The sequence below is a fragment of the Oratosquilla oratoria genome, chromosome 12 (genome assembly GCF_046742065.1).
Source record: "Oratosquilla oratoria isolate Oo_2021 chromosome 12, ASM4674206v1, whole genome shotgun sequence".
NCBI lineage: Eukaryota > Metazoa > Arthropoda > Malacostraca > Stomatopoda > Squillidae > Oratosquilla > Oratosquilla oratoria.
Genome location: NC_134788.1, coordinates 58,795,653 through 58,867,741, shown reverse-complemented (window position 1 = coordinate 58,867,741; position 72,089 = coordinate 58,795,653). Strand labels below are relative to the sequence as shown.

The 72,089-nt window shown below is 39.2% G+C and overlaps 2 protein-coding genes across 2 annotated transcripts; both read left to right on the top strand.

Moving 5' to 3' along the window:
- Positions 1 to 21,235: 21,235 nt before the first annotated feature.
- On the top strand, positions 21,236 to 23,763 carry LOC143031851 (uncharacterized). The gene is made up of 2 exons (XM_076196197.1): positions 21,236 to 22,255; positions 22,405 to 23,763. The coding sequence occupies exons 1-2, from the start codon at positions 22,064 to 22,066 to the stop codon at positions 23,665 to 23,667; spliced, it is 1,455 nt and encodes a 484-aa protein (XP_076052312.1). The 5' UTR covers positions 21,236 to 22,063; the 3' UTR covers positions 23,668 to 23,763.
- A 6,707-nt stretch (positions 23,764 to 30,470) lies between these two features.
- On the top strand, positions 30,471 to 68,971 carry LOC143031852 (protein argonaute-2-like). The gene is made up of 7 exons (XM_076196198.1): positions 30,471 to 30,647; positions 33,320 to 33,486; positions 38,266 to 38,450; positions 58,558 to 58,758; positions 58,905 to 59,022; positions 60,439 to 60,611; positions 63,917 to 68,971. Exons 1-7 carry the CDS (start codon positions 30,488 to 30,490, stop codon positions 64,053 to 64,055), a joined length of 1,143 nt encoding a protein of 380 aa, XP_076052313.1. The 5' UTR covers positions 30,471 to 30,487; the 3' UTR covers positions 64,056 to 68,971.
- Positions 68,972 to 72,089: the final 3,118 nt, after the last annotated feature.

The following is a 72,089-nucleotide window of genomic DNA, read 5'->3' as shown; positions in this document are numbered from 1 at the left end:
CCAATCTTCTGGAACTTTTCCTTCTTTCAAAGAACTGCTTATTATGCTATGTATTTTGTCTGCCAGTTCATTCCTGCATTCTTTCAGTATCCAGTTTGCTATTTCATCTGGTCCATGCGATTTTCTGACATCAAGATTACTCAAGTGTATCAATATTTCATTCTTTGATACTTCTATTTCTTCTATAGGGGTGTGTGTGTGTGTGTGTCTGTGTAAGTGCATGTATGTGGTGTACATATGTGGCGTATGTATGTGTTTGCGTATATACATGTGTGTATGTGGCGTATATGCATGTGTGTGTTTGTATGTGGCGTATATACATGTGTGTGTAAGTGGCGTATGTATATTTGTGTGTATGTGGCGTATGTGTGTGTGTGTGTGTGTGTGTGTGTGTGTGCGTATGTGTGTGTCTGTGTTCACATGTACAAGTAAGCATGTACGTGCATGTGTCTGTGTTCGTATTTGTGTGTAGTGCACACGCATTCACAACATACAGTGGTTGTCTAGCACGTGTCTGTGCGTGCGTGTCTACACATGTGTAAGCGTGTATACATCTGTTTTTGATCTCCCAAACCACCACCACCAGTAACAACAAGAACCTCATAAGAGAAATTAAGACACGACAAGCGCAGTCATTATCAGACTTATTAGTTGTGTTCCAAACGAAAGAAACATTACACCTCAACAGGTTAAGGTGGTAAAATTTCACGATAGCACGGCGCGGATGGTGGAAGCGACAAGCTAAAGCTTGTTGGCTACCTCCCTACCACCCTCTACTACCCCTCTCCTCCCCTCCCTCCCTCCTGCATCAGTACCCGGAGGTTGACACGTGACCGCAGGCCACCCACGGCTATCCCCTCGCCCCACACCCTTGTTTGAGCAGTTCCGTTTGCGATGTTGCCACGTGTGTGCGTATGCATGCCTGACTTGGCGCGAATTTTAAAATGGTTCTCTACATTTGAGATGGTTTTGAAATAAAATCCGTGTGTGATTGAATCCGTATTAATTGAGGGACTTCTGTAGTAGTATTGGGAGACCTTAATACAAGGGTAGGAAATTAACCAATTGCCAGAGTGGTTGGGAAATGTGGAGTTCCAGGAAAGAATCGTGGTGGAAAGTTGATGGTGGAGATTTGTCTAGGAAGAGAGTTGATGATAGCAAGAATAGTGTTTTGGAAGAAAGTCAAGCATAAGTACACATGGGAGAGGGTGGTGGATGGAAGGGTGGTAGATAGAGTTTTGGACTATGTAGTGGTAGATAGGAGTATAATAGAAAGAGTTAAGGATGTACATGTGCTAAGGGGAGAGAGTGGGGGAATATCAGATAATTTTTTGGTGGAAGGTAAGTTGAGAGTGGAGGATAGATGGAGAAAGAGGAAAAGGACAAAAGGTAGGGAAGTGCTTAGAGTGAACTCTTTAAAGGAAAAGGAGTACAAGAAGCTGAAGGAGGAGTGGGAGGGAGTGAAGGATAGAGTAGAGCTAGGAGTGGAGGAGAAATGGGGATGGTTCAAGGAGGGAGTCACAGAGTGTGCAAAGCTGGTGTGTGGAACAAGAAGGACAGGAGGAAATAGAAGGAAGGGTAGTAAATGGTGGGATGAGGAAACAAAGAAGGTTGTAGAAGAGAAGAAGCAAGCTTTCACAGATTGGTTACAAAATAGGACGAGGGAGTCACATGAGAGGTACAAAGTAAAGAGAAGGGAAGTAAAGCACAAGGTAAAGGAGGCAAAGAGGAGAGCAGATGTGAAATGGGGTAAGAGTATGACAGAAAATTTTGAAAGAAATATAAAGATGTTTTGGAAAGAAATTAAGAGAGGAAGAGGAGACAAATCAAGTAGAGAAGAAAAGGTAAAAGGTGCAGATGGAGAGATGATAATGGAAGAGAAGGCAGTAAGAGGAAGATGGGCAGAATATTTTAGGGAGTTGCTAAATGTGAAGGAGGACAGGGAGGGAAAGATAGTTGCAGTGGGAAGTGCTAAGAAAATGAGAGTGATGAATTTTGAAAATGGAGGAGAAATAAGGAAGGATGAAGTGAAGGCAGTTGTTAAGATGATGAGAGGAGGTAAGGCACCTGGTCTGGATGGATGCCATGCAGAATGTCTAAAAAAGGAGGTAGAGTGATGGTGGACTGGCTGGTGAGGTTACTTAATCTTTGCTGGAGAGAGGGTAGAGTGCCAGAGGACTGGAGGAATGCCTGTATAGTTCCACTTTACAAGGGAAAAGGGGACAAGTGTGAGTAGTAGTTTCAGAGCGATTAGCTTGTTAAGTGTAGTTGGGAAGGCTTATGGGAGGATCTTGATGGAGAGGATTAGGAGAGGAAGAGAGGGAGTAATTGGCGAGGAACAGTGTGGATTTAGGACAGGTAGAGGTTTCGTAGATCAGATTTTTGTGGTAAGACAGATATGTGAGATAGCTATAGGAAAAGGTAAGGTTGTTTTTTGGGGATTTTTTTGGATCTAAAAAAGGCTCACGACAGGGTAGACAGGAAGCCACTGTGGGAGGTTTTGCAGATATACAGGATAGGAGGAAAGCTTCTAGGAGCTGTCAAGAGTTTCTATGAGAGTAGTAGAGCATGTGTCAGGATTAGAAATGGAGAGAGTGGTTCGAGGTAAAGGTGGGACTTTGTCAAGGATATGTTATGTTGCCCTGGCTGTTCAACTTATACATGGATAGGGTGGTGTGAGAGGTAAATGCAAGAGTGGTGGGTCAGGGATTGGAGATGGTTAAAGAAAATGGAGAAAAGTGGGAGGTGAGCCAGCTGTTGTTTGCAGGATCGGAGGAGAGATTGAGGAAGTTGGTGACAGAGTTTGGGAGAGTTTTTGAAAGAAGTTGAAGATAGATGTGGGTAAAAGTAAGGTGATGAGATATACAAGGGGTGAAAGTGGCAGCAGACTGGAAGTGAGCATTATGGGAGAGTGAATGGAGGAAGTGGATAGTTTTAGATACTTGGGTGCGAATGTGGTAGGAAAGGGTGGAGTGAAGGTGGAGGTAGAATGTAGATTGAGAGAAGTGAGTAAATGCCTTGGTGAATTATAAAGTATAATGAGGAATAGACATTTGGGAATGGAGGCTAAGAGGAGACTGTATGAAGGAGTGATTGTGCCATCAGCACTGTATGGGGCAGAAACATGGAACATAAGAGAGGAAGAGAGAAGGAGTTTGAATGTGTTTGAGATGAGGTGGCTGAGAAGTATGATGAGGGTTACTAGGCTAGATAGAATGAGAAATGAGGAGGTGAGGAGGAGAACAGGGGTGGTAAGGGAGTTGGGAGATAGGGTTGATGAAAGAGTATTAGGATGGTTTGGACATAAGGAAAGAATGAGTGAAGAAAGACTAGTAAAAGAAGTATGGAAGGCAAATGTGGAGGGAGTGAACATAAGGGGGCGACCTAGGATGAGATGGATAGATGGGGTGAAAGGGGCTTTGGGGAAGAGGGGAATGTCTTGAGAAAGGATGGGAGAGGACAGAAGATGGGTGAATGGAGAATGGTTGTATATGGATGATGTTGTGATGCATGAGGTGGAATGGGTGGGGGGATGGGGGATGAGGTAGTATGTGTGAAAAATTTGATGCAACCCAAAGGGATTTCTCCCCGTCTTCTCTTTTTCTGTACGAGGGGACGGAGAGGGGGGGTCGCCAATTTATAAAGCGGCCTTGCTGTGGATGTGCTGTCTTGCGACACTGCCTCTGACCCAGGGCAGTGGACAAGATGCAGGGATGACCCGTCATCCAGGAGGTGGCAAGATAAGAGGGAGGGTAGAGGGTGAAGGGGAATGGAGCGTATTTAGGGATGGAATGGGTGAGAATTGTTTTTGTGCCTTTTCTTTTTGGCTACCTACCTTTGGTATATGTATGTATGTATGTAAAAAGTGAGAAATAGAAGGAAAATGGAGGAAAATATTGACAGGTTGGAAGATTCCCAGGATGGCTGACCACCGTGTTCAAATGTAAACAGTTATGCAGAAGTGCTTGTTAGTGTGAAACCGAAGCAGAACATAAATCTTGATTTTAGATCACCAAGAGGTGCCAAAAGATTTTTATTTGATAGTAGTGAGGATAGTCATTTTTCTGGATTTATGGGACATGAAAAAAGGCTCTTTAGTAGAATTTTAGACATAGAGATGTGAGAAATATGAATGATACATGGAGAAAAGTAATGAATGATTTATGGAAAACAAGTAATAACTTGAACAGTGAAAGGGCTGTCTTAAAGAAAGTGAACAATGGAATGAAGGAAGAAATTAGGGTATTAAAACAGGAACTGGCAGAACTGAAAAGTGAAATTAAGAGAAAAAAAATTAAAACCTAAATAATGAGACCATAAGAAAAGTGGTAGATGAAGAGATTAAAACAATGACCATGGAAGCAGGAAAAACCATAGGAGAAAATCAGTTACAACAGCTTAGAAATGATTGGAAAAGGGATAAGGAAGAAGGTAAGTAATTTTCAAAGAAATGGTCAACAGATGCAGGCTGAAGATGCAGTTATCATAGTACATACATGTATATGTAGGCTGAAGATGCAGTTATCATGATACATACATGTAGATGTATGTACCTTGATAACTGCATCTTCAGCCTGCATCTGTTCACTATCTCTTTGAAAATTACTTTATCAAGGTAATCAAACAAAAAGAAAACTTAGTAAGAGACACAGTAGACAAGAAAAAATGTATGGATTAAAGGAAAAACTTCACCAAAATTGGTTCCAGAGAGAAAAAGAGGGCAAAGAATCGGCAAAAAGTGTTGTGAAAGGAGTACAGGGTAGTGACCAAGAAATAGATAAGGAAATAGAATAAGTGCACAGATTGGGTAGATATATAGAAGGAAAAACTTGACCAATAAAGATTAAATTAAGGTCACAAGTGGCAGTAGAAGAAATTCTAATAAGAACGGGAAAACTGGCAAATGAACACTATAAAAGTATATGGATAAAAAGAGACAGGAATGATGAAGAAAAGGAAAAATTTAGGACATTGAGAAATGAAGCTAAAGAAAAAATGAGAAGAGAATGGAGAGTTAGAAAACACAGTTCTGTTGGAGAGTGTTAGATACGAGACTAAGAAAGTGGTATACTCGAGAAAGAAAAAACGAAAGACCATGAAAACAACATGGAGGATGTAGAAAGTTAAAACTGCCTTATACAAATATGAATGGTTTGATTTCAGGATTAAACAAACTAATCTGTTATCTATTAGAAGCTAAACCAGATGTAAGAGGAATTGTGAAGACAAAATTGAGAGATCCACTAGTACCAAACAGCATTGGACATGGATTATATAATCACTTGCTTAAAAATAGGAAGGAAAAACAAGGTGGAGGGGTCATGTTCCTGATTAAGAAAAAGTTAAATGTGACAAAAGTTACATATAGTACGAACAGGTAGAGATGATCACAATAAAAGTTGAAAATAATGACATGAAAAACAGAAAATTTGCAGTGATTTATGTGCCCCCAAGAACAGGGTCTTGGACAGAGAAAGATCACTTCAAAATGTTAAATGATATTAAATCTTCATTAAACGAGATGCTAATGGATGGAAGTAATGCAGTACTCATGGGTGACATTAATTGGAAGAAACATTGGGAAGTGAAATGTGGAGAAGATCAGTGGGGGAATGCATTACTTGACATGACCATGGAATATGCAGTGACAGAGTGGGTGAATTAGAGTACTAGATCTAGAAATAATGAAGAACCATCAAGACTAGATCTAATATTTACATCAGAACCTGAAATAGTAGACAAAATTGAATACAAGACACCAATTGCAAAGAGTGACCATATACTACTTGAGTTAGAATTAAAAGAGGAAATATATATAAAGAGAAATGAGGAACACAGAAAGGGCAGACTGATGTATAGCAAAGCAGACTTTGAGAAACTTAAGAAATTTTTTCTTGAAGCAAACTGGGAAAAATTCTACAAAGATGAAACACAAGTAGAAGAAAAATGGATGATTCCGTTGAAGATTTATAAAGGAGTGGAAAAATATGTACCAAAGCAAAAACAAGAGAGGGTGTACATAAAATGCTGGTTTAATAGAAGGTGCAGTGAAGTGAAAGATAAAGAGACAGAGCTTGGAAGAGATGGAGAAGAGACGGGAAACCTAGAAAGTGGCAATTATATGTTAACCAAAGAAATAAATACATAAAAATACGTAGGGAAGAAAAATGTAAATATGAGAAAGACAAGATAGATAAATGTAAATATCAGCCAAAACTATAGATATGTAAATGGGAAACTGAAAAACCAGCAGGAAATAGTGAAACTATGCCAAGGGAATACTGAATGCTTAGAAAATACAGAAATGGAGGAAGTTACATGCAAACATTTTAAATCAGTTTTCACAAGAGAAAAAGTAAAACCACAGATTAAAGGGAGAGAAGTGAATATCCCCACCATGAAGGAAATAATAGCACGAAAAGAAGTAATAGATCAAATAACGAAACTTTGTGTCAGAAAATCACATGGCCTGGATGGAATAGCAAATTGGATATTAAAAGAATGTAAAGAAGAACTAGTAGACAAAATATATATATGTTGCTCACTCAAAGAAGGAAAAATGTCACAAGACTGGAAAATGCTAATATTGTTCCAATCTATAAAGGAGGAAATAAGGGAGACCCAACAAATTATAGACCGATTTCACTTACAAGCACAGTAGCAAAAATCTGCGAAAAAGTTATCAAAGATAGTTGGATAAAACATCTGGAAGAGAATAATATACTAAATCAGAGACAATTTGGATTCAGACAAGGAAGATCGTGCACCACAAGTTTGATCTGCTTTTACTTGAGGCTACTAGATATAATACAAGAAAGGGATGGATGTGCCAATTGTGCTTTCCTAGATCTACAAAAAGCTTTTGATAAAGTCCCTCACAAAAAAAATGTTGATAAAGATGGAGGACTTTTTGTATGAAAGAAAAATGAGGGTAGTGCTCAGAGACAAGACTTCTATTTGGGAAGAGGTAATTAGTGGAGTCCCACAAGGATCAGTGCTGGCTCCAATAATGTTTGCCATTTATGTGAATGACATGGACGAGGGAGTGGAATGTTATATGAGCTTCTTTGCAGATGATGCAAAACTGTTGAAGAAAGTGAGTACTGAAATGGACTGTAAATCATTACAGAGAGATCTAAACAGGGTCTGGGAATGGAGTCAGAAGTGGGAAGTGAAATTCAGCACAGAAAAATGTAGCATAATGGAGTTTGCCTGACTTTCTTCTTAAACACTGTATTAGCTATGATTAACTCTCTAAACACATCTCCACCATGAACTTTCTACTACAATTTTTTCCTGGAACTCCACACTTCCTAACCACTCCGTCTATTGGTTCATTTCCTACCCTAGCATTAAGGTCTCCCAGTACCACTACATTGACATTTCTTCCTAATCCCTCTATGCTCTCATTTAAGTCTATCCTATGCCTCCCTTTCCTCTAGACTCTTCTCCCTACCAGGCCCATATGCATTCTTTTCCCCCACCACAAGGTTAGGTAAAGAAAGGAAATGAATATTCAGAGAAATGGTACAGGACAGTAACAAGAGTGGGGGACACCATAATGAAGAGACAGTCACAGTATAATGAAGTATTGTCGTTTCTCTATGAACAGAGGTTTCTTCTACCACAGACAAAATGTGTGGCTCTGGTCAGTAGGGGCACCCCATATATACCCAAAAGTATCAGCTGCATCCTACTTAGCAGCTCTTAATCCCCACAATAACATGGAGCCAATACCCTAGAAGGAGCATAAATACTTGTTCTCCCCTGCTCTCTCTCACCCCTCTTCCCCTCTCTCAAGCGTTTTTTATGTACATTCTGCAATACACGAAATATGACCAGGATGGCAAAGTATGATGACATTGTTGCCAAAATTTGAACATGTTTCTGCATTTCTGATTTGTATTTCCCCATTTAATAGAAATGGAACCTCAAGGGGCTGGCACTCCGTCTCCAGACCTGGCCCTTGAGTGCTTGATCAATTTTCCTACATATTTTCACATAAAGATTGCTAACAACTGGTGACTGCTTCCCTCTTTCAGCCATTTTCAATTGGTACCATGGAAATAGTTACCAATGAAACACAGTCCAAAATTTCTTCTCATGGTATTGTATGCGAGGACCTAGGGATTGTTACCAGCCATTATTGGGCCACAGATTTCCAGTTAGTGAAACTTGAAGCAATAGTTATTATTATTACTCAAAACAATTTCTTTCAATTTTTTTGCAGTACCTTCAAATTGATAAAGGCCAGAAAGTTTCAAAGAAGCTGTCACCCAAGGAGCAAAGAAGTTTCATTCAGTCATCTTCAGTTTCTCCACAAGAGAGATTTCACCGTATTCGACAGATTGTAGAAAAAAATGACTTGAATAGTGACCCTATCCTGAAGGCTTTAGGAGCAACTGTGGCAGGTGCAGTAAGTTATATTATTATTTTTTTTTTATGTTGCTGAATTTCATTTCTAATGTCGGGGTGCATGTAGTAGTATAGGATTTATTTTTTATCTATTTTGCATAATACAGTGTTATGTGTTCAAGGGTATGTTGCTGTCATCTTTGTCTTTTGTAATCAATAGTATAGGAAATTAAATGTTAACTTTACAACCCAGTCTTGGGTCACTTTGTGCTCTGTCTTGTATCTTTACCGCCCCTTTGACTCTACCACTGTTTTCTCTAAACTCCATAGATATGCTAAAGATTGAGGATCTCTTAAGAATACCACCAATGCAATGCGCATATTTTCATAACGGAACAAGGAAAAGAACAACTGCAACAATTAAACAAAATATCACAAACCAAATAAACAACAAACAGAAAGAAAATTGGAAAAAACTTAAAGCAAAATAGATGGAAATGCTGATTATGGCAAAATGTGGAGAAATATAAAAAACATCGAAAATGTAAAATAATGCCCCTATCCCCCCAAATGGTGCCACTTGGGAAAGTTCTATAATCAAACCAGCAATGTGTCAAAACTGGCATCAAACTTTCTTGACAATGACAACAAAATGGTTAACCAACTTCATAGCAGGAAAACAGTGCAGAGTAATCCCTCCTTGACCCCTCTTGTGAAGATGGAAAAGATGAGCAGAATCCCTTTGGGCTGCATCAATTAATTGCCAATTTACAGCCATTCTGCATACACACCTATTTCTTCTTGCCTTCTCCCTTCCCAGCTCAACAGACATTCCCCTTTTACTCAAGACCCCCTATCACCCCATCCATTCATCTTATTCTCAATCTTCCCCTCAAGTTCACTCCATCTACCTCAGCTTTCCACACTCTTTGTTCTTTCCATACTCATTCTTTTCATGCCCCCCAAGGGCCCAGTACTTTGATGTAGTTGGGGAGCTTGCGTGAAGCAATGTAGGGTCAAGCAGTGGCAGTGGGGTAGTCTTTCACCCCGGTAGGTTTGACCATGCTGCTAAGGTTGACCCAGAGCTTCCAGACGAAATCTGTTGGCCACCTTTTCACCCTCAGCCCAATATTCCATTTTTCTCGCCTTCCACTTCCAGTTTGTGCTGGCACCATCTGGATAGGTAATAGATGGGCGACCCCTCACTCTTCCCCTTGGTGAACTCACCTATCCCTCTTCTTCATATTGCCTACCCAGCTCTACACTCCAGTCTTTCTCTTGTACTTACTGGGAAGGTTCTGGTAACCTGGTGGCTTCCAAGCTGCATGCTTGAACCCAGTTAAGTGGGGATGTATACCGTGAGGTCCCTACTCCCTGCGGGGGCCGAAAGCCCGCCGACTGGGGAATACATGTTTGTGAGGAAGGTACCTGGCTGCTGACTTCCTTTCCCCCCTTTCCAGTACACATGCAGGGTGACTACGCCTGCCCCATTCTTTATGGGACAAAACTCCAGAGGACAAACCGGGTTGTCAAAGTCTACAGCTCATTTCTGAGGTCCTGCATGTGTAAATGACTATATTCTGGAACTTTCTGGTCCTATGGGGAACTTTCCTTCACCTCCCAAGGCATTGGGAGGCCATAGTATCTTTCTTCCATGCATTTCTCTTAACTAACTTTCTAATATGGCCACAACCAATGCTACTCACTCACTCCAGTGGTGGTCGGGCCACTTGCTGACCCCTCACCGGTAGCACCAAATGCCTCCAGACTCTACGGTCCTGTGCCACTGTCATCCAATCCCGGACATCTGCTCCAGCCCTTTCCAGGTCCTGCTTCACGTTGTCTATCCATCTTCTGCGTGGTCTTCCTGGGAAACGTCTTTTTCCTACCATCCCATCCATCATCACTCTCATTGGTATTCTTTCTTGTTCCATTCTTGCAATGTGGCCGGCATACTGCAGTCGCCTTGACCTCATGATATTCATGATATTTATTCTCTGCTACATTCTCTGCTACACATGGTCCTAATTACTTAAAACCATTCACTTCAGTTAACCTTTCTCCTTTAAGATTTACCTCCATATCACTGCCACCCGCACCTCTTGGGCATGTGATTACCTTGCTTTTACCTACATTTATCTTCAACTTCCAACTATCATATACCTTCCCAAACTCCATCAAAAACTGCATGAGACCCTCCTCTTAACCACCCACAGAGGTCTGAGGCAGTGACAGAGTTTGGGAAGGTATATTGTAATATATATATATATATATATATATATATATATATATATATATACAGTATATATATATATATGATTATTTTTTCTTTCTTTAAGAATATTAGGAATAAGGTTTGTTACTGTTGATTTTTGTGGGTGACATTATTCATTATTTATTTTATTCTTATTATTATTGGGTGAGTGCAATGGATAATTTAGAATAGAAGAGAAAATCAGTACAATAGGAACAGTAGACAGAATACATTGGGGATATTCTGGATGAATTTTTAATGTTGTGGTGAATAAGTATGCAATAGTTATTGGAGGTATTCATGGAAACTTGATAGTAGAGATGTATGGAATGTGGTCATATAGTTTTAGATGGAAAGCTGACGAGAGAGTTGAAGGACATTGAATGTTTACAATGGTCCTGATGGAGCTGAAAGGGTCAGCAGATTTTGGAAATGTTCAGCTCTGCTGTGCATCTCACAAGACCACTAAAGGCAGTTACCCTTCACTGATTCCTATTTAGAGAAATGACAGACTAATGAAGGCATAAACTTTTAATTATGAGTGGTAGGGTGGTGAGTTTAAACGCCAAGAATCCGTTGAAGTTTTATTTCTGACGTTTCGTCCAACTAGGAATTTTTCAGAGAAGAAGTCCCAGTTGGACGAAACGTCAGAAATAAAACTTCAATGGATTCTTGGCGTTTAAACTCACCACCCTACCACTCATTCTGTCTTTACACCTCTACTCTTAATTATGTTTTCCATTGGTTGACCTTAACAGACAATTGTTCTTTATATAGCCACTATCTGTAGAAGGGAAGGTACTCCCCCCAGTTACTCTGGAAATGAATGACAAAATTGTTCCTGAGTTTGGAGTATGGGACATAAGAGAAAAGCAATTTTATACTGCTGCAGAAGTAGACCCATGGGCAGTTCTAAACTACAGAGGAGGAAAACGCATAGACAAAGCTAAAGTTCGGTAAGAGCAGAAAATTGTTATTTCTTAGTATGCCACACTGTGCAGGCTTATGGCCAAGTTAGTATATGTAGGCTGAGTAACAAAATTTTGAATGTATGTGCATTTGTGTTTACCAGTACTAGGGTATTGGTAACATGTTATTGTGCAGTATTAATTGCACATTAGCATGCAGCCAATACTTCAGGGACTTCTGGGCTGCCCCTATAGACGAGAGTCACACATGATTTCTGTAAGAGTAAAATCTCTACTAGGGTAATGATGCTACTTTTGTACTATGATTATCCCTCTGTTATGCTGTTTTGGATGTACATGTTCTAAGGGGAGAGAGTGGAGGAATATCAGATCATTTTTTGGTGGAAGGTAAGTTGAGAGTGGACGATACATGGAGAAAGAGGAAAAGGACAGAAGGTAGGGAGGTGGTTAGAGTAAACTGCTTAAATGAGAAAGAAAAGGAGGAGTACAAGAAGAAGCTGAGAGAAGAGTGGGAGGGAGTGAAGGATAGAGGAAAACTAGAAGTGGAGGAGGAATGGGGATGTTTCAAGGAGGAAGTGACAAGGTGTGCAAAATTGGTGTGTGGAACAAGGAGAACAGGAGGAAATAGAAGGAAAAGTAGTGAGGGGTGGGATAATGAAGCAAAGAAAGTTGTAGAAGAGAAGCAATGAACATTCACAGATAGGCTACAAAATAGGACGAGAGAATCATATGAGAGGTACAAAGAAAAGAAAAGAGAAGTAAAGATAAAGCAGGCAATGAGGAGAGCAGATGTGAAATGGGGTAAGAGTATAACAGCAAATTTTGAAAGTTATGAAGAGATGTTTTGGAAGGAAATTAAGAGAGGAAGAGGAGGAGAATCAAGTAGAGAAAGTGCAAATGGAATGATGATAATGGAAAAGACAGCAGTAAGAGGAAGATGGGCAGTGTATTTTAGGGAGTTGCCAAATGTGAAGGAGGGTAGGGAGAGAAAGGTAGTTGTAGTGGAAAGCACAAAGAAAATGGGTGATGAATGATAGAAATGGAGGAGAAATTAGGAAAGATTAAGTGAAAGCAGTTGTTAAGATGATGAGAGCAGTTAGGGCACCTGGGATGGATGGGTGTCATGCAGTGTTTAAAAAAGGGAGGTACAGTGATGGACTGGCTGGTGAAGTTGTTTAATGTTTGTCCACAAGAGGGTATAGGACTGGAGGTGCCTGTATAGTTCCACTTTACAAGGGAAAGGGGGACAAGTGTTAGTGTAGTAGTTTCAGAAGAATCAGATTTAGTTGGGAAGACTTATGGGAGGGTCTTGATTGAGAGGATTAGGAGAGGAAGAGAGAGAGTAATTGGTGAGGAACAGTGTGGGTTTGGACAGGTAGGGGTTGCATAGATCAGAATTTTTGTGGTAAGGCAGATATGTGAGAAAGGATTACAAAGGCGGAGCATGCCGACAGGAGACCTTTTGATCCATATCTAGGTCGGATGCGAAAAAAAATCATATTAATAATAAAATAATAAATAAAAACTATGATAATGTAAATAACAAATAAAATACATAAATAAATGCATAGGTATAGTTAAATAATAAACAAACAGGTAAATAGTAAATAATAATAAATTGACATATAACTAATAATAAATGAAAATCAGACAGACAAATGATAACAAAACAAATAAAATAAATAAAACATAATCATTACAGCATCTTACTTAGGTATTTATCTAAATGATTCTTAAAGCTTCGAACTGAACTACATTGTACTACCTGTGCAGAAAGTTTATTCCATTCATTAACTACACGGTTGGCAAAGTTGTTTCTACCTACTTCCAAATTGAATCTATTTCTGGACAGTTTGAGACTATTGTTTCTTGTCTGATTCTCATTCAATGTAAAAATTTGGTCACTTTTGATGTTGTCAATTCCCTTTAGAATTTTAAAGACCTGTATCAAGTCACCTCCGAGTCTACGCTTTTTTAGGGAAAACAGATTCATATGTTTTAGTCGATTTTCATATGATTTATTTTTGATATTTGGAATCAGTTTTGTGGCTCGCCGTTGTACTTTTTCCAGTCTGTCAATGTCTTTAATGAGATTCGGTGACCATACGGAAACAGCACATTCCAAATGTGGACGAACTAACGATTTATATAGCTTGTTAATGAGTGATGGACTTTTGAAATCAAAAGATCGCGCAATCAGTCCTAGAATCTTATTTGCTTTCTCAGAGGCTGAAATACACTGCTTGGATGATTTGAGGTCGTTACTGTTAATTACACCGAGATCTTTTTCACTATCCACTTTTGTTAACGAATTTCCAAATAACTTGTAATCGTACTTACTGTTATTTTTACCTATGTGCATTACCTTGCATTTACTTGTGTTAAATTTCATTAGCCACTTTTCAGACCATTGTTGTAATTTATCTAAATCTTCTTGAATATCTAATTGGTTTGAGTGATTATTGCTTTAGGAAAAGGGAAGGGTTTTTTGGGGCCTTGATGGATTTGGAAAAGGCTTATGACAGGGTAGACAAGAAGGCATTGTGTGAGTTATTGCAGATATATGGGATAGGAGGAAATTTGTTAAGAGTAGTCAAGAGTTTTTACAAGAGTAGTAGAGCCTGTATTAGAATTAGAAATGGAGAGAGTGATTGGTTTGAGGGGGGAGACTTTGTCAGGGATGTGTTATGTCACTCTGGCTTTTCAATTTATACATGGATGGGGTGATGCAAGAGGTAAATGCAAGGGTAATGGGCCAGGGATTGGAGATGGTTAAAGAAAATTGAGAAAAATGGGAGATAAGCCAGTTGTTGTTTGCTGATGACACTGCACTTGTGGCAGGATCAGATGAGGGATTAAGGAAGTTAGTGATGGAGTTTGGGAAAGTGTGGGAAAGAAGGAAGTTGAAGATAGATGTGGGTAAAAGGTGATGAGATGGACAAGAGGAAAGGATGGCAGCAAATTGGAAGTGAGTATTAAGGGAGAGAGACTAAAGTGGATAGCTTTAGATACTTGGGTGCAAATGTGGTGGTAAAGGGAGGGGTGAGGTAGAATGTAGATTGAGAAAAGCAAGTAAATGCCTTGAGGAATTAAAAAATGTAATGAGAACTAGACATTTGGGAATGGATGCTGGGAAGAGATTGTATGAATGAGTGATTGTACCAATAGCTTTGTATGGGGCAGAAACATGGAACATAAGTGAGTAAGGGTTTGAATGTGTTTGAGATGAAATGTCTGAGAAGTATGGTATGGGTTATTAGGCCAGATGGAGTGAGAAATGAGGAGGTGAGGAGGAGAGCATGGGTGGAAATGGAGTTGGGAGATATGGTTGATGAAAGAGTATTAGGATAGTTAGGACACATGGAATGAATGAGCGAAGAAAGATTAGTAAAAGAGTTGTGGAAGGCAGTGGTGAAAGGAGTGAATATGAGTGGGTGACCAAGAATGAGATGGATGGATGGGGGTAAAAGGGGCATTGGGAAAGAGGGGAATATCTGTTGAGGAAGGACAGGAGAGGACTGAAGGTAAGGGTGAATGGAGAATGGTTGTGTATGGATGATGCTGTGATGTATGGAAGGGAGTGGGTATGGGATGGGGGGGGTGAGGGAGTATTGGTGAAAAATATTTTGACTCGGCCTGAAGGGTTACTCCCCGTCCTCTCTTTCTCTGCATGAGGGGACGGAGAGGGGGATAGCTGAATTTATGAAGCGGCTTTGCTGTGGATGTGCTGTGTCTTGCGACACTGCTTCTGACCCAGGGCAGTTGGCGAGATGCAGGGATGACCTCTCATCCTGGAGGAGCCAAGATAAGAGGGAGTGGGGGGTGGTGAATGGGGTGGAGCATGTGGGGATGAAGTGGGTAGGCATGGATTTATGCCTTTGACTTTGGCTACCTCCCTTGTAAGGTGGAAAAAGCCCTTGGGGTGGTGAATGGGAGTGGAGCATGTGGGGATGAAGTGGGTGGGAGTGGATTTATGCCTTTGACTCTGGCTACCTCCCTTGTAAAGTGGAAAACACCATTGGTATATGTATGTACGCTGTTCCTTTGAAACTGTCCCTGACCACTCCCTTGAATATGACTTTTCTTTTCCCCTGCATTAGGGGGAGGAAAGAATTCTGCCACCATGTTTCCATGAAAGTTGTACAGGATAACAAAATGGGACTGAGTGATGGGACTAGGTATCTGCTCTCTCTACATTTATCCTACTGGAAGTCAAGGCATACTCTGGGAGGAGTTTTCTGACCTGAACCCTAAATTTCATCATCACATGTGTGTAGTTGTGGTACAGATGAGATTAAAAAGGAGGAGATAGATAGTACAATGGGTGGTGGGAGGGAGTGCATGCCTTGAGTGGTTATCTTTCTTATAAGTGGGAAGAAGGCATTGGCATATTGATATATGAAATTAAGTAACATAGGTGTTGAAACACACGAATGAAATAAAACTTAAACTCACTCTTGGAGAAAGATAAGCTGAGATACAGAGTAAACCGTATATTTCAACCACTAGCTGTGGTCCTCTTCAGCAGTTACAATTATAGGGTACATATACAAGGTATTATATACGGAGGAGGAAATAACATTGGGGAACTCAGTAAGCCTCAGGTCACTTGCCCTGAGTGAGGTCGGACGTTACGTCCTGTGGAGATGAATTTGTCAACTGCCATACTAGTTATGGCATCAGGTGACCATTGACCTTTGGAAGTATTATAATTTGGATACTTTTTTATTAAAGACGATTCAATAATTTTTCTTTTGAAACTACAATGTGATTTGTATACTATAGGTGCATTCTTCCAATCTATTCTGTGATCTAAAAGGCTAGAATGGAGGAATACAGCTGAGTTTTCTTGGCTGTATTTTAAAGAATTTCTATGTTTTTTTATCCTAGTGGGTAGATCACGTCCCGTTTGTCCCCAGTACACTTTTTCACAATCGAGACATGGTATCTTATATACTCCGGAGTTCTCCTTATTGGATGTTCTGTGATGGACATTTACTACTTTTTTAAAAATGTTGTTTGGGTAACTAAAAGTGATCTTAATTTGGTTCCTAGGTAATAATTTAGATGCGGCATGCATGGATTCATTATAAGGGAGTTTAATATTTGATTTTTCCCAGACAAATTTTGTGTTGGGAATTAGTTGTTCTAAAATAACTGGCTTTGGCTTTGCTGAGGGCTTTTGTTAGAAACCAGTCTATTTTTAGTAAATGAGTGCGTACTGTATCTCAGCTTATCTTTCTCCGAGAGTGGGTTTAAGTTTTATATTGATATATACATATATACCATAATTACCAGCATGCAAGTTGATCTGGCACAGAAGTTGACTCCTAAAATTCTGAGGTGTAATTCAAGTTTAAGCTTGTATTCATCAGATGACCCCTAAAAGTGAGGCAGCACTTCTCTTCCAGCCCTATTGTATGGGAAAATAAAACTACATCTCATAAATATATGGTAACTTAATGGGTATTTACCACATATTTATATAGTTATATGTAATAATATCAGCAATTTGATATGGGAGTTATTGCACCTTCAGTAATGTTTTATGAAAGTGAAAATCTGTATTGAACTACCTTACTACCCCATCCCCCACCCACTCCTCCTCATGCATCACAGCATCATCCATATACAACCATTTTCCATTCACCCCTATCTTCTGTACTCTCATGTCCTTCCTCAACAGACAATCCCCTCTTTCCCAATACCCCTTTTACCCCATCCATCATCTCGTCAGTGGGTGAGATGCAGGGAGGTGCCAAGAGGTGGGAGGGAGGATGGGAGTGGAGTATGTTGGGGATGAAATGGGTGGGAGTGGATTTTATGCCTTTGTTTTTTGGCTACCTCCCTTATAAGGGTGGAAAACTGTTGGTATATGTATGTACTATCATAAATTCATTTAGTGTATATATATATATATATATATATATATATATATGTGTGTGTGTGTGTGTGTGTTTGTGTATATATCAGGTGGAAAAATACTTTTATTTTTTCCAGAGCCATTTTTCATTTTTTTTTCTAAATTTCACCAGAGCCATTTTTAACACTTCCAGAGCCATGTTTTTGCAGGCTCGATTTCCATCAAACTCTTGGAAGGCTAACTCATTACTCACTCACATCTGATGCCAAATAATCCCCAATAAATAGATTACTACTCATGTGCATGAAAAATAACTTCTTTTTTTTTTCAAACAAATCAGCCTTTAATTTTTGGGGAGGGGGGATGGGTGAAACTGATCGGTAGACACAGCGCCTCTGTTTCCACTGGCAGTGGTTGGGGGTGGAAATGCACGACAAGCCTTGCAATACACCGTTAGAGTACCATCACTGCCCCGATCCACTTCAAGCCAATCTAGGTTCCATGAGTGTATAGTAGATTCATGCTTTACTGGTTTTTGTTTTCCTTGGACCTTGCCCGTAGAGTTTGAATTAGGCTTTGCTGGTCCAGAAGTGGTTCCTGCTGTCAAAACACTCTCCCTCGATGCTGAAAAGACTGAATCTGAGGGCAAACCATCTTCACACACCTTCACTCGCTTCACTAGAAATCGCTCCATGATGTACGATCATTGAAAGTTTGGCATGGACGTGACGTACGAACTACCGTAAATGTGACGTACTGTGACATATGAGCTACCATAAACTTGTACTTTTTATTCTCCTTCCAAAGATCCATATTTATGAACTAAATATATACTGTAATTATCAAATGTTCATATCTATACTTAAATTTATTTACTTTCAATTACTAACCAAGCATTTGATTCTATTTTGTTTTCTCATAAATACACGAACGAGGTTATAAATGGGATTTCCCAGTTTCCCCCCTAGGTACAGTGTACATATGCATGCAGTGATGTGGTAGTGGGTATGGTGCATTGTACATGTAGTCAGCACGTTGGTTGGGCAGCTAGCTGCATGCAACCAATGAACTTCCCTGCATACACATACCATGCAATTCACAACTAGCGACATTATGTAGCAAGATAGTCATGTAGAGTCTAGTCAACATGTACTAGTATACACGCACATGCAGCTGATACGAAGCTAGGCTAGGTAAGCCATTGAACTCTAGCAGGTATACCGCGTACACATACGTACGTACATCAACAAATTAAAGTTGATTGATGCGTTGTGTTTATGATATCGATTGATAATATAATGATTGATCACGGGTAAGTTGTGTTTGCTCTGATCCTTTCATCAATGGTGATGGGATTCAGGGATTGCCAAATGATGGATATTGCATGAAAAATGTTTAATCTTGCCACGGGAGCGATTTTTTTGTGGGGAATCCCTCCCGCTATTGGATTTGCGAGAGCGACATTGGAACTTTCCCGAGCGAAATCGCTCGTCGCTCCTGTGTATTTTTTTTTGCTGGTATATATATATATATATATATATGTATATATTATTATTATTATTATTATAATTGAGATGAAAGGATGGGGTGAAAGGGGAGGGAGTTGAGCAAAAGGTGAATGCCTGTTGAGCAAGGAAGGGAGAAGGCAGGAGATAGGGATGAGTGGAGAATGACTGTGTATGGATGATGATACTGTGATGCAAGGAAGGGAGGGACAGAGGATGGGGGAGTAGGGAATGGTTATGTATGAATGATATTTTGATGAAGCTCAAAAGGGATTTCTCTCCATCTCTATTTTCCATGTGAGGGGACAAAGAGGGGAGGATGCTGATTAGCTGATTAAGTGAAGCAGCCTTGCTGTGGATGTACGGTGTCTTGCTGTATTGCTTCTGACCCAAGGCAGTGGGCAGGAGACAGGGATGACCACAAGGAGTAAAATGAGAGGGTGGTGGATGGAAGTGGTTACCTGCCTTTTGACTTGAGTACCTCCTTTAAAGGGGGGGGGGAAGCCCTTGGTATGTAGATAGACTAATATTATTGATATGTTATTATATTATTACTGTATTATTATTGCTGTTATCAAAAAGAGGAATATGAAGGAGTGATTGTGCCGACAGCACTGTATGGTGCAAAGACTTGGAATTTAAGAGAGGCAGATAGGAAAATTCTTAATGTGTTTGAAATAAATATCCAAGAAGTATGGTAGGGATTACAAGGTTGGACAGAGTGAGAAATGAGGAGGTGAGGAGAGCAGGGGGTGGAAAAGGAGTTGGGAGATAGGGTTGATGAAAGAGTATTGGGATGGTTTGGACACATGGAAAGAAAGAGTGAAAAAAATAAAAGGGATGTGGAAGGCAAAAGTAGATGGAGTTAACTTGATTGGATGACCGAGGATGTGGATGGATGGGGTGAAAGAGGCATTGAGCATGAGGGGAATGGCTGTTAAGCAAGGAAGAGAGTAGACAAGAGATAGGGGTGAGTGGAGAATGGATGTGTATAGATGATACTGTGATGCAAGGAAGGGAGGTGATGGGGGGAGTGGTTATGTGTGAATGATATTTTGATGTAGCCCAGAGGGTTTCTCGATCTTCTCATTTTCTGTATGAGGGGATGGAGAGGGAGGGTCTGATTAAGTATAGCAATGATGTGCTATGTCTTGCTGAATTGCTTCTGACCCAGGGTAGTGGGTGGGATACAGGGATGATCCATCACCCACGAGGAGCTACGGTGAGAGAGAGGAAAGGGTGATGGCCCCCCCGAGGCCCAGTACTTTGATGTAGTGGGGGAGCTTGCATGTAGCAAGGACAGGCTGAGCTGTGCCAGCCAGGTGCAACCATACTGGAGAGGTCAGCCCTAAGCTACCAGATGAAAACTGAGCCAAAAGATTTTTGTTGACGACCCTAGCTTGTCTTCGACCATGGACTGGAATGCTCATAGGATTTGCCGCCCTCACCCTATGACAGTTGTTTTAGGATGAAGTTTTTGGGGTAGTGAATTGATAGGGGGCCCCTCACCCTTTTCCTTTGTAAATTTCTCTATCCCTATCCTTCATATTTGCTACCCTACTCTCCTTTTTCACCATCTTTTTCTAATATTTGTTAAGGAAGGTTCTGGTATCTTGGTGCCTCCCAAGCTACATGTCTGAACCCAGTCAAGTGGGGATGTATACCGCGAGGTCACTACTCCCTGTGAGGGCCGAAAGCCCACCGACTGGGGAATGCATGTTTGCGAGGTAGGTACTAGGCTGCCGACTTCCTTTCTCCCTATCCAGTACACATGCAGTGTGACTATGCCGGACCCATCCTAAATGGGACAAAACAAGAGGACAAACCCCGGGTTGACAAAGCCTCTAACTTACCTCCAAGGCCCTGCATGTGTAAATAGTCGTTTCTGGAACTTCCCGACTCTGCAGAGACTTTTCTTTTATTGCTTGAGGCATCAGGCAACTGCAGTATCTTCTTCTATGTATTGATCTTTCTTTCTTAATATAAACAATCATGGCGGTCGTTCAAACTGTACATTCTAAACCTCCACCACTACCTGATCCTCCTCCTAAACCCTCAGATCCCTCCCCTAATATTGCCAATCCTAATGTTGACAATATTGACTTGGCAAAAGTAAAACCCCCAGTTGATGACTCCGGCTTGAAAAAGGACTTCGGTAACAATACTAAGACTTCATTGACAGATAATTCTGTAGCCCAGAAACTTGCAATTGGAATGAATTCTGAAGTAACAAAAACATCTTTAGATACTCAGAAACCAATAAATAGCTCAAATATTGCCCCTAATAGTCATAGTCTTACATTTAAAATATGTCTCTCTTGATAAGAGTTATATAGACTTACATGAAAAGTTCTGTAAATTTGGACCAATTAAAGAGATCAGGGTTAAACTAACTGACAACTTTAAAGCTTGGCAAGTCTGGATCTCATTTCTTTCTAATCAGGATGCAGCTGCTGCCTGCTTGGATTATAATGATTCCAAAGAAAATGAATCTTTGGCCCAACTTGTTGCTAGAGTGCCACCTAACCTGGATAAAGATATCCAGATAACCTGGTAGAGGAAAGGAAGGAAAGTGTGCAGAGGCCTCCCAATCCAGCTAAGTGGCTTATTATCACTCTTGCAAAGGAATATGCTAACTTGTTCGAGTTTAGAAGATTCTTGAAGAGTCATCTTGGCTCTGATAACACAACGTAACATTTTTTTTCAAAAGTTTTGTGTTTATTGTATTTATTTTGGAGTTTATTAATCCATTTTTCCTGCTGATTTCAAATATGCAATTATTGTTTCTGTATCATCAACCATTATAGAAATACATATAATTTCAATGTTGCCATGTATATTTTGGAATTGTTATGTGGTCTGCTACTAAATGTTTATCTAATTTTCTCTTTCAGATCAATGACTGAACTATTTACCTGTTAAGATGGCTACTAGAGGATGTGAAAATTCTCCTGATACATTTTGCTATGTGTGTGGTTATTATATTGGGAAAAAACAAGTACTACATAAGATCGTGAGAGGTGCTAAAGTGTGGATAGCGTACAGACTCTATTTCGGAATGCCCATGGGTGACTAGGACAAGCCATGGGCACCTCATGTGATATGTGGAAGCTGCCGATCTATTCTAGAAGGATGGCTGAGAGGTACAGGAAGGGCAATGCCTTTTGCCATTCCTAGAATATGGAGAGAGCCGAAGAACCATCACGATGACTGCTACTTTTGTATGATTGATGTGACGAAGTACAGGAAAGTGAAAGGAAGACAAACTCTGCAGTATCCAGACATACCATCATCTAGAGCACCTGTCCCACATGATGATAGCTTACCAGTACCACAACCACCAGAAAATGCAAGTTTATTTTTATCATACTCTCTTTACTTTTAATTAACTTCAATATTAAGTACTTAATATACATTCACTTTCCTAAAGATATATGGAATACTAATGCTATTCGTCTTTGTTGAAGTTGCTATATTTAGTTATTTCTTTCTTTCCAGATGGAAGATGCAATGGAAATTTCATCTGAAGGGTCAGCAGGTAGCAGCAGCCATGAAATGGGAGACGAAGATTTCGCACCAAGAACGACTTCGGAGCCTCACTTTCTAAGTCAGAGTGAGCTAGATGACTTAATCAGAGACTTAGGTCTTACTAAGTCAGGAGCTGAGCTTCTTACATCAAGGATGAAAGAATGGAATCTACTAGGAGAAGACTGCAGGACATCTGTGTACCGGAAAAAACATGAAGAATTTAAAATTTACTATGACTTTAGTGATGATATGTGTTATTGTAAGGATGTTACTGGTTTGTTTACAGCCCTTGGACTTGAACATGATCCTGCAGAATGGCGACTATTCATAGATAGCTCAACACGAAGTCTCAAAGCAGTATTGCTCCACAATGGAAATAAAAACCCATCTTTGCCTCTTGCACACTCAGTACAGAAGAAAGAAAACTATCATAATGTCAAACAGCTTCTTGAAAAAATCAATTATGCTGAATTCAAATGGGATGTTTGTGGTGATTTCAAGATGCTAGCCTTTTTGCTTGGCTTACAAGGGGGATACACAAAGTATTCCTGTTTTCTTTGTTTATGGGACAGCAGGGCTGATGATGATCATTATAATAAAGTTCATTGGCCCCCAAGAGTTGAACTGCAGCCAGGAATGTTAAATGTTCTCAGACAGCCTCTAGTAGATTCGAAGAAAGTTTTATTACCCCCACTTCATATCAAGCTAGGGTTAATTAAACAGTTTGTGAAGGCTTTGGATTTTGGAGGCGAAACTTTCCAAGAAATTTGTCTCATGTTTCCCAAGCTATCTGAGGCTAAGCTCAAGGGTGGTATATTTGTTGGACCCCAGGTAAACAAAATGTTGAAGTCAGAGAAACTGGAAAGAGCGATGACGAAAGTTGAAAGAGAAGCTTGGTGTTCATTTCGTGATGTAGTTCGTGGATTCCTAGGAAATCACAAGGACCCTAATTATAAACAAATAGTGGCAAAGCTTATTGAGAACTTCAGGAAACTTGGTTGTCGTATGTCCTTGAAGATACATTTCTTGCATTCTCACCTAGATTTCTTCCCTGAACACTTGGGGGCTGTCAGTGAGGACCATGGCGAGAGATTTCATCAGGATATCGCAACTATGGAAAGAAGATATCAAGGACGATGGAATACTGCTATGATGGGAGATTACATATGGTCACTAGTCAGAAAAGACGAAAGCATGCATTCTAGAAAATCTCGATCGTCAAAGCACTTCTAATCATGAGAAAAGTCATCAAAACACTTGCAGTGCAAAGTTGTGTTGTTTATTTTGTTCTTACTAATATTGTAGCTCTTAAATACACTTCATAGTATGGAAAAAATACTAGATGTTGTATAATTATCCTTAGAATGCTAAAGTAGATTGAATCAATTAACTACTGTAGAGAAAGGTTGCGTATATAACAATAAAATATAAAATCAAGAATAAAGAAATATCGATGTTACGTCAAAACTAATGTGATATTTGGATTCAGTGACACGAAATACATATATAAACATGAAGAAATACAAATAAACAAAACATGTGTTACATTGTGTAATTTGACTAACTCGCAGGTATCACAATTTTGAAGAAATTCCTTCTTAATTCATGTAAAATCTTATGAACAAGCTGCCATGGTGATTAACTTGAGACAGAAATCAGACATTAAGGAAGTTAAACCCCACTATACCTTTAGTTATGCCAAAGGGGTAATTTTTAATAGAGATCTCTATGACTTTGAGGAAGAAGAAATATTAGAAATGTGCCCAACTAATGTTTGGAAGGTTGTTAAAATCCCTCGTTCTTCTATGATTATCCTAAGTTTTTCTGATGAAGATCTACCTCATTATGTAGAGATAGAAAAAGAGATTGTTTATGTGAAGCAGTTTAAGCCCCGTCCCTTTCAGTGCTTTAACTGCTATGGTTTTGGCCGTCCTTCCCGCAGATGTGCAAGGGACAAAGTGTGTTTGATATGTGCTCAACCTGAACATGGGGATTGTTCCCGCCCAACAGTTTGTATAAATTGTAAAGAGCATGATGCCAGAGATAAGAACTGTGTAATTTATAAGAAGGAACAGGAAATACTACTAAAAGCTCATGCAGAACATATAAGTGTAGGACATGCTAAAAGACTACTAATTCCAAAAGATACAGTGATGTTGTTAAAACAAATAGTAATGTGGATCAGCCAATTGTAGAACCCAATAGAAATAAAAATACCAATACGAATTCTTCTGTTAACACTGAACCCAAGCCTCAGTGTAAAAGTGTTACTATCAAATCTAATCGCCTTTCTTCTTCTCAACTAGGAATTTCTAATACAGGGGGTCACCGCAATTCGACAGGGATGGGGTGGTCTATCATCGGTCAAACCTGGGTTCTGTCGAATCATGATGCAGTTTTTCCCATAGGGATACATTGTAATTAGGGGGGATAGGGACCGACCTCCAGCCCAGACCCCCCCCCCAAAAAAAATATCACTATGACCTTTAAAAAACACTAACTTAGACTAAATCAGTAAAATTAAAGGCTTCATTTTTATCTGATTTTGTTTATTAAACACATTAAACTGCTGTACTGTACATTTTTGGTGGTGGATATTGTGGCCTGCAATTCCTCCCACAGTGACAAGGCACGCTCCTGCACGAGCCCCTTGCTGATCGGCATCTTGCGTTGTGTCCTGTCCTGTATGCACTTGATCAACATGTCCTCCATCGTGTCAAGACGGGAGTCCCTTGAGCCACGTAGAACAAGGGAAGTCGTGGAAGATGCTGATGCAGCGGCCTGGCGGTACTTGTCCCTGTTCTTCCAAATCATTGATCTCGGGACACCCATTTCCGCTGCAACGGCAGAATGAGCCATACCTGCCTCACACTTTCTTGTAAGCTCAAGCTTATCTTTGAAAGTGTGTTTCTTTAGGGGTGGAGCCGGAGGTGGATTTGCGCGGCATGGTGGTGGAACAGCGGAGCGTGGCTTGCCTCGACGATGGCTGGGACAAGAGTGAGACAGAGTGGCGCATCGGGAGTTGCGGCAAATTCGACCGGGTGCGTGGCGTGCGAGATTTGAATGTCGAATTGTCGAAGTCTGGCTGTCGAACCTTGAGGGTTGGGTATAAATTAGCTACTGTCGAATTTGCGATAATTCGAATTGCGATCGGTCGAATTGCGGTGACCCCCTGTACTTCTCAACCCTCCTCTGCGGAGGTTTCCTCACCCCTTGTTGAAGGGGTGTCCCCTGCCCCATCTGGAGGGGCACCTAAGGTTTCTATTGTTGAAACCTCACAGGCTTTTTCCAATGAAGCTTCCTCTCAGGCAATCTCTCTTCCAGACTTGGAGGACTCCCCAGTAGAGGGATTGCTGTCTAGTGTGCCTCACTCAGTAGAGGTGCACAGAAGCAATGAGGATCAACCAACTCTAGAATCTTATAGAAAAACAAATACTAATACGAATTCTTCTGTTAATGCCTCAGCATGAAAGAGTCACTACTAGACCTAATCATTCTTCTCCACAACTTGGAAATTCTAGTACTCCTCAACCCTCTTCTACGGAGGTTCTCTCATCCCCAGCTGAGGGAATGTCTCCTGCCCCATCTGGAGGGGCACCTTAAGTCCCCATTGCTGAAACCTCACAGGGTTCCTTCAATAAAGCCTCCTCTCAATCAACCTTCCAAACTTGGGGGGCTCCCCAATAAAGGGATCACGGACTGATGTGCCTCACTCGGTTGGGGTGCACAGAAGCAAAGCTATGGAATCTGAAGCTGTGGGCAGTAAAAGACTCCACAGGCCACCCTCATCTCCATCTTCTTCCCCAAATCGTGATATGCAATCTAAGAAAGGAACTAATAATCCAGACTCTAGATCGTCTGTCGGACCATTGTCAGAGAGGAGAATGCCACCCGCGAAAGCAAAGAAATTTGAAAAGAACCCATCTTGTAAACCCTCTCTCTCCCAGACTTCACTTCCCAGACCAGTAGACCCAAAAAAGAAAAAGAAAATAGTATAATGTCTATAATTCAATGGAATATTCAAGGTTTTAATTCTCATCAAGAGCAGGTTCGGATTCTCTAAAAAGAACATGATGTGTCTGCTATTTGTCTCCAAGAAACTATGCTTGGCAATTTATCCCCTAATGTTGGACTTAATTATAAATGTTACAGATCTCCTCCTATGATTGGGGGCCGTGCCCATGGAGGTACTGGTATCATTGTTAACAAATCTGTAAACCTCAGAAGTGTCCAATTACATTCGGTGTTGCAGGCTTGTGCAGTACAAATCTTTACCACTAAGTGGATCGCTTTATGTTCTTTGTATTTGGAACCTGAACTGGAAGATCAACTCCTAGACATATGTAACCACTCCCGTCAGTTTGAGTTAAATGACCTACAATCTTTGGTCAACCAGCTACCTCAGCCTTTTATTTTAATGGGTGACTTTAACGCCAAACATCCTCTATGGGGTGAATCAAGGTGTGACCCCTGGGGCAATATAATTGAAGAATTTATTGATAATAACGATGTCATTTTGATGAATGACTGTTCCAAAACTAGGTTTGATGTCTTTCACAATTCAAGTTCTGCTATAGACCTAACTATTTGTTCATCATCTTTAAGATAGATTACAGTTGGTCAATAGATGAAGATCTACATGGTAGCGACCACTGGCCTATCCATATCAAATATTTAAAGAACACTCCCTCCTCTTGCTTACCTAAATGGAAGACAGGAGAGGCTAATTGAGAATTATTTAGGAGATCCACAGAGATTAATTATAAGACTAGTGATTTTTCTAGTAATTCTGATGCATATGATCATCATCAGCATCATACTTTCTGGTGCTTTCTCATCCATTCCTAGGACAGCTGGTAAACCTCAATGCCCAGTAGTCCCCTGGTGGAACGATGAATGTGCTTTAAGCAGAGATTACAAGAACTTGCTATAAGAGATATCGGAGATATCCTTGCTTAGTCAATAAGATAATGTACAGAAGAGGTCAAGCAAAGCAGAAGAAAATCTTCAAGAAAGCAAGGAGGGAATCCTTTATTAAATATATTAACGAATTGAAATATGACTCTTCCCCTACCTTAGTATGGAATAGGATTCGAAAATTACAAGGAAAGTTTACTCCTTTGCCTATTCTCAAGATAAATGACTCTTTTATATCAGATACAAGAGAAGTAGCAGAGGCTTTTGGAAGACATTATGCTGATATTTCCAGTCCACTACATTATTCACATGATTTCAGAAGAATTAGAGACAAGACCATGATTATTCCTCCTACCAATACGAACTCGGAGGCATATAATCTTCTTTTCACCTTGGATGAAATGGATCATGCTTTATCTTTATCCTCCCCAATCTCTCCTGGAGAGGATGACATTCTTTATTCCATGGTTGCTCATTTATCCATATCCTCGAAGAAATTCCTTTTAAATGTGCTGAACAAATTTTGGTCTTCTGGATCTTCTCCTAAATCTTGGAAGACTTCAATTATCATAGGAATCTTAAAGGCAGGAAAAGACTCTCATGACCCACAAAGTTACAGACCTATTGCTCTCACTAGCTGCATTTGTAAGATTTATGAAAGAATGGTTAATATGCGTTTAGTTTGGTTTTTGGAATCTAAAAATCTCCTATCTAACCAAGAGTTTGGATTTAGAAGAAATAAGTGCACTCTGGACCCCTTACTTTTTATCACTCGTGAGATTCAGAATGCCTTTGCAATTCAGAACTCAAGCATTGCTATGTTTTTTTTACTTGAAAAATGCCTATGGTACTACCTGGTGGGGAGTCATTCTGAAGCAAGTTGCAGAGTGGGGTATCGGGGGTAATATGTTCAATTGTTTAAAGGATTTCTTGTCTGACCGTTATCTAAAAGTCAGAGTGGGCTCTTCTTTCTCTTCTGCATATCTTCAAGAGGAAGGGATTCCCCAAGGAAGTGTTCCGAGTCCTACACTCTTCAGCATAGCCATTAATAGTTTATTGGAACAAGTTCCTGCAGGAGTTCATGGATTGGCTTGTGCTGATGACTTCGCTAATGTGTGCAGCAAATCGACAACATTAGAAACAGGCCAAAAGATTCAAGAGGTTATTAACTTAGCAACAGCATGGGCTAATTGCAGGGGCTTCAGATTCTCTGCTGAAAAAACAAAAGCCATAAGGTTCTCCAGACTAAGATGCAAGGAAAAGGGTGTCATATTACCATATGAAGATCAAGTAAAATACTTGGGTCTGGTTTAGGACAAAATGTTGACATTCACTCATCACATAAACGATGTTATATACACTGTTAAACAGCGACTTAATATACTAAAGGTAGTGTCTCGTTTCAACTGGGGAACAGATCGTATAACTCTAATAAAGCTTTACCAAACATTGTGCCTTAGCAAAATGGATTATGGATGTCAAATTTATGGATTGGCATGTAAAACTTTATTAAAGAAGCTTGATATAGTCCACAATATGGCTTTACGGATCTGTTCGGGAACTTATAGATCATCTCCAGTGGATAGCTTTTATGTGGACTCAGGAATTCCTCCCCTCTATATTCACAGGGAGGAATTAAGCCTTAGATATATATCTCGTGTCTTGACATCAAAACAAAATCCAAACTTCAAATATGTAAAGCAGCCGATAGACAGAGCTCCAAGAAAAAGTACTCTGCCGAAACCTTTAGAAGTGAGATGTGAAGTTGAGGCAGAGGAGGTAGGACTTGTTCCTATTACAATTGCTGAGATCATGCCTCCCAAATTCCCTCCTTGGGACCGATGCCCCACTGTAATTTGTCCTTGTAAAAACAAGAAAAATAGAACTGCTGTAGAGCTAGAAAGTGAATTTTTAGAACATTTATCAGTACATGGTGATTCAATTTTAATTTATACAGATGGATCAAAATCCCAAGATGGTGTTGGTTGTGCTGTTGTATCTGATAGCACAGTTTTAAAGAGAAAGTTGCCTCATTTTAGCTCTGTTTTTACTGCTGAACTGCTGGCAGTCAGCAATGCCCTCAAATTTGTTTTTAATTCTGTTCCATCTAATAAGAATGTTATTTTTACAGACTCCATGAGCATTCTATCCTCTCTAAGTACATTATTGCCTCTTCACTTTTTAATCCAAGAAATACAGGACTGGTTGATTCTTATTAACAGCCGAAAGAAAATAAAAGTAAACTTTTGCTGGGTGCTGTCCCATATGGGTATCACTGGAAATGTACAGGCCGATGCTGCAGCCAAAGCCGCCACTAGGCTCAGCCATATAACAGACAAAAAATCCCACATACAGACTTCAAACAAGTAATCCATTGTTATGCAATGGAGAAGTGGTAAGAACAATGGACAAGGCTGGACGGTAGTTACAAGTTAAAAGAGATTCACCCCTTGGTGAACCCTTGGAAGTCTCATTCTTTTGGACAGAAGGTCAAGTATTGTTTTAGCAAGATTGAGAATTGGCCATTCCTACATTACCCATAGATTTTTTATGGCAAGTGGAGCAGAAAGGCTAGCCCCCCAATGTCCCACTTGCCAAGTTGGTTTTACAATAAAACACATTTTAATTCAGTGTCCTGCATACTCTAATAAGTGCAGGGCAAACTCTTCAACAAATTTGTCTTTTAAAGAAATTTTAGCGGAGGAAGCTCATGTGAAGAATGTTGTTAAGTTTTTAAAAGACATCAATTTATTTTATGAAATTTAAAATTGTGTATATGAATGATTGTGAGTGTATCTTGTTCTGATGAGTTTTTGTGAGTTCTTATTGTTTTTACTGTTTTACTTGAATTTTTATCTATCTATATAAGATAGATATGCACTGAATGGCCTACCGGCTCTGCCGTTTGGCCTTCAAGCCAAAAATTTCATAAATCAATCAATCAAATGGTGATGGGTGGGAGTGGGTATATGCCTTTTGACTTGGCTACCTCCCTTGTAAGGGGGAAAAGCCCATGCTCTATATGTAGATAGATTATTATTATTTTGTTTATTATTATTATTATCATTATTATTATTATTATTATTATTATTATTATTATTATTATTCATTTTTCTCCAGGAAATTCATTTCCGAGATGATGAAAATGGGGCAAAAGATGGGAATGACTTTTGGAAAACCACATTTTGGATCAGAGAGGCCATGTGAACCATCAATTGAACTTGAAGGACTCAAGAAGAAGATCCCAGGCCTCAAGATTGTTCTGCTCATCCTTGGGAATAGTGAAAGCTTATATGGTAAGAATATTCTATGTTTTGTAAATAATGGTTATCTAGTATTTGTACTTGAACATCTGTAGTCCAGCAGTAATTTCTTATCCTACCCATAGAGGGTCATACTCTTGCAAGTAAATTTTAGTCGTCCACCATTTGACATAAGGAGAGTTGACATCTCGTAACTTCTCCAAAATGCTTGGGACTGGACTTGTTTTGGGATTTTTAATATTTGTATAAGTTTATCTATGAGTATAAGAGGGGAGAGTTTGAGGAGGGGATTGTTGAAGTGTTCAGTCCACCACTGATGAATCTGCACCTGCATATGCTCAATATCTTGAATGTTTTCTTTGTAATTTTTTTTTCTATACAAGGGAGGTAACCAAATCCAAAGGCATGTACCCACTCTCACCCAATGCACTCCCATCCATTCCACTTCCATCCACCACCCTTTCCACCCTCTCATCTTAGCTCTTCATGTATGACAGGTTATCCAAATATCCCATCCACTCCCCTGGGTCAGAAGCAATGCAGCAAGGTACAGCACATCCACAGCAAAGCTGTTTCACTTACCAGTGACAACCCCTGTCCACCCTGTCATAAGCCTTTTCCAAATCCATAAAGGCCTCAAAAAATATCCTTACCCTTTACTAAAGCTTTCTCACATACCTGTATCCATGCAACTTCTACTTTTCATAAAACCATACTGTTCCTCATTAAATACTACCTCTGTTCCTCTCCAAATCCTCTCAATCAAAACCCTCCCATAAGCCTTCACAACTACACTTAACAGACTGATTCCTCTGAAACTACCACAATCATATCTGTCCCCTTTCCCTTGTAAAGTGGAGCTATAAAGACACTCCTCCAGTCCTCCAGCACTTTACCCACCCTCAGACACACATTGAACAACTCCACTAGCCAGTTCACTATTAATGTACTTCCCTCCCTTTTTCAGACACTCCACACAAGACCCATCTAACCCAGGTGCCTTGCTTGCTCTCATCATTTTCAAAACTACTTGTGCATTATCTCTTCTTATTTTCCCTCCATTTTCTCCTCCCATCACTATAATTTTCGTAGCACCCCTCAATACCACCACCAGTCCCGTCCTATCCTCCTCCTCTACATTTAACAACTCCCTAAAATATTCTGCCCACCTTCCCCTTACCATGTCCTCTTCCATTAACCCATTCAACTCCGATGACAAGATGTCTTGTCATTTGGTCAAATAAAACAAAAAATCATAAAACACCAAAATGTTTGATCAAACACCAGAAAAATATGACGTCAGTCCTCGCTTCGCTCGCAGCGAAGCGAGGACTGACGTCATATTTTTCTGGTGTTTGATCAAACATTTTGGTGTTTTATGATTTTTTGTTTTATTTGACCAAATGACAAGACATCTTGTCATCGGAGTTGAATGGGTTAACATCTGTCCATATGTGCCTTTTATCTTTTCTTCTATACTTCACTCACTTCCCCTTCCTATCTCAACTTCCTCTCAATTTTTTTTTTTTTTTTTATTACTTTCAAGATTTTCTGTCATATTCCCCCATTTTATATTTGCTCTCCTTTTTTGCCTTTATCTTATGTTTAGCTTCTTTTTTCTTTGTACCTCTAATATGTTTTTCTCATCCTACTTTGCAACCAGTCTGTGAATGCTCACTTCTTCTACAACCTTCTTCATTTCATCATTCCAGCACTCACTACTCTTCCTTCTATTCCTTCCCATCCTAATTGTTCCAAATAATACACTCTTTGCACACCTTGTCACTCCCTCCTTGAAACACCCCCACTCCTCCATTCCTACCTTTACTCTGTCCTACACCACTTCCCACACTTCACTCCGCTTCTCCTTGTGCTCCTGTTCCTTCTCATTAAACAGATTACTCTAAGCACCTCCCTACCTTTCACACTTTTCCTTTCTCTCCACCTATTTTCCACTCTCAATTTACCTTCCACCAAAATATGATCAGATATTCCCCCACTCTCTTCCCTAAGAACATGGGCATTGAAATCTCCCAATACTACAATGACATTTCACCCAAAACTCTAAGCACTCGTTTAAATCTATCAAAAAAACTCTATACTCTTCTCACTAACAGGCCCATATGCACTTACAAAGACCTACATCTCCCTTCCCAGTTTCACCTTCATCCAACCTTGAAGAATCCTTCTATTCCACCTCTCGCTTTCCTGTCTCCTCACTGGTAGAGCCACCCCTTCCCTCCCTCATCTTCTAATCATCCCCAACACCATCCTACAGTTCCAAACTCAGAATCCCTCCCTTTCAACTTGGTTTCTCTCAGTTCTAACACATCCATCTACCTTTTTTTTCACTCGGTGCTAACACATCTATTTTTTTCACAAACACACTGCCTATCTCTTCCCATTTATTCTCTGTACTGTAACATGCACTTTAAAAGACCCAAACCTAAGGGTTCTGGTTGTAAAACTCCCAGGCATTCTTATGCATAAGAACCCCTTTGGGGTTATTAGAGAGCAGGATACCTAGTTCCATCCCTCCATCCCATTTTAGCCATCATACATAACCTGAGTGGGAAAACCCACACAGATCTTCTTCCCCAGTGACTCACTTAAATCTCCCCTAAGCCTCTCAGTTACCACTTGCCCATACTTCATATCTGCATGTCCTACGATGTAAATATCTATTGTTTTTATTTGTTTTCCAGCACAAGTGAAAAAGGCTGGTGATACTGAAATAGGAATGATGACACAATGTGTAAGAAGTCATAATGTAATGAAGTGTTCTCCTGCTACTGTCAGCAACATCCTTCTGAAGATCAATGCTAAATTAGGAGGAACCAACAATATCATTGGTCTAGGTTCTCGTCCTGTGGTAAGTTTTGATTACTTTATGCTGTGCTTTGCTTTACTTTGCTTTGCTTTGATTTGAAAGTAAGAATAGGCAGGAGGCAGCAGGACCACCCCACTTGTGCACTGAAGCTATTACGTAAAAATGGTAGGTACAGTTCTTTTTCAGAACCCTAGACACTACCTACATATCTCATTACATATGAATGCTATAAAAAAAAAGGGGGGGCTACTATTCTGATATAACAACCTCCCACATGTGCTTTGCTTTGCTTTGCTTTGCTTTGAAAGTAAGAACAGGCAGGAGGCAGCAGGACCACCCCACTTGTGCACTGAAGCTAAAATCCTCCCCCAAAAAACATCACATAAGATGATAGGTACAGTTCTTTTTCAGAACCCTAGACACCACCTACATATCTCATTACATATGAATGCTAAAAAAAAAAGGGGGGGGGGCTACTATTCTAATATAACAGTCTCCCACATGTGCTTTGCTTTGCTTTGCTTTGAAAGTAAGAACAGGCAGGAGGCAGCAGGACCACCCCACTTGTGCACTGAAGCTAAAATCCTCCCCCAAAAAACATCACATAAGATGATAGGTACAGTTCTTTTTCAGAACCCTAGACACCACCTACATATCTCATTACATATGAATGCTAAAAAAAAAGGGGGGGGTACTATTCTAATATAACAACCTCCCACATGTGCTTTGCTTTGCTTTGCTTTGAAAGTAAGAACAGGCAGGAGGCAGCAGGACCACCCCACTTGTACACTGAAGCTAAAATCCTCCCCCAAAAAACATCACATAAGATGATAGGTACAGTTCTTTTTCAGAACCCTAGACACCACCTCATATCTCATTACTTATGAATGCTAAAAAAAAGAAGGGGGGGGGCTACTATTCTAATATAACAACCTCCCACATTTGCTTTGCTTTGCTTTGCTTTGAAAGTAAGAACAGGCAGGAGGCAGCAGGACCACCCCACTTGTGCACTGAAGCTAAAATCCTCCCCCAAAAAACATCACGTAAAAATGGTAGGTACAGTTCTTTTTCAGAACCCTAGACACTACCTACATATCTCATTACATATGAATGCTATAAAAAAAAGGGGGGGCTACTATTCTGATATAACAGTCTCCCACATGTGCTTTGCTTTGCTTTGCTTTGCTTTGCTTTGAAAGTAAGAACAGGCAGGAGGCAGCAGGACCACCCCACTTGTGCACTGAAGCTAAAATCCTCCCCCAAAAAACATCACATAAAAATGGTAGGTACAGTTCTTTTTTAGAACCCTAGACGCCACCTACATATCTCATTACATATGAATGATAAAAAAAAAGGGGGGGGGGGCTACTATTCTAATATAACAGTCTCCCACATGTGCTTTGCTTTGCTTTGATTTGAAAGTAAGAACAGGCAGGAGGCAGCAGGACCACCCCACTTGTGCACTGAAGCTAAAATCCTCCCCCAAAAAACATCACATAAAAATGATAGGTACAGTTCTTTTTCAGAACCCTAGACACCACCTACATATCTCATTACATATGAATGCTAAAAAAAAAAGGGGGGGGTACTATTCTAATATAACAACCTCCCACATGTACCATATAAAACACCATACAAAAATGCATTCACATTCAGAAATAAGCTTTCCAAGACAGACTGTCAAACTCAGTACTCTAGCAACACCAAGCAGACATCAGCTTCATGCAAAGGTGGAAGGAGTGAACTTGAGGGGGTGACTAAGGATGAGATAAATGGATGGATGGGTTAAAAGGGGCATTGGGAAAGAGGATGTCTGTTGAGTAAGGACAGGAGAGGACAGAAGATAGGGATGAATGGAGAAGGGCTGTGAATGGATGATGATGTGATGCATGAGGGGGAGTGGGAAGGGAATGGGGGTGAGGGAGTATGAAAAATAAATTGATGCAGCCTGAAGGGATTTCTCCCTGTCTTCTCCTTTTCTGCATGAGGAGACAGAAAGGGGGGTTGCCAATTTAATGAAGCAGCCTTGCTGTGGATGTGCTGTGTCTTTCAACACTGCTTCTGACCCAAGGCAGTGGGCGAGATGCAGGGATAAGCCATCATCCAGGAGGTGCCAAGATAAGAGGGAGGGAGGGGATGGATGGGAATGGTGTATGTGAGGATAGAATGGGTGGAAGTGGATTTTATGCCTTTGTTTTTTGGTTACCTCCCTTGTATGAGATTATAATAGGATATATGCGATCTGAATTTAGTATATGTATTAGATTATAATAGGATATATGCGATCTGAATTTAGTATACCCCATGTTGATATACATGTCTGGGATTGTAAGTACCCTGTATTAGCATTAAGAATTGATGTTTTATTACATTTATAAGTGGTGACACTTCTTGCAGATAGCCACTCTTAAATGTTGTTGAATATTTTACTTGATTTTATTATCATTGCTAACATTTCACCATTGTTGATATTCTTCTGGACAATGTTGTACTAATGCTGAGACAGCATCATGAGCAAACATAAAGTCAGTGACCATGGTGTTGCCAGTAGATGCTGCTTTGCTTCAACAACAACACTGATTGACAACTCTGTCCAATACCCAGTCCATGCAGGTGTTGGAAAGTGTGTGTTGTTGGGGGCAAAAACACACCCTTTTGCCTCATTCCTGAATTAACAGGAAAGAAGCTAGACACACCTCCTCCATACTTTACAGCACTCTGTCCCAGAGTATAAGCCAGACATCAAGTCAGTAATCCTTGCAGGAATCCTACAGATCTGCAGAAGATTCCAGAGCACTCCATGATGTACAGAGTCAAGCACTTTCCTGAGATCAACATAAGCTACAAAAAAATCTTGTTGAAGCTCACGTCGGTACTCCACAAGACTACAAAGCATTAGGGTCCAATCAGTTGTAGACTTACCTAGTGTGAACCCAAACTTTATAGGCCTCTGAAACTTTTGCAGATGTGAATGAGCCTGTGTCAGTAATAGATGGGCAAGCACCTTACCTGGCGTGCTAATCAGTGTAATGCTGTGGTAGTTGTTGCAGTCCTGCTGGTCTCCATTCCCCTTCCAGATAGGGACAATCAGACCCTTTTTCCAGTGAGAGAGAATGGTAATGGATTGCCAGATAGCAGACAGTACTGCATGTAACCCACGGACCATGGCCTCATCTTCAGCTTTCAGCAACTCTGCACTGATGTTGCATATGCCAGCTGCCTTTTCACCTTTCAACTTACTCACAGCCTCTTTGACTTCTGTCAGGTTGGGCAGAGAATAATCTATTGGTGGATCAGGAACCACCACCTGAACACTATTGAGAGTAAGGTGTCTGCTTGGAAAGTCACCAATGAGCAACCCTGGTACCCAGGATTTGCTGATTTTGATGACAAGTTGCGAGCCCTTCCCCATTATGTGTCCAATATGGTTGCTGTGAACATAAGCCCATAATTTGCCTTCCCATGCTCCCAACCACCCACCGCTGAGCCCAACAAGGGGAGACCAGGATTAGGGTATACATATGAACCCAATAGCCCTAGGAGTCATGGAAAGTGTACACACCTTGACCCCAGAGGATGACAGCTTTAGACTGTCAGGTGTCAGCCCAGGTGATAGTTGAGTGGCTCATGGTGTACCACAGATTCAAGTTGATCAGTCCAGCCAATTTGCCTCTTCAAACCAAGAGGGGCCACACATCCTGCACTGGGACATCTCACAGTCTCCAAGACTCCCATCTCCAGGCTTTGCAGGGCTGCCACGCATGGCAAACACATGGGCTAGTGACCCATAATGGGGTTGGATGGCTATTAACCACTTCCATACGGTAACGCTTACGTAGGTGTCATGAGGAGCAAGTGGGTACGCGATGATGCCGACGTCGGCGTCTTGATTATATTTATTGTAGTCGCACCTACATAACCTCTATTCTCTCTAAACTGGCTTCATCATATTTTCTATGGTTATCAAAATTCACAGGTGAAAGAGAATGAGCGATTGAGCAGTGACTATTTTTTATAATGCAATTATTAGCTGCCAGACGTGCCCCGGAGTGAAGGGGTTAACCTGAGTTCATCCCCCTCCCCCCCCTTTTTTTTCCTTCTTCTTCTTCCTCTTCTTCCTATTCTTCTTCCTCTTCTTCTTCTTCTTCCTCTTCTTCTCTTCTTCCTCTTCTTCTTCCTCTTCTTCCTCTTCTTCTTCAATGGGGAATCCAGTTTAGTCTCCAACAATTCAACCATGTGGCAGGTAGTCCTGGGTTATGTGGCACCAGTAAAGGACAACTGCCTCACCTAATGAATTTTAGAGTAGAAAATGGGATCCCATGAGCATTGCAGGTACCCATCATAGATCCCGAAAGAATATGAAAAAGACAGAAAACATTACTATTGGTTTATTCTCATGTTTACAATCATATTAGTTGATATTTTGCTAAAAGTTGTTCTTCTTTAGATGGAAAAGTAGGTTCATTCGCATTTATGGTTTGGAATCAGGGTAAACAAAAAAAATTTCTTCACAACTTGTAGTAAGGAACCACTGATCCTATAATTTTGGAAATGCTATGCTTTCAAAGAGGGGGATGGTTGTCTTCCCATACCCCAACTTGGGGTACAACCTCATGGAAAGGCAATTTGACACAGTTGTGACTTTAATTTTTTTTCTTCTCCTCCTTTTCTTTCCTTTCAGTTCACCCAGTGACTTCTGGATGCTGTGGCATCTCTATAGATAAGACCTGCATGCTTTAAATATAGTGCATTATGATTTCGCAGTTTGATTTCTTGTGGCATTGCAAATGATATGAATATTGAATATCACTACTTGCTCAGGTACTTACCTCCCCTGTGATCTTCCTGGGAGCTGATGTGAACCACCCTGCTGCTGAAGACTGCTCTAGACCCTCCTTGGCAGCAGTAGTTGGATCTATGGACAAATTTGCCTCTAAATATTCAGTGGAAGTCCGTATCCAAGAGTGCCGAAAGGAGGTCATTGAGGATCTTGAAGAAATGACAATTTAAGTATTATTTCTTTGTGATAGCTACAGGTGTGGCACAACCCCCATCCCTCTTAGTGTTGTGTCTGAATTGGTCCTCATGTGCAGCTATTTTATAGTTACAGAAAGATGCATCAGAATTCATTGTTCATAACTTTGGGAAACCAGTGATGATGGACAAGAGTACCCTTTTTCAATACCTGTCAGTCCCCATACCTCCATTAGGAAGTACTGCCCTGATGGACAAAATCAATCTCTATCAACTTCAGCAGTACTTTTTACACATTTTCATAAAGGGAGACCTGATGACTGTTCACAGATTCCCTCCCCCAACCAGTAACATAGAAATAGTGCCACTAGACAAAAAAGTAGGAGGAAAGGAATTTTGAAAGGGGTATTTTAGATCAATCTGTTGCCCCAGGTCTTTCAGTAGACCTGGGGCCTTCAAGAAACTAGTAACATCCTCTAGGTTGGGTCATAAATCATGTAGAAAAGATATATATATATATATATATACATATATGTATATATATACATATATATATATGTATATATATGCATAAGTATATATATATATATATGATGTAAGCGGAATAGGAAACACAGGAGTCTTAGTCTTGAGTTTATTCCTGACTAGTTTCGCAGGTATGCTTTTTCAAAGGAATATGTGTACAAACGGGCTGTGGGCATTATATACATGGGGTGGACCTCACCACCTCTCCGAGTTGCCATAGTTGGTGGCGAATGTGAACATCACATTGTGGTTCACGTAACAATGAAGACATTTTTACAATTAAATATGATAACACTAATACCAAAGAAATTATTAATAGAAAATGTAACAATAGTAGTGAAAACGATGAAGATAAATATTTAATAATATTAACAATAATAACAAAATTGATAGTAGCAATACAGGAAATAATAACAATAAAATAAAAGTAATAATAATAAAAACTATAATAAAAATAAAAATGATAATACTAATAACCAAGAAATAGTTATTAATAGTAATTATGACAATAATAGTGAAAACAATGATAATAAAAACGAAAAATTAAATAAATATTTAAATAGTAACAATAATAATAACAATAATAATGATAATGAAAGTAATAATAATAAAGATGGTAATAATAAAAATATAAAAATAAAAATGTAATGATAAAATTATAAATATAATGATAGAAATAATAAATAATAGTTATAATAACAATGATAATAATGATAATAGCGTTGAAAATAAATAATAACAAATAGCATTAAAAGAATAAATCATGATAAAAAGTTGGGGCAAGGTAGCATGGAGGAACTTCAGAGTGAAAGGAAGAAAGCTGGGGAGGGTAGGCCGAAGTGGGAAAAAGGTATCTACTTAGGGTCGGGTGGTCTGGGAAGCCATTCTTGGAGGGCAAGTGTCGCGGTAGATTTTGTCCATTTCGAGTCACCAGTTCTCTTGTTTGTGTTTTTGTGGTTGGCAATGTAAAGTGATTCAATTATTTTCCGTTGTTTCTTGTTTCTTGTTTCATAGGGCTCTTAGAATATGCAGCGAAGAGTATTTACAAGAGGAAATTGAATACGTAACCGCTGCGTTCAGGAACCTAAGGTACCCAGAGGGCATGTTAGGGACGTCACTACGGAAAGCCATTAAAATCAGACAGAGGAAAGGATGTGAAGAGAGGACAGATTTACGATACCTTGTGGTTCCTAACTCTGGCCTCTCTCACATGCTTTCCAAAACGTTAAGACAGACAGGACTCATCATAGTAAATGACACAGGGAAGAAAATAGGACACTTGACCACCAACAGAACCAAGACGAACCGTGACAATAGCATCGTTTACAAAATTCCCTGCAAAGGATGTGACTGTGCATACTACGGAGAGACATACAGAGGACTTAACAACAGACTCAAGGAACACAAAGCGGACATTAGACACCACCGAGAAACCAACGCTCTAGTTAACCACATTGACACAGAGGGACATTTGCCTAACTGGGAGGGTTCCACCATTCTAGCTAAAGGACTACACAAGAAACAACGGAAAATAATTGAATCACTTTACATTACCAACCACAAAAACACAAACAAGAGAACTGGTGACTCGAAATGGACAAAATCTACCGCGACACTTGCCCTCCAAGAATGGCTTCCCAGACCACCCGACCCTAAGTAGATACCTTTTTCCCACTTCGGCCTACCCTCCCCAGCTTTCTTCCTTTCACTCTGAAGTTCCTCCATGCTACCTTGCCCCAACTTTTTATCATGATTTATTCTTTTAATGCTATTTGTTACTATTTATTTTCAACGCTATTATCATTATTATCATTGTTATTATTATAACTATTATTTATTATTTCTATCATTATATTTATAATTTTATCATTACGTTTTTATTATTTTTATTTTTATTATTACCATCTTTATTATTATTACTTTCATTATCATTATTATTGTTATTATTATTGTTACTATTTAAATATTTATTTAATTTTTCGTCTTTATTATCATTGTTTTCACTATTATTGTCATAATTACTATTAATAACTATTTCTTGGTTATTAGTATTATCATTTTTATTTTTATTATAGTTTTTATTATTATTACTTTTATTTTATTGTTATTATTTCCTGTATTGCTACTATCAATTTTGTTATTATTGTTAATATTATTAAATATTTATCTTCATCGTTTTCACTACTATTGTTACATTTTCTATTAATAATTTCTTTGGTATTAGTGTTATCATATTTAATTGTAAAAATGTCTTCATTGTTACGTGAACCACAATGTGATGTTCACATTCGCCACCAACTATGGCAACTCGGAGAGGTGGTGAGGTCCACCCCATGTATATAATGCCCACAGCCCGTTTGTACACATATTCCTTTGAAAAAGCATACCTGCGAAACTAGTCAGGAATAAACTCAAGACTAAGACTCCTGTGTTTCCTATTCCGCTTACATCAACCTGTCAGAATGTCTCAACATATATATATATATATATATATATACATATATATATATATATACACACATATATATACTGTACATGCACACCAAAGGCTTTTTTTCCCCCTTACACGGGAGGTAACCAAATGAAAAAGGCATAGAAATCATTCCCACCCATTCCATCCCCTACATACCCCACTCCCCTCCACCCTTTTCCCTCTCTCTTATCTTGGCACCTCCTGGATGATGGGTCATTCCTGCATCTTGTCCACTGCCCTAGGTCAGAAGCAGTGTCACAAGACACAGCACATCCACAGCAAGGCTGCTTCATTTATTTTGCGACACCCCTTCTCTGTCCCCTCATGCAGAAAAGGAGAAGATGGGGAGAAATCCCTTCGGACTGCATCAAATCATTTCTCATACATACTCCCTTACCCCCCCCCACATCCCCCACCCACTCCCCCTCATGCATCACAGCATCATCTATACACAACCATTCTCCATTCACCACTATCTTCTGTCCTCTCCCATCCTTCCTCAACAGACATTCCTCTCTTTCCCAGTGCCCCTTTTACCCCATCCATCCATCTCATCCAAGGACGCCCCCTCATATTCACTCCTTTCACCTCTGCCCTCCACACCTCTTTTACTAATCTTTCTTCACTCATTCTTTCCATGTGACTAAACCATCCCAATCCTCTTTCATCCACCGTATCTCCCAACTCTCTTTCCACCCCTGTCCTCCTCCTCACCTCCTCATTTCTCACTCTATCTAGCCTAGTAACCCCTACCATACTTCTGAGATATTTCATATCAAACACATTCGAACTCCTCTTTTCCTCTCTTATGTTCCATGTTTCTGCCCCGTACAGTGCTGTCAGCACAATCACTCCTTCATACAATCTCCTCATAGCATCCATTCCCAAATGTCTATTTCTCATTACACGTTTTAATCCCCCAAGGCATTTACTCGATTCTCTCAATCTACATTCTACCTCCACCTCCATTTCTCCCTTTCTTGCCACATCCACATCCAAGTATCTAAAACTATCTACCTCCTCCAGTCTCTTTCCCTGCTCACTCCCAGCTTGCTGCCACTTTCACCCCTTGTACATCTCATCACCTTACTTTTACCCACATTTATCTTAGCTTCCTTCTTTCACACACCTTCCCAAACTCTGTCACTAACTTCCTCTGATCCTGCTACAAGTGCAGTGTTGTCAGCAAACAACAGCTGGCTTATCTCCCACTTTTCTCCATTTTCTTTAACCATCTCCAACCCGTGATTTCACGAGTCTTAGTTCAAATCCGGGTACGACAGTTGGAATTATGATCAACATCACTATCACTGGTGATTCTATTCAGGTACGACAACAATGATAAATCTATCAAGGAAATGTACCAGCTTAACCAGGAGCTACAAGTTGGTCTTGGTTCCCTGTGAAATTAAGTACGGACGGCAGTTAGCAGTCAAATTAATTCCTCGAGAGTAGATTAACTCCCAGGTTAGAGAATTTTATAGGCCCGCTAGCTCAGTTGGTAGAGTGATGGCTCCGTGATTTCTCGAGTCTTAGTTCTATGTTTTTCATTTCTACTTTGATCCATTTGCTCCTTCAACTCAAATTCTATTAGTACATGTTCACTCTTTCCTATTGGAGACTTGTAATAAATTTTGTCAACAATTTCAGGCTCTGTCGTAAGTATTAAATCCAGCCTTGATGCTTCCTCACTACCTCTGTATCTGGTATTTTCCCTTATCCACTGAGTCATTGTAATAATAATATAGAGCAAGGCATAAATAAAAAACAAAATGATAATATAAGACATGATATTGAAACTCAAAATGTGTCGAAAAGAAATAATCACGAGTTTCTTAAAACTATGTACTTTAATGCTCGTAGTATTAGGAACAAATTTCAAGAAATACAGGCGTATGTCAAAAGCGAAAATCTCGATATGATAGGAATAACTGAGACATGGTTAAATGGTACAGAGTTCGAAGCTGAATTTAATATTGCAGGATTTAAACACTTTCATCAGGATAGAAACCACAAGAAAGGTGGGGGTGTTCTACTGTACGTTAAAAACAATGTTCATCCTTGTGTTTTAGAGAAAGTGAAACAGGATGCATATGACAGTTTGTGGGTAGAGTTAACCCAAACAAATGGACAAAAAATGAATATAGGTGTAATATATAGGCCAAAGACATTATCATTAGCAGACGACAAACTGTTATTTCAAGAACTGTCTAGTTTCTGCAAGTGGGATTTATTGATAATGGGTGATTTCAATTTTACTGACCTTGATTGGATGACCCTTGAACATGGCCATATAGGTAGTCGCTTGGTTGATTTTCTTGGTGACAATTACTTAATTCAGCATGTAAAAGAGCCCACAAGATATGGAAACTTACTCGATTTATTGATCACTAGCCGCGAAAGCATGGTAACTGATGTAGAAGTCGGTGAATCTGTTGCAAATAGCGATCACAACTTAGTCAGATTCAAACTCCTAAACAATTTTAGAATAGATACTTGTGCTTCTAAAATACCCGATTTCAGTAAAGCTCAGTTCATAGAACTACGTCAGGAGCTTCAGCTTACAGATTGGGAGGCAAAATTAAACGAAAGGCCTGTAGATCAGATGTGGGAAATATTTCAAAATACGCTCACTAAGATGATTCAAACTTACATTCCTTTTAAGGACAGACGTCCACCAAATCAGGCTCGCCCAAAGTGGCTCGACAAAGAAACTGAAAAAAGTATTGCTAAAAAGAGACAGGCTTATAAGAAATATAAGTGCTCGGGTGCATCTAATGACTATGAAAGTTATGTATCAATACAGAGAGATTTAAAAAAGACAATAAGAAAAAGAAAACGACAATACGAAATGAACATCTCTGATAAATCCAAAGAGAATCCCAAAGAATTCTATAGTTACATTAGAGATAAAAAGGTTGTTAGGAATCACATTGGTCCACTATTATCTGCTGACGGTCAACTTGAATATTCAAATGAAGGAATGTGTAATATCTTAAACAATTATTTTAGCTCGGTATTCGTAAACGAAACACCTCAAAGTGAACTCCAAACTGAAACCTGTGAAAACTCTGGGGTAAACTTACTCACTACGGTAAATATAACAAAAGAAAAAATTAAAAGGTGTATAGACAAACTCAAAGTTAATAAAACACCAGGGCCTGACGGTTGGCATCCAAGAATCTTAAAGGAAATGAAAAATGAGATTGTTGTTCCATTAGAAATTATTTTCAAGAAATCCATCATATCCGGAGATGTCCCAAGAGAATGGAAGCTAGCTAACGTTACTCCCATATTCAAAAAAGGTGACAAAAAGAAACCAAATAACTATAGGCCTATAAGTTTGACCTCGATCGTAGGAAAAATAATGGAAACTATTATCAGAGATGCTATCGAATATCATTTAGAAAGTAACCGTTTGATAAATGATAGCCAGCATGGTTTCAGACGAAAACGTTCTTGCGTGACTAACTTACTCGAATTCTACAACACAGTTATCTCGAATTTTGACAAAAGAAACAATATAGATTTAATATATCTAGACTTTGCAAAAGCTTTTGATACCGTCCCACACGAAAGACTACTTACTAAATTAGCTTTGCATGGAATAAGTGGTAGCCTATTAGGTTGGACTAGTAATTGGTTGAAAGGTCGAAAACAGAGAGTTGTTTTAAATGGGAAAACTTCTGGATGGAAAAGTGTTGCAAGTGGAGTTCCTCAGGGTTCCGTTCTTGGGCCACTTCTATTCATAGTATAGACCATGGACTAAAATCTACTGTTTCCAAATTTGCTGATGATACAAAACTGTGCGGAGTGGCAAATGATCACTCAAACCAATTAGATATTCAAGAAGATTTAGATCAATTACAGCAATGGTCTGAAAAGTGGCTAATGAAATTTAACACAGGTAAATGCAAGGTAATGCACATAGGTAAAAATAACAGTAAGTACGATTACAAGTTATAATTATAGTTATATGTCAATTTATAATCATTTACTATTTACCTGTTTGTTTGTTATTCAAGTATACCTATGCATTTATTTGTGCATTTTATTTGTTATTTTTACATTATTATAGTTTTAATTTATTATTATGATATATATATGTATATGTGTGTGTGTGTGTGTATATATATGTATATGTGTGTGTATTTGTATATATATGTGTATGTATATATATATATATATATATATTTTTTTTTTCTTTCTTTTTTTTTTCTATTTTTGCATCCGACCTAGATATGGATCAAAAGGTCTCCTGTCGGCATGCTCCGCCTTTGTAATCCTTTGTAATCCTTTGTATTTGATGATCATGTCAAGCAGGACGTTGTCCCAGAGTTCCTCTCCACCCTTCACTGTCATTTCCTCCCAACATATTTTGAATTAAAGTCGCCCATTATTACTATATTTCCTCTGTCCTTCAGTATATTAGTTAATTCGTATTTTGTATCTTCTAATATTTTGGAATGATTACTTTCTGTCCATGACTGTGTTTTGGGGAGCACATACACCGCTACAAGTTTTCTACTCTTCATATATTTGCTTTCAACTTGTATAATAATTTCAGGCTCTATCATAAGTATTAAATCCAGCCTTGATGCTTCCTCACTACCTCTGTATCTGATATTTTCCCTTATCCACTGAGTCATTGTGTATTTGATGGTCATATCAAGCAGGACGTTGCCCCAGAGTTCCTCTCCATCCTTCACTGTCATTTCCTCCCAACATATTTCTCTTGAATTAAAGTCACCCATTATTACTATATTTCCTCTGTCCTTCAGTATATTAGTTAATTCGTATTTTGTATTTTCTAATATTTTCGTAAGATCACTTTCTGTCTAGGACTGTGTTTTGGGGGGGGCACATACACCACTACAAGTTTTCTACTCTTCATATATTTGCTTTCAACTTGTATCGTAATTGATTCTACATTATTTTCTCCTTCAGTAATTTTTGTTACATTTAAATCTTTATTAGTCAAAATTAATACTCCGTCACCCCTGACATTATCCTTTCTATTCTTTGTCCAACAATTGTATAAACCTTGTCCCACAGTGTTAGGTGGTAGAGTACACTATGCCTTTTTCTTTTTAGCTACCCCGTGTAAGAGGGAAAAAGCCTTTGGTATATGTATGTCCACCATTCCCATTATGTCTGTTTTTTCTAAGGTCAGATAATCATTTAATTCATTCATTCCTGTGGTGGGGGGAAAAGAATACCGCCACCAAGTATTTCCACTTGGATTGTAAGAGGCGAGAAAAATGGGACGGGGATTGGGACCGAGCATCCTTCTCCCTGTAGCCCCACAGGGGACATTCCTAAAGCAAGTAAAGGCATAAGAGGGTCTAGGAGTTTTCAGACCAGCACCCTAAGGTTTGGGTCTTTTGATGTGTGTGGATGTGGTACAGATGAGAGTAAAAGGGAAGAGATAGGTAGTATGTTTGTGAGAAGAAAGATGGATGTGTTGGCTTTGAGTGAAACTAAGTTGAGAGGTAAGGGAAAGTGTAAGTTTGGGAGTGTAATTGGGAGGTTATAGGAGTGAAGATAGGGAGAGAAGGGGTGGCTTTACTAGTAAGTGAAGAGATAGGTAAATATGCAGTGGAGTGGAAGGAGGCTTCCTCAAGGATAATGTGGATGGTGAAACTAGGAAAGGAGATGTGGGTTTTTGTAAGTGCATATGGGCCTGGTAGTGAGAAGAATGTAGAAGAAATGGAGGCTTTTTGGATAGATTTAAATGAGTGCATAGAGGGATTAGGGAGGAACATCAATGTAGTAGTATTGGGAGACCTTAATGCTAGGGTAGGAAATGAACTAATTGATGGAGTGGTTGGGAAATGTGGAGTTCCAGGAAAGAATCGCAGTGGAGAGTTGATGGCGGAGATGTGTCTAGAGAGTTGATGATAGCAAATACAGTGTTTTGGAAGAAAGTCAAGCATAATTACACATGGGAAAGGGTGGTAGATAAAGCATTAATGGATTATTTAGTGGTAGATAAGAGTATAATAAAAAGAGTTAAGGATGTACATGTGCTAAGGGGAGAGAGTGGGGGTAATACCAGATAATTTTTTGGTGGAAAGTAAGTTGAGAGTGGAGGATAGATGGAGAAAGAGGAAAAGGACAAAAGGTAGGGGGGGATTGTTAATGTTGGTTAGTTATGTATCTTCAGTGTGATGGTTACATCGCGGGTAGTTGTAGTTTGGATCTGTGGCTAGGCTCATCCTCTGTTGGTACTGTCTTAATGCTGGATGGTATCCTGAACACAGAAATGCCAGTGCATTTCTTCTCAGGTGTGTCTTTTTCTGTAAAGCTTGTGTGTGGGGATGTTGTTGGAGTATTGAGTTGGATGGTCTTTCTTGTCTTTTCTAGTAATCTGAATGTGTATTTACCGAGTTGTATCTTACAGGAAGGGGAGCTATGCTTGTGGTGTCCCATCTTTGTATCTCGCAGTGTCTAGTTTGCTCTTAGATTTGTTTGTAGTTTTTGCACACACTACTGTTTTATCCAGTTTGTTCTAGATATCCACCACTCTGTGTGAAAAACTTTTTTTTTCTAGGTCTCTTCTATTACTATCCTTTTTGAGTTTCTTTTCATGTTCCCTTGTATTTTTCTTTTCCCAATTCAGTAAGTCCTCTCTATCAAACATACTTCAGTCAAGGCCTTATTAGTGTGAACAGTATTTTTTTCTTCTTTTTTCTTTTTTCTTTTTTACCTTTATTGATCTTAGTAAGTTGTAAGATTCTCTGACAGTTTTGTTTATCTGTATCAGGGAACATGTCATTTGAGATAATTACTCCTAAGTCTTTTTCAGATCCCACTTTACTTTGTTCCAATTTTATATTGTCCTGATATTCTGTCTTTACTTTATCTGAACTCCATTATACTACATTTCTTTATATTGAAGTCTACATCCTACTTTAGGTTCCATTTCCAAACCTTCTTTAGGTCTCTCTATAGTGATTCACAATCCATTTCAGTATTCACTTTCCTCAGCAATATAGCATCATCTGCTAAGAAGCTCAAGTAACAATCCACATCATTATCCATATTATTCACATAAAAAGCGAGCATTATTGAAGCCAATACCAAGCCCTGTGGAACTCCACTAATCACCTGCATGGATGTTTTGTGTGGTACAGATGGTAGATGGTTACAGATATTTTAGTAGTATGTTGCAGGTGTAGAGTTTTATTTATTTATTTTTTTTTTTTTATTCGTTCTATTTAATTTTATTTTATTTCATTTATTTATTTTTTTTCATTATGTTGGTGGTGTTTGACAAATTATATGTAGTGAGTGGTGTTTAGGGTTCTTGTGTGAAAATTACGTTCCTGTCATTCTAATGTGTTCTTTTTTGGGATGAATTTGGTTTCTGTATGTAGGTGTCAAATAGAGGCGGTTTTGTTATGACTTCTGTTATGACTCATTGCTCCAGTCTGTTTGTGTTCATCTCTCTGATTTTTGGGAACCATGCCGTGGAGGTGTAGTTGAAGGTGGTTCTAATGAATTGCTTATACACCTTTGTCTCATAAATAAACCCACTTCGGGAATTGGCCCAGGACATAAAATGCCACCAATTCCTGAGATGAGTTTTATGTCCTGGGCCCAAATGTCAGCACAAGTGGTGGTTGGTGAGTGTGGGATCTTAAAGAGTCCAAGGTGTAGATGGTTATAAGAATTTCTGTTGTCCAAAGTCAGTACTTTAGATGAATTTAAGTGGATTTGTTTTCTTGTTGATTTTTGCCATCATTTTTGGTGTGTCAGCTGAAAGTTGTGTATCAAGGAGGCCCAGAATTTTAGGGTTCATTTCCAGTGGAAGGATTTGGCCATTTGATTTTACTATAGATTGGTCTTTTGATTCATGGTTGTCTGGAGTGAGTAATGTTACTGTATGAACGTGGCAGTTGCCAACAAGGCTTTTTCAAGTACCTAGTCATAATACACACAATTGAGATTAAATAAGAAGAATATAACCTAAGAACATGAAAATGAAGGAGACTGCAAGAGACCATAAGGTCTACACTAGGCAGCTCTGTATCCATCACCACCTGTCATCCCCATCCGTAAAGTTGTCTAATCGTTTCTTAAAACAACTGATAGTTTCAGCACTTACTACATGGTTACTAAGTCTATTCCATTCATCAACCACCCCATTAGTAAACCAATTCTTGCCTATTTCCTTCTTAAATCTAAATTTTCCAGTTTAAATCCTTTACTGCGAGTCCTGCCCTGTTGCTTTAATACGATGACCTTGTTTGCATTATCTTTGTTAAACTGGGGGAACAGGGGTTGGGAGGGAGAGAGGAAGGGGAAGGGAGGTCAGGCAAGGTTAAGAAGGTGAACCAAATGTCTGGGAGCAGGAAAGGTCTAGGATAAGATGAATCAGCGGGGTAAAGGACATTACCTTACAAGTGAGGAACCAAAGGAAGAAGAAAATAAGAAGGGTGAGCAATTGTTTACTAAGGGTGGACATGGACTTTGAGAGGCAACTTCTAGTAGCTTTATTTTTGTTGATAATCAGTATTAAAGGAATTAAATGGGGGTAAGACATTGAACATACCCCTATTTTGTTTGTGTTGGTTCCTTGTATGATGGCTGCTTCCATACATTTTCTATGGATCTGGTTGGGTGCACTTGTCACGATTTCTGCATTTTACCAGTCCATCAAGTGGTTGCTACTGTTCCTGTGTGCAACACACATTGGTGGTGACATCATGGTGGACATCATATCGGTGTTCTAGTATCCATTTTTTTTTTTTTTTTTTTTTTTTTAGATCGCATAATGTTTCCCCAATGTACACTGGCTGCAAAAAAAAAATGTTACACTTTGAGCACAAATAAAAATGTTACACGTGAATTGACATAACATTTTTATTCGCATTCCCGCCAAATGAGAAGCGGCGGAGCTAGTGCCGACGTAGTGCACTTGGTCCCTCCTTACTCCCTTCCACCCCCACGCATTGCTCCTCAGTGAGCTAACAGAGCTCGACGAGAGAGGGTCACCTGCAGGCTGCTGCCGAGCGCCCCATTTTTTACTCGACCCCCCACCTTTCCTGCCCTGTATCTCCACTTCTACCTGGCACAATGGTAAAAGGTCAGCTTTCTTTGGTGCAGAAGAGTCGGGCCCTGGCTCTGTTAGAACAAGGAATGTTTGTGATACAAGAATGACGATTTACTGCCTCAAGAAAGCAGGTGGCGCACTGTCCCCAGGTACCACACCACGAAGGAAGGAGGGCTCTGGCTGGCCAAGGAAGATTTTGCCACGCACAGACTTCATCCTGTAGAGAGAAGTGATGTTAGACCCTAGTATAACAGCCTTAGAACTAAAAGAAAAACATCCAGAGCTGCTCAAGAAGGTCACAGTCAGAACGATACAGCATCGACTTCAGAAAGACTTTAAATTACCAGCACGTCGAGCCGCCAAGAAACCTCTTCTGACTGAGAACATGAAAAAGAAATGGCTGCAGTTCTGCAAGAAATATCAATACTGGACATCAGAAGAGTGGAAGAAGGTTACATTCAGTGACGAGAGTACGTTCCGGCTCATCAGGGGTACTTCAAAGATCGTCAGACGCCCGAGTGATGCCTCCCACTACGGCCTGAAGTACATAGATAAAACCGTGAAACATCCCGACAGCGTGATGGTGTGGGGCGCCTTCAGGGGGAATATGGGCTTATTCTTCCTACCCAAGAACGTCAATATGAAGTCGGACAACTACATTGATGTTCTGCGAGACCACATGATAAAGTTCTGGGAGATACACAACTGCAACTTTTTCATGCACGACGGCGCACCAGCACACAAATCAAAAGCAGTTAAGAAATTCCTCGAGGACCACCATATTGACATTCTAGAGTGGCCTGGTAACTCCCCAGACCTCAATCCAATCGAAAATGCTTGAAATAAAATAAAGAACACCCTGCAGAAGGAACAACCCAGCAACATACCAGAGCTGAAGGAGACCCAGAAGAAGCAATGGATTTTGATGCCCAGGAGGATTGAGAGGGTCATCAAGAAATATGACAAATTCTAAAATGTAAACAATTTTGTATAAGTATTGTAATCATAAAAGGTGAGTAAAACCCATTTAACTTGTACTTTTGTGTTTGTTTAACCAATAATTCTTAGTGCAACATTTTTTTGGTGGCAATTGTAGTTTTTTTTTTTCATATCCCGAGCATGGAATCCGGTAAACATCAGCTTTATTGTCCGGTGTTTTGCCAATGTTTATTCTCGTCATTGTGATGTCTTTAATTGTCCTACTGGTCTGGCATACTACTTCCAAATTAGTGTTTTTTAAAATACGAGTCAGGTTGGTGGCAACGTCACTGGTTGGGAATAGTTCTTATTTAATCTCAGTCATATATATTACGACTATGTACTTGAAAAAGCTGTAACAAGCAGAACATCATCATACTAATAAAGGCTCCATCCTCACATTTGGTGTTTATTTTGATAGTAATGTTACCATTGATTTCTGGGATGAAGCTTCCTTTATGTTATCTCTGAGCCATGGTTCCAGTTTGTTCGAGTAGGCTTGGATGTTCTTTGCTTGTATTTACTGTGCTGGAATATAGTTGCCAGGTCATTGACATACGAGAGAACATTGGTGTTTAGTTCTGGTTCTGGAGTTGAAAAATTGTTCATGAAGATGTTGAACAGTAATGGTGAAAGTACAGTATTGCACCCTTAGGTACTCTATTGTATAACTGTTTTGTACTTGAGATTTGATTGTTTTGTGTTGCTGTAGATGAATTATCGTATTTATTGTAGATAAATGCAGAGAGGAACCAAAATTATTTTACAGGTTTAACACTAACAAATTGAGACATGGAAAAATTACTAGGCAAATAGTGGGTGGTGAGGTTTTTCAGGAAGTTTCAGTTCAGCAGAAATAATGAATTAAAGTTTCTAATCTGTCCTCACAAAGGAGGCAAATCAGCAACAATTTGGGTTTAGAAAATATAAATGAAGAAGTGAGGGGAAATGCTCTATTTTTTTGGACCATTCGATGTGATCAAATCTTTAGGACCTGATGAGCTCTCAAACACAGATACATAGAGAATGTAGGGAACAAATAGGGGGACAATATTCACAGTTTTATTGTGTGCTTATTACATAAACCAAGAGCTTTTTTTCCCCTTACAAGGGAGGTAGCCAAATTCAAAAGGCATAAATCCACTCCCACCCATTTCATCCTCACACTCTCCACTCCCATTCACCACCTCTCCCTCCCTCCCTCCTTTTTTTGACTCCTCCTGGATAACAGGTCACCCTTGCATCTTGCCCACTGCCCTGGGTCAGAAGAAATGCAGCAAGACACAGCACAAGCACAGCAAGGCTGTATTAGTCAATCAGCCACCCTCTCTCTCTCCCCTCATACAGAAAAAGAGAAAACAGAGAGAAATACCTTTGGACTGCATCAAAATATCATTCACTCGTAGTCCATAAAACCCTGACCATCCCCCACCTCCCTCCCATGCATCACAGCATAATCCATACACAACCATTCTCCACTCATCCCTATCCTCTGTCCTCTCCCTTCCTCTCTCAACAGACATCCCCCTCTTTTCCAATGCCCCTTTCACCCCATCCATCCATCCATCTCATCTTTGACCACCACCTCATGTTCACTTCATGCACCTCTGCCTTCCACATTTCACTAATCTTTCTTTTCATTCTTTCCTTGTGTCTAAACCATCCCAATACTCTTTCCTCAACCCTTTCATCTCCCAACTCCTTTTCCACCCCCACCCACTCTCCTCCTCCTCATCTTGTTTCTCACTATCCAGCATAATAACCCCTACCATACTTCTCAGGCATTTGATCTCAAACACATTTAAACTCTCTCTTTTCCTCCCATATGTTCCTTGTTTCTGACCCATACAATGCTCATGACACCATACCCTGTCATGTAACCTCATCTTAGCATCCATTCACAAATGTCTCATTAAACTTTTGAATCCCCCAAGGCATCTACTTGCTTATCACAATTTACATTCTACCTCCACTCCTCCCTTTCATGCCACATTCCCCCCAAGTGTCTAAAGTTATCCACTTCCTACAGCATCTGTCCCTTAATACTCTCTTGCAATTTGCTGCCATCCTCCCCCTTGTACATCTCATCAGCTTACATTTATCTTCAACTTACTTCTTTTGTACACCTTCCCAAACTCCATCACTAACCTCCTCAATCCCTCCTCTGATCCTGCTACCAGTGCAGTGTCGTCAGCAAATAACAACCAGCATATCTCCCATTTTTCTCCATGGTCTTGAACCATCTCCAATCCCCGACCCATTACCCTTGCATTTACCTCATTCACCACCCCATACATGTACACATTGAACAGCCATGGCGACATGACCCATCCCTGGCCAAGTCCCACCTTTACCTCAAACCACCCACTCTCTCCATTTCAAATCTTAACACAGGCTCTACTATTGAAATCCAAGAGAAGAAGGAAAGGGCAGACGCTGGATCCCTGCCCACAGGTAAGATTTTGGTAGTAGGAGACAGTCAAGTGAGGTATCTAGACAGGGTTTTCTGCGACAAAGATAGGAAACATAGGACACAGGTGTGTTTTCCCGGCGCGGGCATAGGAGATGTTAGAGATAGGATTGAAGAGTGTCTAGTAGGGGAAGGTAAGGACCCAGTAGTTTGCTTAAGTGCCGGAGGAAATGATATAGGTAAGTTAGGGAGTGAGGAATTATTTGCGCAATACCAGGATGCGCTAGATAAGATCAGAAATAGGGGAGGTGTTCCTGTAGTATGTGGAATCCTTCCGAGGCGTAGACTTGGAGGCATGTGGCATTCCAGGGCTATTGCAATGAATTGCAGGCTGGCAAAACATTGTAAGGCCAATGGACGGGCATTTGTCGACAACTGGGACTGCTTTTATTGTAAGAATCACCTATACATAAGGGACGGAGTGCACTTGTCTCCCAGAGGATTTCGGCTACTTGCTGAATCCCTTGAGCGAGAAGTAGGCATCCTACAGGTTTTTTTTTTGGGTAGATTACGTGGGAGTAGGGGGGGAAGTATCGGAATATAGTTTAGAAAATAGTAACAACTTAGAGGACTGTGTAAAAAATCACCAAAGCAGATGGAGGGAAGATAAACTTAAAGTTTACTATACAAATAGCAGGAGCATAATTAACAAAATTGATTTGCTGCGAGGTAAAGCATGCGTAGAAAATTTCGATATTATAGCCATTACTGAGTCCTGGATCAACATGGCTGATAAACATTTCCTTCCGGAAATCGAAATAGAAGGATATAAGTTTTTTCATAAGGATAGGGTCGGCAGGAATGGGGGAGGTGTAGCACTTTTCGTTAGAAATACATTAAACTGTATTATCCATAATTCGATTAAGGAAGAGGACTGTACGGAATCTATTTGGGTAGAGATTATAGGCAAGAATAAGAAAGTTATTATTGGCGTCTTGTATAGACCTCCTAACCTCAGCATTGAGCAGACTGATTCCCAGGTTCATGAAATTCACAGAGCGTCCCAGTACAAAAACGTTGTGATCATGGGAGATTTTAACCATAGAAACATTGACTGGGAAACTTTAATAGATCATGAAGTGAAGAAATTCCTAGGTGTAGTGCAGGATGATTTCCTAAGTGATTACCGATCCTATGAGGGAACAAAATACCCTGGACTTAATTCTAACAAATAATGAGCACCAAATTAGCAACGTAATAGTGGGAGATAGTCTAGGCTCTAGCGATCATTAAAAAATAAGATTTAATGTTATTTGGGAAAAATTAAAAAGTACGAATAACGGTCAAGTACCAGACTTCAGGAAAGCAAACTTTGACAATATAAAAACCTATTTGAAATTGAATAAGAAAAGCCAGGCGGACGTTTCATACATTGTGGATTCTTGTTGCAGGGCTAGTAGTCAGGTCTGGGTCACGGAGGGTAATATGCATACCTTAGGTCAGGTCACTTGGGGGCGAGGGCCCAACACTCAGGACAGCAATTTCGAAGAAATGTATAACAATCTAACTGATCTAATTATTAATGCACAAAACACATTTATCCCCCTAAAGTCAATACGGAAAAATAGTAATACTCCCAAATGGATGACGGACAGATTGAAACATGAGATCGGAATGAAAAGAGGACTTTACGTAATAATAAAAAATGGGGAATCACACCTTAGATCAAGATATAACGAAATGGCAAAGCTGGTTAAAAGGAATACACGTTCAGCGAAACATAATTATGAAATCAAGGTTGCCAGTCAAGCAAAATCCAACCCAAAGGGTTTCTTTCACCTCTATAGAACAAAAAATAAAGAAAGAATAGGACCAATTAAAAACGATGAAAATGTCATGATAGAATCGGAAGAAAAAATGAGTGAGGAGTTTAACAATTATTTTCTATCGGTGTTTACTAATGAGAGGTTAGATAAAGTACCTGACTGTGATCCAATTTTCAGAGGGGATGAAGAAAGTAGTCTAACTAATATCAGCATTAGTAAAGAAGAAGTAGTCAAGCAGATTGACAGACTTAAAGCTACAAAATCTCCGGGTCCAGACGAAATTTTTCCAAGAATGCTTAAAGAGTGTAAATTTGAAATCTGCGACCAGTTAACTGAAATATTCAATAAATCGGTAGACACTGGTTCTGTTCCAACTGCTTGGAGGCAGGCAAACATTGTTCCTGTTTTTAAGAAGGGAGATAAATCGTCTATATGCAACTACAGGCCAATCAGTTTGACATCGGTTATAGGAAAAATGCTTGAAGCAATAATAGTAAATAGACTCAGAGAACACATTAAAGGGCATAATTTAATTCGTGATTCACAGCATGGTTTCTCCAAGGGTAAGTCATGTGTGACTAATCTACTATCCTTTTACACTAAAGTATATAAGGCGTCAGACAACAATGATAATTACGATGTTATTTACCTTGACTTTAGCAAAGCGTTCGAGAAAGTGCCACACCAGAGACTACTAAATAAAATCAAAGCCCATGGCATAGAAGGAAGAGTGTTAGAATGGATTAGAGCTTGGATTAGTAATAGAAAACAGCGGGTCACCATAAATGGAATAAAATCTACGGGCAATGTTACTAGCGGGGTCCCCCAGGACTCGGTTTTGGGTCCCTTGTTGTTCATCATGTATATAAACGACTTAGACGATGGGTTAAATAGTGATGTTAGTAAGTTTGCAGACGACACTAAAATAGGACGCCTAATTAGGTCAGGAGACGACGCCCAGATTCTGCAGGATGATCTTAATAAACTGTCAACATGGTCGGTGAAATGGCAAATGAACTTCAATATCTCTAAGTGTAGCGTGTTAAACATAGGGCTACACAACCCCGAAAATAGATACAACCTAGATAACACGTTTTTAGACAAATCTGAGTGCGAGTGGGACTTGGGAGTTCTGGTGAGTCTGGATCTTAAAACTAGGAAGCAGTGCATTAGCGCCAGAAATAAAGCTAATAGAGCATTAGGCTTCATTGCTAGGACGGTAACGAATAGAAGTGCAGAGGTAATTATTAAACTCTTATCTAGCGATAGTTAGACCCATCCTTGACTATGCAGTACAGTTTTGGTCTCCGTCCTACAGAATGGACATCAATTCACTAGAATCAGTACAGAGAAGAATGACCAAAATGATACAAGGACTCGGAAATTTGCCTTACAAAGAGAGGCTTAGACACCTAAACTTACACTCTCTGGAAAGACGCAGAGTGCGGGGTGATCTAATAGAAGTGTTCAAGTGGATCAAAGGCTATAACAAGGGTGATGCAAATAAGGGCAGGACTTGCAGTAATGGGTATAAACTGGACAAATTTAGATTTAAGAAGGAAATAGGAAAGAATTGGTTTACAAATAGGGTGGTCGATGAATGGAATAAGCTTAGGAACCATGTAGTAAGTGCTGAAACTATCAGTTGTTTTAAAAAACGATTAGACAACTTTATGGATGGGGATGACAGGTGGTGATGGATACGGAGCTGCCTAGTGTAAACCTTATGGTCTTTTGCAGTCTCCTTTATTTTTATGTTCTTATGTAAAAACTCTTGACTGATCTTAACAGCTTTCCTCCTGTCCCATATATCTGCAGTACCTCCCACAGTTCCTTCCTGTCTTCCCAGTCATAAGCCTTTTCCTCCTCACCTCCTCGTTTCTCACTCTATCCAGCCTAGTAACCTATCATACATCTCAAGCACCTCATCTCAAACACATTCAAACTCCTCTCTTTCATCTCCTATGTTCCATGTTTATGCTCCATACAGTACTGTTGGTACAATCTCCTTTTCGCATCCATTCCCAAATGTCTATTTCTCGTTACGCTTTTCAGTCCCCCATGGCATTTACTTGCTTCTCTCAATCTATTTTCTACTTTCATCTCCATTCACAGTTGCCTATTTCTCATAACATTTTTTAATCCCCCAAGAAGATGGCAGATAGGGCTGATGAAAGATTATTGGACTGGTTTGGACACATGGAAAGAATGAGTGATGAAATATTAGGAAAAGAGGTGTGGAAGGCAGAGGTGGAGGGTGTGAACTTGGGATGTCAGAGGATGTGATGGATGGATGGAGTGAAGGGAGTATTGAGGAAGAGGGGAATGTCAGTTGAGCAAGGAAGGGAGAAGGCAAGAGTTAGGGATGAGTTGAGAGTGACTGTGTATAGGGGAGGGATGGGGGTAGGGGTTGCTTATGTGTGAAAGATATTTTGACGCAGTAAGAAGGAATTATGTATTTACCTGAATGTATCATCTTTGATTTACAATCTGTGTATGTAGTCACCTGCCTATATGTGCTTTGATATATTATTGAATGATTTGGGGTCTATAGTTTTTTGTTATAGATGTGGAGGGGGCTATATAGATGTTTGTAATATATATTGGATTCTTTAGGTTTGTATTGTGAGTATTTCTGCTGTGTTGTCTGAGAGTGTCAGTTTAGTTTCTTTTTGGAAACTTTTATGCATTTGTGTGTTATTTTACCTTTGCGTTGTGTAATGTCTTTGATTGTTGTGTAGTGTGTAAAGTTCCCATGTGTAAGAATACTAACTTAAGGTAGAGAAAGTGCTAAGTTTTTGAAAGCCATTTTTGTACATTAAGAATTGAGAAAAAAAAAAGTAGTATCAATGTATTCATCTGCTTACAGGTCTCTGTTGAGGGAATTTTATAGAAGAACTCGTTGTAAGCCTAAGCGAATCATCATGTACAGAGATGGTGTGAGTGAATCCCAGTTTGCTAAAGTCCTGTCTTATGAATTGCAAGCCATGAGAAGGGCCTGCACAAGATTGGAAGCATCCTATGAACCTGCAATCACTTTCATAGTAGTGCAGAAAGGACATCATACAAGGTTAGTTCACAATAATCATATGGAACTTTTTTTATTAGTTATGTGAAATGTAACTGCTTATTGTATGACTGTTGAATTAGTTGTTTAGTTAGAATTAAACAGTGTCGTAAGGAAATAGAATTTCATAAAAGTATTTTACAACTTAGGTTTTACTGCAATAAAGATGATGGTGTTGGAAAGAATAAAAACATTCCTCCAGGTACAACAGTTGATGAATCCATTACTCATCCATATGAAAGGGATTTCTTCCTTTGCTCTCATCAGGTGAGTTGATAATTGCATATTTTATTTATCAGAGCTGAAAGAAAGGATAATCTTTAGTACAGTACTACCTCTCATTAACGGACTAAAAGGGGGGGTGACAGCGTCCGTTGATGTGAATAATCCGTTGATTTGGAGTGGTTTTTGGGTGATTGCATAATAGTGATTGCACAGAGCACTAAACAAGAGCACCGAAAACACAGCGAAAACATCGCAAACACAGCTAATTAACGTCCGTTAATGAGAGGTCTCACTGTACATACATACTAAAGGCTTTTCCCCCCTTACAAGGGAGGTAGCCAAAAAGACAAAGGCATAAAAATCCACGCCCACCCATTCCATCCCCTACGTACTCCACTCCCATCTACCCCCTCCTTCCCCCCATTGCCCCAGTTCTTATTTAATCTCGAGTCATGCGTATTGTGACTTCACGTTACACTTGCTGAAAAGGCAGTAACAACAAGCAAGTGAAACGTGAAGTACAAATAAAGGCTCCATCTTTACATGGCGTTTATTTGCGATAGACTTGTCAGCAACTGCCACTTTCATGTAGGAAGAGTTGGATGGAGTAAACATGAGGGGACAACCAACCAAGGATGAGGTGGCATTGAGTGAGAGGGGGATGTCTGTTGAGGAAGGAAGAAGGCAGAAGATAGGGGTGAGTGGAGAATGGCTGTGTATGGATAGTACTGTAATGCATAGGAGGGAGTGGGTGGGGGATGGGTGGTTTGGGAGTGGTTATGTGTGAATGATATTTTGATACAGCCTGAAGTGATTTCTCCCTATCTTCAATGTTACTGTATGAGGGAATGGGGAAATTGGGGTGGAGTTGCTGATTAAATGAAGTGGCCTTGCTGTGGATGTGCTCTGTTTTGCTGCATTGTTTCTGACCCAGGGTGGCCAAGGTGCAGGGATGACCCATCATCCAGGAGGAGCCAAGATGAGAGGAAGTGAGGAAGGGGTAGTGAATGGGGGGGTGGATTGGGTGGGAGTAGAATTATGCCTTTTGACTTTGACTACCTCTCTTGTTAGGGGGAAAAAAGTCCTTGGTGTATTTACCTATTTACCTAGTTGTATTATACGGGAAGGGAGCTATGCTCGTGGTGACCCGTTTTTGTATCTTTCAGCATCAGGTTCTTAAAATTGTGAATAGTATTTGCACACACTGTTTTTTCATCTAAGTGTGTGTGTGTGTGTGTATATATATATATATATATATATATATATATATATATATATATATATATATATATATATATATAATGTGTGTACTTTTCCTTATACAAATATTCATTGTAGAAGGATAAGTAAACAATGCTATAGGATAATTCTCCCTCAGTCTTCTACTGTATTCTGTTAGAAACGTGTAGCTCCAAAGTATTGATCAAGGACCCCTTCACTTAGTCTTCATATTTACAGGGCATCCAGGGGACAAGCAAGCCATCACACTACTGTGTGCTTTGGGATGACTCAGACATGAATGCCGACCAAATACAACAAATGTCCTATGCCATGTGTCACTTAAACTCTAGGAGCACTAGGTCTATTTCTGTCCCTGCTCCAGCTCGTTATGCACATCTGGCTGCCTCCAGGTAAGTTGATTTCACAGCACTCAAGGTTTTTTTTTTTTTTTTTTTTAAGTGGGTACACAACACCTGGGGGGTGGGAATTTGGTCAAGATATAGCATTTTTCAAAACTGTGTTCAAAATGTTTGTATACCATTTAGAAATAAATCCCGACAAATAATTTTCCAGCTGCACACAATTTGAATGTCTTGGGTGGGGTTTAAATGGACGGAGTTAAAGGCGCAACCCACACTAGAGGGAGGAGTGCCACTTAGAACCTTCAGGCACATCGAATAACGTTGAAATTCGATTAAATTTACGCTCTCCCGATGTTTCAACGGCCAGTCTGAGGGTGGAGGGGAAGGGAGGAAGGTGGAGGGATAGCTCTTGCCAACTTTGAGCTCAGCTGGACGTCAGTTACCTGCTAGCTTTGAAAGGAAGAGAACGCATGTCCCATGAGCTCTCCTGGCAATATACAGACGCTCCTCAACTTACGTTTTAGTTACGTTCCGAACGGCCGAACGTAACGTGAAAATGAACGTAAGTTGTTTCTGTACGTTCCAGTAATGTATGACCGTTCATACTGTACTATACATCCATAAATTCTATTACCGTATCTTATAAAACACCCCTAAATCATTAATTATAAATATGACATTGTAGAATAATAACATTAATTTCAAACAAATTAAATTCAAGCAACATAAAGTGAGATGGTGGAGGAAGGGGAGGGAGAGGAGCTGCACACAATTTGAATGTCTTGGGTGGGGTTTAAATGGACGGAGTTAAAGGCGCAACCCACACTAGAGGGAGGAGTGCCACTTAGAACCTTCAGGCACATCGAATAACGTTGAAATTCGTTTAGTCTGTCGTTTGTACCATGTAAACAATGGACGCAGTGTCACGCGTAAGTATCGTTTGAACGTCTTGTACTACGGAGAGCGCGCTAAAATAATAAATTCACTTTTTTTTTTTTTTTTTAACGTAAAACGAATGAACGTAAGTAGAGGAGCGTCTGTATTACCTTAGCTAGTTTATATTACTCATTAGCACAGTCATCATGGGTAGCAAAAAGAACATCTACAATGACAAAAAAAAAACAGTTAAAGATGGCAAAGAGTCAAAGACGACTAGCCAAGACCTCACCACCTCTCACTCCACCACTGCCCTCACTTCCACCTCTCTCAACATCTGTATCCAGGTTCTACACCATCAAGTACTTCATTCATCTCGAATACAGCAAGAAAATTAGAAATTAGTTATAAAATTGTACAGAGGGGAGATAAGAATGAACGTGAATCCATGATTGTGGAGAAGAGCAGTTTTTTGTAGTGGATAAAATCACTTGTTAGATGCCATTGTGGTGATAAGATGTATGTTGAAGTGATAGGAGAATGTGGAATGGTGAAGACATTTCAGGCAGAATGTAAGTTGTGCTCTGAAAAGAGCAAATGGTGTACTTCACCAGGCGGTAGAAATGAAAGTTATGAAGTACATAACAGTTGTGGAGGCCGGCTTCCTCTGTGGGAATGGTTATGTTGCAGTACAGAAAATGTGCATGGCAATGAACATGAAAATGATACATCACAAGACGTTTAGTAAACTTAGCCATCATATCATAGAGACCAGCATAAAGAAATATGAGGAACTCTTGGGAAAAACAAGGGAACATGTACATGCAGCATTAGAAAAGGAAGACCCAACTTAACGGGAAGTAAAAGAAGTAAAAGTTACTATCGATGGTAAGAGAGGATTCACTTCCAAAGGCACCCACTGCTGGTTAGAATAAACCTCTTTCCAATGATTTAGATACCCTGAAGACCCCCAGCAGTGAGGTTTCATATGAAGAAACCAACAAAGGTACAAAAAAGCAAATTACAGACGCTCCTCTACTTACGTTCATTCGTTTTACGTTTTTTCGATTTTACGTTTGAACTGACTAAAAAAAAAATTGTTAAAAAAAAATGCAGTAAATTTTTTAGATTAGCGCGTTCTCCGTAGTGCGAGACGTTCAAGCGATACTTACGCATGACGCTGCATCCATTGTTTACATGGAACAAACAACAGACTGAATGTGCCTTGCCTCCTCCTCCTCCTCCTTCTCCACCCTCTCACTTTGTGTTGCTTGAATTTAATTCATATGAAATTAATGTTATTATTTTACAATGTTATGTTTATAATTAATGATTTAAAGGTCAGATATCAACAGATATACCATTCGCTAAAAATCATCGTATTGCTCGAAAAGGTACTTTTTAAAAGCATACAAATAAAGTTTTTACCTATTACAGAAGAATTTATTCAGAAAATTCACTTTTAATTGCGCCTCGCATACCACTTTCCCGAAGTCTAGATATTCAGAATAACAATATTGTTTGTTTGGCAACTGTGACGTCACGAACGCGGAATTCCCCGAACCTTTCCCGGAGCGCACGGGCGGAATGTTTCGAATAGCAGACGACGCAATGAAATGAAGACAAAACTATTTTTTGCCAAATTTGATAAGATGTAGATGGTGGAATTATATAGAATACTGTCGGTATGTTTTTTTTTATGTACATTAAACTGTAAATACAAAAAGTTATGGGAGATCAAAAACAGACATATACACGCTTACACACATGTAGACACGCACACGTAGACACGTGTTAGACAACCAGTGTATGTTGTGAATGCGCGTGCGTGTACACACAAATACGAATACAGACACACGCACGTACATGCTTACTTGTACGTGTGAACACAGACACATACACGCACGCACACACACGCCACACACTCATACATACGCCACATACACACACATATACATACGCCACACACACACACACACACATGTGTATACGCCACATATTATAATTTACAAAATTAATCATTAATTTTCTATTGCTATATTGCACCCATGGTCGAAACAAAAAAATGACCAATACCGGTATAGACTGTACCCCAGGTAGTTTTTGCAGCTTGCAGGATGGTAATGTAGACCTAAGCTTCAGAACACTTTACCTCACAGCTAATATCCACCGTACAAGTTCATTTATAATATCATACAAATTTGCCTCAGCCATCTTATCGTACACGACGTCGTAACTTCGGGAGATTTACGTTAAACGAAAATTGGCCTGTCATAAAGCCCGTCGTTACTCCGCGTTGTCGTTAACCAAATAGGTCGTTAAACAAGGAGTGGTTGTAGTTTAGGACAATATCATCATATATAGATATTGTAAAATTGGACAGTACAATATAGTTCATGGATAGCGTGATTCTATTAAACATTACTGAAATGTTTTCCATACAAGTATACATTATTTTCTTTTTTCCTTTTCCACAGGGCCAAGGTTCATTTACGGACACCAATTCAAAGTGACTCAGCACCGATGGCCTCTGGAGGAGAGGCTGGGCATATTTCAAATAATGAGATCAGGGAAGCCATTAGGACAGATCCGACTTTACAAATGTACTTTTTGTAATTATCCAACACTGTAATAGGAAATATAGGAATTGTATTCTACATGATTTTGGTCCAGATAATGTACTATTACAAGTGATGGACTTACTCAGAATATATTTTCAGATTTTTGAGTGCCATGATATAATGTGAACAGTCAAAGGTATGGTTTTGAGTGATAGTAGATTGGGTCATACTGGAAAATGTATAGTAGGATTAATGTGGGAACAACCAAGTATTGCAAAATCTACTGATCACCTATCTTGTAAATGATTGTGTAATGCATTAGATTTGATCCTTGTGCTGCCCCCTGACCATGTATTTACCTAGTTGTATTTTAAGAGCTATGCTTGTAGTGACCCACTTTTGTATCTTTCAGCATCCAATTTCCTCTTAAATTCTTGTATAGTTTTTGCATTCACCGTTTCCTCATTCAATTTGTTCCAGGTATCTACCACTGTGTGGGAAGCTATTCTTTTTCAGATCTATTCTGTAACTATCCTGTTTTTTGTATCTGCCACCACTTTAGTTTACAAATTATACTTGTCACTATACTCGCTGCATCGAAAAGTGGCCTTATGTGCCCCCCAAAACACAGTCTAGGACAGAAAGTGATCATTCCAAATATTAGATGGTACAAAATACGAATTAACTAATGTACTGCAGGACAGAGGAGCTATAGTAATTATGGGTGACTTTAATTCAAAAGAAGTATGTTGGGAGGAAATGACAGTGAAGGTGTGGAGAGGGGGGATCAGGTGATTTCGGCCCAAGGTGATTTTTCTGGGCTGAAATCGCCGGTGATTTCGACCCAGCAAAAATAACCATTTAAGCTTGAAGGCTTGGTGCACTGTATAATTTCAATTTAGACAATTTGTTTCATAAATTTCATTTCGTTTTCACACAGTATGTGCAAAAAAAAATGTTACTTGAAATGATATACAAGTGGGTTTTTTTTATTCTTTTAATGATATATTTTCTTTCAATAATAAGTAAATAATAATAGCAACATTTGGAGGACTGGCCGAAACGTCCTACCCTGTAGAGTTCTGGCCGAAACAGCCTACATTTGATGCGCTTCCCTCCTGCATGCTCACTAATGATGTTAAACTTCTGGGCTGGGTTGTTCAAAACAAATTTTTGCACTATCTTGGCGTTAAATATATCTTGGCATTAGACATCATGGTAACACAGAGCGTTACAATGACATTTAACATCAAGATAAACTAGCGCCAGAATTAGTTTTTTGAACAACCCAACCCTAGACTCCTTGTTATAATATGTTATCAATGTTAGGCAACTTTTTGTGCAACAATTACACCATTTACCTTGGTCCACACATGAAAGTTGTATAATTTCAATTTAGATAATTTGTTTCATAAATTTACTTTCATTTTCACACAGTATGTGCAAAAAATATTGTTACTTGAAATTATAAGTAATTTTTTTTTTTAATTCTTTTAATAATACATTTTCTTTCAATGATAAATAATGATAGCAACATTTGGAGGACTGCTATTATTATTTATTTATTATTGAAAGAAAATATATTGTTAAAAGAATAATATATCACCGGCGATTTCGGCCCAGAAAAACCCTAGGCCGAAATCACCGGGCCGAAATCACCTTGGGCCGAAATCACCCGAAGCCGTGGAGAGGAACTTTGGGGCAACGTCCAGCTTGACATGACCATCGAATACACAATGACTCAGTGGATAAGGGAAAATACCAGATACAGAGGTAGTGAAGAACCATCAAGGCTGGATTTGATACTTACGACAGAGCCTGAAATTGTCAACAAAATTGATTACAAAACTCCAATAGGAAAGAGTGACCATGAACTAATAGAATTTTAGTTGAAAGAGCAAATAGATCAAAGCAGAAATGATAAACATAGAACAGGAAGACGAATGTACAACAAAACAAATTTTGAGAAACAAAAAATTCTTTTGCAACGTGAACTGGGAAAAATTCCTAGATGAAGAAACAGGGATGGAAGAGAAATTGAATATACTAAAAGGAATTTATAAAGAGGGAGTGAATAAATACGTATCACAACAAAAAAGGTAACATACATAAAAAGCTGGTACAACAAAAATGTAGTGAGGCTAAGAATAAAAGAGATAAAGCTTGGAAGAAATTGAAAAAAGAAAAGAAAACAAGCAAATGGCTAATGTACATCAAACTAAGAAATGAAAATGTAAAAATATGCAGAGATGAAAAAAGAAACTACGAAAAAAAATATTAGAAAAATTCAAGGAAAAACCCAAACTATTTTACAGGTATGTAAATGGCAAACTGAAGAATAAACAAGAAATAAAACCCTTGACATCAGAAAATCACATGGTCCAGATGGAATTGCAAATTGGATACTGAATGCATAGAGCAATTAACAGATGAAATATACAATATAATTAAGTTCTCACTTCAAGAAGGAAAGGTGACACAGGACTGGAAGAATGTAAACACTGTACCAATTCATAAGGGAGGAAACAAGGAAGATCCATCAAATTACAGACCGGTCTTCCTGACAGGCACAGTAGCAAATATTTGCAAAAAGGTCATCAAAAATAGATGGGTTAAACATTTGGAAGAAAAAACTATACTGAATCCAAATCAATTTGGATTCAGACAAGGAAGATCATACACAACAAACTTGATCTGCCTCTATTCAAGATTAATAGATATAATACAAGAGAGAGATGGTTGGGCAGACTGTGCCTTTCTGGACCTACAAAAGGCATTTGATAAGGTACCACACAAGAAACTAATAAGGAAAATAGAGGCAATAGGTGGCATCAGAGGAAAATTATTGGAAAGGATGAAAGACTTCCTGACTTGGAGGAAAATGAGAGTAGTAATTAGAGATAAATTCTCAAATTGGGAAGAAATGATAGGTGGGGTCCCGCAGGGATCAGTACTGGCCCCGATCATGTTTGCCATATACATAAATGACATGGATGAAGGAGTTGAGTGTTATATGAATTTCTTTGCAGACGACGCAAAAATACTAAAGAAAGTAAGAATGGAGGAGGATTGCAACTCATTACAACAAGACTTGGACAAGATCTGGAAATGGAATCAAAAGTACATACATACATATACCAAGGCTTTTTCCCCCTTACTAGGGAGGTAGCCAAAAAGGAAAAGGCATAAAATCATTCCCACCCATTTCATCCCCGAAAACATTCCACACCCCTCCACCCTCCCTCTCATCTTAGCACCTCCTGGATGACGGGTCATCCCTGCACCTTGTCCACTGCCGTATGTGAGGACAATATGCTCAGATTCACTCGATTCCTCCAAGAGTTTCCTCATCTTGGTGATATTTGCTACAATGTCTGTCACAACACTTCCAATGTGAAAATCAAAATCTTGTTCAGCCTTCTTGAACGAATTTTGTACAAGTTGTAGAAGATATTCAGCAGTGTGAGGTTTCCCTGATGTTTCTATTGTGTCAACTAAATAAATTTGACCAGTGGATGTTGTTAGAGTGACACATATTATGGGCTCATTATGGATGTTAGACCACCCATCAATTGAAAGACCTACAGTTTCATTATTCAGGTCATCTGCACACTTTTTATATTCCTTTCCGTACACAAGATCCAAGTACTTATCAGCAATATATTTTCTGGATGGAGGAATATAACCTGGCCTCAGGTTCTGAACCATCTTGAGAAACTGAGGATGCTGAACAAGACGAAATGGTGAATTTGTAGCAAATGTAATTCTTGTAACTTCTTTGTCGAGATTTTCCTTTTGTGAGGCTGAAGATTTTATGATAAATCTGTCCAGAGATATTGATGACTTTCTTTTAGATGAAAATTATTTAGAAGAAGTGGCGCCGGTGGAGGAGTCTGGTAGTGACATTTTTGATGGTGGAGTCAGGTTTGCAGATAATTCAAGTGAAGCCGATGATGAAGGGATTGAAGCTGTTGATACAGAACCTGAAATGGAAACAGAAAATTTTAGCATATTGCATAATTCATAGATGAATAAATAAATTAATGAATACAGTGTGATTTAGGCTACCTTTGATTATAACAGCTATTTTTTTAGATAATGATCATATTCACACAAGCTACTAAATTATTTGGAAATGATTAACAGGATATGAAATAGGTGGGCTTGGAATTCAGCCCTCACAGGATTCAGTCCACTTTTAAATTCACTAAAAATAATGGGTTAGGTTAGGCTAAATCCCTTTGGGCTGAATCCCATGTGGGCTGAATTCCAATGGAACCTATGAAATATATTACACAATGTTGAATGAAATGAATACTAGTCATCTAGCACCCAAAGTTGAGTGGATACAGTATATTATAGTGATATAGTCATTACCCAAATTTAGAAGTAATGAAGTTGAAGTATCACCTCTTTAGGCCTTCACATTTTTATTGCACATGCTCTCCATTGTTCACCAAATTTATATGGTTGCATATGAAAAGGGAGAAATGCTCACAATGTAAGTAAAATTATCTACCTGGGTCATCAATTTCTTCTTCTGTATGCTGTGGCTGACCTTGGCATTTATTTCTCTGAGATTTTAATCTTGCCACAATGCCCTGTAGTTCGTGGCTGCAGTCTTTGGACTTAGCTCGGTACCCTTTGCCAGAAGTTGTTGGTAGTTTTCCAAAATAATTCCCGACAGGATCATTTTTTTCTGCCTGAAGGAACCACTCTGCTAGGTCCAATAGACATCCCTCCTGGTTGATTCCAAAACAGCAACTGACTCAGTGAGAAGCTGCTCATCTAGAACAAATTTCAACAAGAATCTTATTGAAACTTGTTGTGGGCTGCACAGTGATATATATACTACATGTAGGCTTATACCGTTCCTTGTATACTTGTGACAAGTCTATATAACACTGCTCCTTATATTGATATGCTAAAAATGTCCTTTAGCAATCAGATCGCATATCCGATAGCAATCCCACAATATTCAAAATCTAAAAAAAAAGAAAAGAAAAAAATCTATTTAAATTAAATAAATATGATTTAAATTAAAAAAAAATAGATTTTTCATATTTCCTAGATAAAAAAAAAAAGAGAGAATCGCCAACCCTGGTGTCCACTAACCTCATACAATAATACCTGTTAAGTCCAGCTAAAATCGGTATTTCTAAGCATAACAGTGCCTTAGAAATAGTTTCTTATTTCACTATAAAAGTTTATATAAACTTATACTGCATTGAATAAGTCAATATTTGATATATTTGTCCCATATACAATATTAGGTTTCTAGTTTTGATATATTCATCCAATATAAAATGTTAGGTTACAAAGAAAGCAATGGCCTCCGCTAGCGGACCCAGAGATTTGGGTGCGCACGTCCTGTGTAATAGTAGTCCTTGATATATATATATATGTATATATATATATACATATATGTATGTATATACATGTATATATATGTATATATTTTGACGCAGCCCGAAGGGATTTCTCCCCGTCCTCGCCTTATATGCAAAGGGGGACGGAGAGGGGGGGGGTCGCCGATTAAATGAAGCGGCCTTGCTGTGGATGTACTGTGTCTTGCGACACTGCTTCTGACCCAGGGCGGTGGGCAGGGTGCAGGGATGACCCGTCATCCGGGAGGTGCTCAGATGAGAGGGAGGGGTGTGGAGTGTATTTAGGGATGAAATGGGTGGGAGTGTTTTTATGCCTTTCCCTTTTTGGCTACCTCCCTTGGAAGGGGGAAAAAGCCTTGGTATATGTATGTATGTATATATATATATATGTATATATATATATATATATGTATATATATATGTATACATATAATATATATATTTATATATATATACATATGTATATATATATACATAAATGTATATGTTTGTGTCAATTGACAATTGGAATTAAACTTCTGCTGGGATTCGAACCCTTGCCTGAGCGGCTTGCGGCTTGCTTGGAGTAGTGGCTACGGTCCTTGTCTTGTAAAGACGCAAGCCGCTCAGGCAAGGGTTCGAATCCCAGCAGAAGAGATTAATAAATGTATATATATATATATATATATATATATATATATATATATATATATATATATATATATACAAGTTGTAGAAGATATTCAGCAGTGTGAGGTTTCCCTGATGTTTCTATTGTGTCAACTAAATAAATTTGACCAGTGGATGTTGTTAGAGTGACACATATTATGGGCTCATTATGGATGTTAGACCACCCATCAATTGAAAGACCTACAGTTTCATTATTCAGGTCATCTGCACACTTTTTATATTCCTTTCCGTACACAAGATCCAAGTACTTATCAGCAATATATTTTCTGGATGGAGGAATATAACCTGGCCTCAGGTTCTGAACCATCTTGAGAAACTGAGGATGCTGAACAAGACGAAATGGTGAATTTGTAGCAAATGTAATTCTTGTAACTTCTTTGTCGAGATTTTCCTTTTGTGAGGCTGAAGATTTTATGATAAATCTGTCATGAGATATTGATGACTTTCTTTTAGATGAAAATTATTTAGAAGAAGTGGCGCCGGTGGAGGAGTCTGGTAGTGACATTTTTGATGGTGGAGTCAGGTTTGCAGATAATTCAAGTGAAGCCGATGATGAAGGGATTGAAGCTGTTGATACAGAACCTGAAATGGAAACAGAAAATTTTAGCATATTGCATAATTCATAGATGAATAAATAAATTAATGAATACAGTGTGATTTAGTATACTTTTGATTATAACAGCTATTTTTTTAGATAATGATCATATTCACACAAGCTACTAAATTATTTGGAAATAATTAACAGGATATTAAATAGGTGGGCTTGGAATTCAGCCCTCACAGGATTCAGTCCACTTTTAAATTCACTAAAAATAATGGGTTAGGTTAGGCTAAATCCCTTTGGGCTGAATCCCATGTGGGCTGAATTCCAATGGAACCTATGAAATATATTACACAATGTTGAATGAAATGAATACTAGTCATCTAGTACCCAAAGTTGAGTGGATACAGTATATTATAGTGATATAGTCATTACCCAAATTTAGAAGTAATGAAGTTGAAGTATCACCTCTTTAGGCCTTCACATTTTTATTGCACATGCTCTCCATTGTTCACCAAATTTATATGGTTGCATATGAAAAGGGAGAAATGCTCACAATGTAAGTAAAATTATCTACCTGGGTCATCAATTTCTTCTTCTGTATGCTGTGGCTGACCTTGGCATTTATTTCTCTGAGATTTTAATCTTGCCACAATGCCCTGTAGTTCGTGGCTGCAGTCTTTGGACTTAGCTCGGTACCCTTTGCCAGAAGTTGTTGGTAGTTTTCCAAAATAATTCCCGACAGGATCATTTTTTTCTGCCTGAAGGAACCACTCTGCTAGGTCCAATAGACATCCCTCCTGGTTGATTCCAAAACAGCAACTGACTCAGTGAGAAGCTGCTCATCTAGAACAAATTTCAACAAGAATCTTATTGAAACTTGTTGTGGGCTGCACAGTGATATATATACTACATGTAGGCTTATACCGTTCCTTGTATACTTGTGACAAGTCTATATAACACTGCTCCTTATATTGATATGCTAAAAATGTCCTTTAGCAATCAGATCGCATATCCGATAGCAATCCCACAATATTCAAAATCTATAAAAAAAAAATCTATTTAAATCAAATAAATATGATTTAGATAAAAAAAAATCGATTTTTCATATTTCTTAAATAGATAAAAAAAAAAGAAAGAATCGCCAACCCTGGTGTCCACTAACCTCATACAATAATACCTGTTAAGTCCAGCTAAAATCGGTATTTCAAACCATAACAGTGCCTTAGAAATAGTTTCTTATTTCACTATAAAAGTTTATATAAACTTATACTGCATTGAATAAGTCAATATTTGATATATTTGTCCCATATACAATATTAGGTTTCTAGTTTTTATATATCCATCCAATATAAAATGTTAGGTTACAAAGAAAGCAATGGCCTCCGCTAGCGGACCCAGAGATCTGGGTGCGCACGTCCTGTGTAATAGTAGTCCTTGATATATACACACACACACATATATATATATACATATATGTATGTATATACAT

What these genes read in the sequence shown, in the direction of transcription:
- LOC143031851 (XM_076196197.1), top strand. Translation starts at nt 22,064, where the DNA reads ATGCCTTTTGCCATTCCTAGAATATGGAGAGAGCCGAAGAACCATCAC. An exon ending in TACCACAACCACCAGAAAAT is followed by an intron (nt 22,256 to 22,404) that starts GCAAGTTTATTT and finishes CTTTCTTTCCAG; the next exon opens with ATGGAAGATGCAATGGAAAT.
- LOC143031852 (XM_076196198.1), top strand. Translation starts at nt 30,488, where the DNA reads ATGATGAAAATGGGGCAAAAGATGGGAATGACTTTTGGAAAACCACAT. An exon ending in GTCTAGGTTCTCGTCCTGTG is followed by an intron (nt 33,487 to 38,265) that starts GTAAGTTTTGAT and finishes CTACTTGCTCAG; the next exon opens with GTACTTACCTCCCCTGTGAT. An exon ending in TCTTCCTTTGCTCTCATCAG is followed by an intron (nt 59,023 to 60,438) that starts GTGAGTTGATAA and finishes TCATATTTACAG; the next exon opens with GGCATCCAGGGGACAAGCAA.